This window comes from Nyctibius grandis, chromosome 8, assembly GCF_013368605.1.
Source record: "Nyctibius grandis isolate bNycGra1 chromosome 8, bNycGra1.pri, whole genome shotgun sequence".
NCBI classification, from domain to species: Eukaryota; Metazoa; Chordata; class Aves; order Nyctibiiformes; family Nyctibiidae; genus Nyctibius; species Nyctibius grandis.
Genome location: NC_090665.1, coordinates 5043897 through 5114227, shown reverse-complemented (window position 1 = coordinate 5114227; position 70331 = coordinate 5043897). Strand labels below are relative to the sequence as shown.

The 70331-nt window shown below is 43.6% G+C and overlaps 4 protein-coding genes and 1 non-coding gene across 7 annotated transcripts in view; 2 read left to right on the top strand and 3 right to left on the bottom strand.

Annotated features, from left to right (window-relative positions):
• LRRC31 (leucine rich repeat containing 31) overlaps nucleotides 1–7722 on the top strand; it is a 12545-nt gene extending 4823 nt beyond the window's left edge. For both annotated transcript variants that reach the window (XM_068407000.1, XM_068406999.1), the window contains exons 5-10: nucleotides 1383–1550; nucleotides 2425–2592; nucleotides 3360–3527; nucleotides 4643–4810; nucleotides 6057–6224; nucleotides 7403–7722. In XM_068407000.1, the coding sequence (XP_068263101.1) occupies nucleotides 1383–1550; nucleotides 2425–2592; nucleotides 3360–3527; nucleotides 4643–4810; nucleotides 6057–6224; nucleotides 7403–7722 (1160 nt within the window). The remainder of the gene's footprint in view (nucleotides 1–1382; nucleotides 1551–2424; nucleotides 2593–3359; nucleotides 3528–4642; nucleotides 4811–6056; nucleotides 6225–7402) is intronic.
• A 4348-nt stretch (nucleotides 7723–12070) lies between these two features.
• Nucleotides 12071–16930, bottom strand: LRRIQ4 (leucine rich repeats and IQ motif containing 4). The gene is given in 11 exon segments (XM_068406465.1): nucleotides 12071–12162; nucleotides 13086–13210; nucleotides 13212–13366; nucleotides 13944–13965; nucleotides 14038–14112; nucleotides 14114–14193; nucleotides 14518–14691; nucleotides 15602–15884; nucleotides 15886–16297; nucleotides 16330–16720; nucleotides 16868–16930. Coding segments are annotated over 11 exon segments (1872 nt in total).
• Nucleotides 16931–17329: 399 nt separating this feature from the next.
• Nucleotides 17330–29788, top strand: LRRC34 (leucine rich repeat containing 34). The gene is made up of 12 exons (XM_068406875.1): nucleotides 17330–17406; nucleotides 18375–18493; nucleotides 19400–19524; nucleotides 19677–19741; nucleotides 20515–20598; nucleotides 22223–22351; nucleotides 24104–24199; nucleotides 25185–25339; nucleotides 25431–25586; nucleotides 27043–27169; nucleotides 27456–27655; nucleotides 29734–29788. Exons 1-12 carry the CDS (start codon nucleotides 17395–17397, stop codon nucleotides 29786–29788), a joined length of 1323 nt encoding a protein of 440 aa, XP_068262976.1. The 5' UTR covers nucleotides 17330–17394.
• A 1472-nt stretch (nucleotides 29789–31260) lies between these two features.
• MYNN (myoneurin) lies at nucleotides 31261–43886 on the bottom strand. Of its 2 annotated transcripts, none has more exons than XM_068406239.1 (8): nucleotides 43856–43886; nucleotides 42856–43154; nucleotides 40154–40956; nucleotides 38639–38798; nucleotides 37761–37939; nucleotides 37401–37484; nucleotides 36883–36969; nucleotides 31261–35137 (listed from the first exon to the last, which is right to left on the bottom strand). In XM_068406239.1, the coding sequence occupies exons 2-8, from the start codon at nucleotides 43119–43121 to the stop codon at nucleotides 34869–34871; spliced, it is 1848 nt and encodes a 615-aa protein (XP_068262340.1). In that variant the 5' UTR covers nucleotides 43122–43154; nucleotides 43856–43886; the 3' UTR covers nucleotides 31261–34868. The 2 variants fall into 2 exon arrangements, with proteins under 2 accessions (XP_068262340.1, XP_068262341.1); XM_068406240.1 differs by lacking the exon at nucleotides 43856–43886 and adding an exon at nucleotides 43234–43310.
• A 584-nt stretch (nucleotides 43887–44470) lies between these two features.
• Nucleotides 44471–44543, bottom strand: TRNAV-AAC (transfer RNA valine (anticodon AAC)). Its single transcript has one exon. It is a non-coding gene; the product is annotated as a tRNA-Val (tRNA).
• Nucleotides 44544–70331: the final 25788 nt, after the last annotated feature.

The window sequence follows — 70331 nt, the reverse complement described above, 5'->3', positions numbered from 1 at the left end:
TAGGACTTGAATTTCCAGACAAAATGTGATGCCCTTGACATGTGGAATAGCAACAGTCAGTTTGCATTGATTTTGCCTGCAATTTTGAAAATAGCGTGTGTATTTAGTCCAATGCTGCCTGTTTGAATATATCCACATCTATCTGTGGAAATGTAGCCACTTGTGGACTCAGAGCATTCTTTTTAGAAATCAATGCCTCAAATATAACCATAATATCAACCTCTCCTGTGTGATTGCTCAGAGCTGTGACTGTGAGAGGTGGTAGGAAACCATTCCTGCAGTTATACTCCTTTATTTATCTTCTGGGTGGAAAATGTACCTGGAATGCTAGTCCCCATGTCAAACAGAAACAGGCTATGCTGCAGAGGCTAAACTACTCCTCAACTGTAGTGCATTGCTCAGTATTCAAGACTGAGGCAATAATTTAAAATAAATGCAAAAATAAAAATTAATATCTGTCCTTTTCTCTCAAACCTGGATATTCACTTACAACAACAGAAATAATTATTTTTCTATTACAAATCTTTTGTGAAAAATTAACTACAGACTTGAAAGGTTTTATTATTAAAATACAATTCTCAATTATTAGGTTGATGATGAGACTTTAGATCAAAAATTTGTGTATGATATTTCGAAACTGCATTTGCATAGGGTCTGATTAATTGATCTTTCTTATGTATTAGTTTATGCAAATATACATCTGCCTCCCTCCTCCACAAAGGAAGTTAGGAAGCTGGATTTTGCAGTGGGATGTTAGTATTACAAAGAAGCACTAACAGTTCACGTTGGCAGGTGCGTCAAGCCTAGAAAAGGCTAATTTTTCTGAATGTAGTCAAAATCAGTGCTGTCTGCCTTGAACTCGTGGGAAAGCTGGTTTGGGTCAAAACAATGCTCATCTGGATTTCTTATGAACTGAGTCAGAAATTCCTGTCAGAAATGAAACTTTTAAGTTTCAGAAGTAGCTGTGAGAGGGCTTCTTTCGTCTCCTCCAAAATGACAGTACAGAGGACATTGGAAGTTTGCCATAAAATAGAGCAGAACTATACAGGACAGTAAATTCAGACTTGTCACTTGTATTGATTTCTCTGTAGACTATACTTTCTGGGTCCTGGCACAGGTCAACAATGATGGCCAGGAAGTCTGTGTGTGCTGTGACAATGACTTGTGATCTATATTGCTCCTTAGACAAGGTGAGAATATACACAGCATTGCTGTGATAGCAACAATTCACGGCATACACCAGTTTTCCTGGCAAGCCATTCAAAATATAATAATTTGAAAATCAGGTGCCTAACCTTCCTCTTTAATATATTCCTAACCTGTATTTTTGTCTTGCACTGAAATTGATACCTAGAATGAATCACCTTGGGCTTCTGTTACAGGAGAGGCATTTGAAATTGTTCCTCAGCTTGAAGAACTGGATTTGTCATGGAACAGTAACATAGGTGGAAAACTCTCACTCCTGACAAAAAAACTCCGGAAGGGCTGCAAGTTAAAACTTCTGAAAATTACAGATTGTAACCTGACGGCAAAGGATGGAGAATCCCTTGGTATGTGTATCCACATAGCTGGACTGAGACTGGCTTCACAAAAACGTAGCTTGTTTGGCTTAGATTATGGCTGTATTGAGGTCAATATTAGTGGAAAATTAATTTATTTCAGGCTCTGCATTATGACAGTATTTACCACACAGTACTGGGATTTAATGCACTTTCTCCCAAAGAAGAAAATAGTTCTCTCTAATCATGTGAGGTAGAGTTGAGAAGAATAGCTAGATCTAAACCACAGTCTGGCTGCCTCAGTGGCCCAGGGTTGCTGAATCCTCTGAGACTCTGAGCAAGTCATGTGTGCCAGAATTTCCAACATTGATTGCTTAAAATTAAGCTGCTGAATATGTAGTTAGCCATGGGATGGGAAAGAAGGCCTGAGGGATGGGAGTTTAGGCTGAGCTGGCAAGCACTGAGCACCCCTCCCCTCTTTCCTCTCACCCTAGCTTCATCCTGTGTCGTCTTTTGATCTGATTCTGTGTTTTAAAAGATATTTTCTCCCTAAAGAGAACCCCCTGTGCTCTCATCTCCATGGCAGAAGATGACCCATATGCAACATACTGTCCTATATATTTTCAAGAGAAATTTTTCTTTCCCTTTGTATTCCTGCTTTTTATTCCCCTGTATTTTACTTACTGTCCTTGTATTTTTTCACTGTTATTTTCATACAGATATGTCACCGGTTTTCTTGATTCCTACCCAATCTTTGTTTTGCTGTATTTTTTAGGTAGAAGAGAAACTTAGTAAGTCTAAACCACACATACAGGCAAACCCAGCCTACCTCTTCCTGTTTGTCATGGTGCTACACTTTTCTAGGGTGCATCTGTATATATTCCAGACAATTACCAATTCTGCTTTTATTTTCTTTTTTTCCCAGCTGAAATTCTAAATGCGATCCCAAACCTTGAAGTATTAGATCTCTCTATCAACAAACACATCGGCTGCAGCATGAAGGTTATTGCTCAGGATTTGAAAAATGTGCCGGGCTTGAAAGAGTTAAACTTGCACATGTGTGGATTAAAGCAAGACAGCCTCCAGGGCTTAGGTTAGACTTTATGTTTGGAAAGACTTTCATTCTGAATAAATTGTACATCTGAAAACCATTTGAGAAAGGCAATGAGGTGGGATTTTGCTGATGGTTTGGCAGGATTAATGGGCAATCGTTATTTGCTGTTTGAGGATTGATAAAAGACTACAGAGGCTTTCAGCAGGAGTAGCATTTATCTTCCCTGAGCTCAAGCATGTGAAAGTCAGTGGGGAGAGTCACCCTCCACACCATTTATCTGAGACACATCTTAGGGTAGATAGTGGCTCTCTGGACATGCTGCTTCTCTCCCCAGACAGAACATAGACAAAGGCACAGACAGGCTAGCTAACTTTTAACGAGCTAATCCTTCTCTCAGAGGGGAATTCAAATTCACCTTTATCACTTAATGAGTGTCCAGTGAAGCCATACGAAATGGGCTTATTATCTGTGTCTCTCCCTAGTGGAGGTTTTATCCATAAGACAAAACAACTGGCACTAGTTAGCACATCCAGTAGTAATTTCAGCAAAAGGCTGCGGATTGAATGGATATAGGGGATGAGCTGGCCTCACCTTCACATGCTCCTTTAGAGAAGAATGAAGTTGGATAGATGGGGAAGCTTTGCGGTATTACTGCATGTCTGCTGTGATTATACACTGAAGCTTAGTCTAAGAGCTTTGCTTGCAATACCTTGTGCAAACTTTGATGTTAAAGTAAATAACAGTTAAAGCCATGACCTGTGCTATTGTAGCATCCAGTGACCGGCATGCTCCCTTTTCCATTTCAGACACTGCTTTACAACACCTTGCAGAGCTAAGAAAATTAGATATATCATGTAACAAAGAGATCGGTGGTGGCTTTAAAGACTCAACAGCTCATTTGGCCAGCTTGAAAAATCTGGAAGTCCTTGATCTCCACCAGTGCTGTGTAACAGAAGAGGACATGACCATTTTGTGTAAGGACATGTTGAGGAAATCCGTTAAGAATGTAGGTTTTGTCTTCTGAAAATATCTCAAAGGTGTAAGACATCCTGCCTAACCTAGTCCAGCAGATCTCAGTACATTTTCATTAGGCAGTTCTGGAAGTGCAGTGTGGAGGATAATTTTCTTGATCAATGTGGAATGTTTTTTTGCTATATCAAAGGAAATCTCATAGCGTCTGATCCCATGTGGAACTAAGGACCTGAATCTGCCATGATTCAGACCCATGATGGGAATGTAGGAACTGACACCAAGCACTGCTTTTTTTGATAATCAGTAATTTTGGAAATATCCCAGGACAGTTCCCCCACTGGTATAAATTGGCATGGATCCAAGATGTGTGTGTGCATGTAAATGTAACTACCTAAAACTCCCTTGGTGGACTTTAAGTCAGGTAGACAGTGATGTTAGGAGATCTTGCATTGCTGCTGCTGTGTGCTTTATAGAAAAGCTGAAGACTACAGTCTCCAGGTTGAATTGATCCAACTTATAAATACTATTAGGAAGAAAAAGACATTTCCTATTTATTTGGTGACACAGTTTATTTTTCTGTGTGCATTATCATAACTTTTTGATGCTGGTTTTTACTCTTTAGAACAAAACCAGCAAAAAATCCTGTATTGACCACATCTTATTTTCCATGATAAAGAAGATAATCTGAAAAGCTGCTGCTGAAACATTAGGAAATATTACTATTAGTACTAGCAGTCATGATTTATTTTTAATTTCTTGACCAATAGAGAATAATCACATTAATATAAAGGAGTTTCAGTTAGCAGTGAAGACATTTGGAAATAACCCCCATCTCATTTAGTGTTAAATTCCCTACTTCACCTAGAAAATTTCAACAGGAAGCCATGTTCTGACAACCTCCCACACAGGATATAATACCTAATTTCTTAAATATTCATACTGAAAATGACAAGGCTATTTATGGAGTAAAATATTACTCACCATAAATTTGAGTGTCAAAACTTGGCCTTGACTTTTGGATTGATTTATAAAGAAAAGAAATGATGTCAGGCAAATATACAACTACATATTTGTTCTGGATCGGTGACTGTCTAATAAATATTTCATGTTTTCATAGCCCAGGTGATACCTTTACTCTCCAATCTTCATGAGCTGAATTTATCCTCGAATAAAAATGTCGGAGCCTCATCTGATCCTCTTCTGGGCAGGCTCAGGTTTTTACCGAAGCTGAAATCTGTGGCCATCAGCAATTGTGGTTTAAGCAAAGAGTCGTTTTCATCACTAGGTAGGAATGTTTTTTTAAAGTGTGTCTATTCTCTGTGTATCCTTATGGGACAAAGCATTTCGTTCTCCTTTGGCTGAACTCCAAAGATAGTGGTTATATTACACCACAGGTCCTGAGTGAAGAAGCCTGTGATGAAACCAGTGCTTCATGGGACCTGGTCACAAGGGAAGACCATTGTATATCTTCCCCATTATACCTGAGTGGATGAAATCCTTTTAGTCCTTTGTGTGATAGTGAGCTTTCATATACTCCCTAATTTTGGCAGAGAAAACAAAACATTATTTCATATTATTTCATATATATAATACATATATATATTTGGTTGTAACACTGAATTTGCAGTTTAGTGGGCTGAAGTTTTGACTGAAGGTTTTTCACCTCACTGCAGGTGAAAGTTTCAGCAGAAACTTTCTGGGATAAAGTTAAGCGTGGGGCAACGGAGGAACTGAGGCAATGACTGCAGTAATGGAAAAGATATTGCACAGCCATGAAGAAAAGTCCAGTCTAACACAGGACATGTAAATTCCGCCTCTTTTGTCTACTTACTGCAAATCTCAGTGGATTAGCAGCTGCACTGTCCCTTTGATAGACGTTCCATATGGCACATGAAATCTAAGTACAGAGGGATCTGTTAGTTACTGTGTATTGTGCACTTATAATATATTTTGTACTCTTTACTAGTGACATTGAAACCTATAGTAAAATGACTGCCTTCAGCAGAAGCAGTAGCAAGCTAAACTGGTCTGGGGTCCCTGCAGGAAGAGTACTATGTTTATATCATTACAATTATGTAAGAGTGACATCATGGAAATCAGTGTTGTCAAAAGATGCAGAGCATTTCACCTTGCATGGTGAGTTCATAGCAAAAAATTGCTGTCTTTAAATGGATAGAAAATGGTTTAAAACCAAGCTGTTGTATTAAATGGACTTCAGTGGGACAAGGTCAGGCCAATAATGTAAAAACAAGAAATGTAACAGAAAAAATGTAAAAGAAAAAACGTAAACAGAAAAACAAGAAACCCCTCCACCGAGTCCTTAAAGATTCTATAGGCAGACCTTTCTTATATTCTTTAAGGAGCACAAGAGATATTTTTGTCTGACTTTTATTAGGATAAAATAAGTCATTCTAAGCACAAGTAGGCAGCCTGTTAGGAGCCTGTTTACAGGTGAATTGCCAGTGAGTTGTCTATTGAGACCGTGTTGTTTTCTCTTAGTAAGCAGAAGTTGCTGGTCTTAATCTTTTCAGCTGATGCTGCCCTTCACCTTCCTGAACTGGAGATATTAGACCTTTCTTGGAATAAGTGCGTTGGTGGGAACCTAAAGCTGCTTTTGGGAGCGCTAAAGCTTGCAACGAAGATTCAAGTGTTAAGACTGAGCAGCTGTAACTTGGTGGCTGAAGATCTGGCACTTCTAAGTACGTATAACATGGAATTTACTAGCAGTCAAGGAGCCAGGGCATTTTGACCACAATTCAGAAGGGACTTGTTCCATGGGCTGAGCACGTTTTTGCATAAATCATATGAAAAGATGGAAAATACAGCAGTATTTTTCCCAGAAAGGATTTTCATTTTGCTGAAGACTGTCCCCTGTACATGCACAGTGCAAAAGCTGAAAAGGATAAAAATGCAAAGAATCTTTTAGCAGTTTTATCTATTAATACAAAAAGGTAGCACTTAGAAAATGTAGGGTTTGCATCTGTTTTTTATATCAGATATTTAAAGCTGCCTCTGAGGAGTTTTAGTTTGCTCGGTTGCTGGTTTTGGGTTCAGTAACTTATGGGAAATGTACGTGCTGACAGCCAGTAATACAGGCACTACCAGCTCTCAGGCCATTAGGTGTGTTTCTGGAGTCAAACTATTATGGGAGAATTAAAACAGAAATATTTTAGCCCACCTCTTAGCAGCTGCTGAGAAATACTGGAAAATGGGAACCCAATGAAGAAAGAAATTCTAGGATCTTTTTAAAAACCTGTTTATATTTTATAATCATCCTTGTGATTCTGTGGGCCTGACTCATGGGGTTTGAGTGTCTGAGATTGGCACTAGCTGTGTGACAGCTATTAAGGCCCTGTAATCTGAAGGCTGGTGAGATGAAGCCTGAATATTTTTGACTTTACAAACATCACCCTTGATGGGTGTCTCCTTTGCCAATCATACATTAAGGCTTCCAGTTCCCTTTAAGGTATATAAGGCCCGTTACCCTCCCACAGTGAGAGGTGGCTGTTGTAATCATGCAGCCTCATCTAGTTTTGCTTTCCTCTTTCTAAATCTCCCTGCAAAGCCTGTCTGCCTATTTTAATCAGCATTTGATAGAACCTCCTTTCAACTGACTCAAAGGTTTTCACGTTGCCATACAATTTTAACCTGATACTTCTGTTCCTTTTGAATTGCCTGTGTTTCAAATGTCGTACATTCCTTCAGCTGTGATAAAATGTTCTTTCTGAGATCAACAGCAAGTGATTTTGTGTAGCTGAGGAGCTGAATCTTGCTGTTTGACCACTGAAAGGCCTTAAATAATATGGTGTTATTTAAAAAGGTTTTAAAGCAATTGCCAGGATGTATTAGTTGTGTCTGTGTCTGTCATTTCTTGCAGCATTACTGACGCAGGATGGCCATCTAGCCAGATTACGGAAGCTGGATTTGAGTTATAACAACAACATCGCTGACGAAGGGTGGGCCGTTTTCTGTCAAGGCTTAGCAGTATTCAAAGAACTCTCAGAGCTGGATGTCAGTCTTCGCCCATTGTCCTGCCGTGACTGTGGGACGTGGTTCAGCGAGTTGTTAGCAGCCCTGACAAAGCTGCCTGCCTTGGTAGAGCTGGGGATGCAAAGATGGGTCCTTTCAGAATCGCAGCGGAAACGATTGGAAAGCTTTAATCAAGACAACAAAAGAAACATTCGTTTTGACTGTTGATGGAGGTTGAAGGTTTCTGGAAGGCCTTTCACAAGCAGCACATGAACCAAGTATTATGTGTCTCTGCCTTAGAAGACTGCCCAGTTTTTAATAATCTCATCTCATGAGAGCTCTTGAAATAGTTCCGCAATTATAGAAAACTGTTATTTAACCTTCTGCATGCATAGATCATTCCATTTAATAACATATTCTTTCAGATTCTCTGGGCCATGCTTACACTACTATATATGCTTAATCTTCATGTTGTGAATACAGCAATGACTACTGTCAAAAGAGCAATGGTGATTTCAATGGACACCCTGCAGGTTTGCCAGCAGAGGGAAGTGGCTGGGGTGTGTGCTAATGCAGTGGGTGGGCAGTGTCAACGTGACCTCATGTATACAAAGAAAATGCCTCTAATGTGAAAATACTTGAAACCTCTATGTTTTAAATTTCAGTTTCTTCTCCCCTAAAGCTTTTGCCTCTCTGTGAATGCATTAAATCTACATAAATGTGAGATTTGGAAAGCATCCCAGCAACTCAGGATTATATGTTAGTCCAGTAAGGAGAATACAGAAGGAGCTGTTCTGCCTCTGCTCTGGCCCTTGACGCCATCTCACAGTGTAAATGAGTCCTGTGTACAGAATCAGCATAAAATCAAGGTAAGAAACAGTTGATTGGTCTCAGAGGCAAGTGAAATGCTGTGGTAGGTTAAATCAGAGATATGTCCTGCTACCTTAGCAAGGATTTTGGATACAGAGAAATCCGTAAGCGCTCTGGATAAGGTTATGCAAAGACTTCAGGATACTTCAGGGATGCTGATTCTCATCCTGAGCTGTTTCAGCCTTACCCAGACTGTGCTTTCTGTACAGACCCTTTTATGACATGCAGCACAAAACCAAACTTCCAGATCTAAGAGTTTTATCTAGAGCATATGAAAGGCAGTGGGAGTCCCCGCAGTGCCTTCATGCTTCCTTCTTTCAGGATTAATCCATTAACCTTCACAACACCTTGTGACATAGACAGTGTTCTTATCCTTACCCTAACGATGAAGGAAATGAGCAAAGTCTATTATTCAAAGCCACAGCGCAGATTCTAGCTAAGAGCAGAACACCCTGCTCTGTGCCCAAGACTTGTTAGAAGAAGCACCAACCTGGGATGTGTAAGTGGCTCCTCCTTTTTTCATGCGATCATTTCTTATTTGGCATTTCATTGTATTTAGTTACACAGAGCCAAATTCTCGCATAGTCACTCGTGTCATGGAGCATGTTAACCCACACGTGAGCTCAAAGACTGCAGTGGGATTATTCACTGGTAAAGTATTTTAGGAAGTAAAGATATTAGATCTGCCTACTGAGTGAGGAGTCTTAGAGAAATCCTGAGGCAGCTTGAGGGATAAAGTACTGCTCAATTAGCCCTGAGTATATCTACATGCTGCAGCAATCTCCTGGAGGAGAGGCACAACAGGATCATTCAGTGGCACTTTCCTAACTCGCTAGGACCCCTCTCAGCAAGTTCTCCCATGCAGATGCAGATCGATGTTCAGCTTTCAGTCTGGGTAACCCTTCCAACTGGGGTCAGGGTTGTAACCAGTGGCTGACCATGCTGTGCTGATACCTCTTGATTGTTTAATCCATGATTTCATGTGAGGGTCTCTACGGACTTCTTGGTTCCAGTTTCAGTTCCACTTGAAAAGTGGACTTGGCTCCCCCAGCTCTGAGAAATGTGAGATGAAGTGAAGTGTCTTGGTCAGAGGTAGCCAGGAATTGCTGCAGTGTGGGATCAGTTATTTTCTACAGAGATCGTTAACCTTTGAAATGAAGTAAAGAGCCCCTGTTTCATACAGGGATAACAAGAGAGACTTTCAAGCAGTGACTCAAGCCAGGAGAGTTATTCTAATGTGGAAGTACCATCATCTCTGTTTAATAGCAGCACACCAACCTCTTCTCTTAGTCACTTGCCTTCCTGTGACTTTCCTCCTCAAATCTGCCTTTGGTCCAACTGGGAAATCAATCCTTTATCTATTCTGTGAGAACCTCTCTGAACCACTCCTTTCCCACTTGAACCTCTCTAATTCAGTAAAGCAGCTAGCCCATGTTTAATGTCCTGTATCTGTTGTAATCGTACTGACTGAACTGGACTTCAGTGTTGGGGTTTCTTGTTTGTCATAGCTGGGTTCCTCATTCTCAGCTCCAGAGCACATTACAGACTCACTGCTAGCAACCTCTCCACTCGCTGTTCGTGATCCCCTGCTCAATCCTTTGCCCTCTCATTATTCTGTCATACCTATTTTACCACTAAAAAGCTTTTATTAAATCACTTCTATTAAATGTTCTGTCTTTCTGTCAATCTTCCTGGAAAGTTCTCTCTTCCAGTGATTGCCTTCTCGGCAGTCTCTGAATCATCCTTCTCTCTGTTCCTCTTTGCCTTCACTCAGGGTGAAAAAATTTCATAAGACACCTCCAAACAATCAACACAGCATCAGTTACATAGTGAAATGGAAATCCAAAACTGAGCCATCCCACTTTTCTGCACTCAAATCTCTCTCCTGCCAATGAGGATATTAATGAGATTTCAATATCAATCAATTCAAGAGCCAAACAGAAATAAGATCCATACCCTGGAAGCAGATGTAGCCACAGCATTCAGAGAGCACTACCTGGAGGTGGAGCTCTAGGAAGAGCTGGGTCTCGGCGACCTTGCCTTCACCACCTCCTTCAGGATGCCACCACCTTCTCTGAGGCAACTCTGACAAGGGGAGGGAGAGCAGGACTGCAGTTCTGACCAGCCAGTTTAAATATAGGGTTCTGCTCCCACCCGCTCCTGCATTTTGAATCTGCACAGTGGCCGGTCCCAGTCCAGCTCTGTGCTTTATGTACGCTGCAAATAAAACTCTGGAGGGGTTTAAGGAGTAACTGAGCAGTACAGAATAAAAACTAGACAAGGACATCAGCTGCCTAGGACAAACAGCTATCTGTAAAGTGCTGTGGAAAGACATGGCTGCATATAAATTTGGCATGCTAGAATTAAAGTAAGGAGTGTTTGTCATGATTCTTTTGAATAACAAAGGTGTTATGACACACCAGGACCCAGAATCGTTGCAGAATATTGCATTCTGCAGACTCTCTGCTTTCAAATAAGCCTGTCGTACACAGATGTTTTACAAACTGTCACCAAACTGTCTCAGAGATAAGCTATAACACTAAGGATTTGACAGCTTGCAGTCATTCAAAATACTATAACTACAGATTGTCAAAACATCAGTGAACAGTTTTGCAGAAGTGTAGAGATACTTGCAAAAACCAGCTTTTTACGTCTCTGTAAGACAGGATGCTGTCCTGGTTTCATTGGGATTTGGTTTCAGTGTGTGGCCAGCCATGGTGATCAGGGCCCTTAGCAGTTAAATCCAGGGCAGCTGCCCCAGGCTGGCCCACAGGTGTGTTCTACAGCATTAACAGCAAGTTCACTATAAAAGGGAGAGCTTGGTGGCAAAAGGTGGGGTTGGTTTTGCTCTTTTCTTCTTTCTCATTTCCAATGATTGTGATTCCTGGAGCAACTTGCTGGTGCTCTGTAGATAAGTATAGTTTTGTCTCTTTTGTGTTGTCATTTATATTGATTTCTTTATTTCATTAAATCTGTTTAACTTCAACCTACAGGTCTCCCTCCTTTTCCCAATTCCCTTCCTTGTTTTGGGAAGGGACATTGGGTGATAGAAAAACTGTTTATGGTTTAGCCCTGGGTGCGGGCTAAATGAGGACGGTGGGTAATGCAGGTTCAGGTAGAAGTACGTATGTACTGACTGCCTGCAATCCTCCTCCATATTTCCAAACAAGGTATTGATAATTTCTGAATGTAAAACTCATTAAATAACTGCTAGTAGGTGGGGCCACATACATTGTTTCACTCTAGATATGGCTGTACCTCACTGTCTGGAAAACAGATTTCTAAGAATTGTGTGTAAAATACAATTTAGGATTCAGAGCAAAGAACGCTTCATTGCACCAGATTCCTACAGATTAGATTAACTTCCAGTTAACCAGCTGCCTTTATGCTTTGAGGTAACATACACTTGGAATGAGACATCTCAAGAATATTACAGAAACTGCCTGATTCAGCTGGAGTCAATGTTGACAAAAACAAACCTCAGAAAATCATCTGTTTTCATTGTAACACTCACTGATTCAAATACTTTAATACTGCTTGTCTCCTACTTGCTTATCTCTGCTCGCATTTGCCCTTCTTGTAAATGAAAAGAGCTCTGTGAAGTTTACTGCCCAAATATCACTTTTTGGTTTCTGATCCTATAACAGGCTTCTCTTTTCCCTTTCCTTTTGCTTGCTTTTCCTTCTTTCTTTTTTCCATTAGATTCTTAAGCATCAAGAAAGGTCCAATCCCCTTCTGGTTCATCAACCCACGTCACAAACTTTGGATCTGAAAAAGAGAGAACAACAATCTGGTTACCTGGAGGAAAAAGGTAAAAGCAAACAGTCATATGGAACAGTATTACTGGTGGATATTCTTGATGCAAAAAGCCAGGCATGTTGTTGTCTCCAAAAAACCCTTTTATTCTATTTAGACTACATAGGTGGCCGGCAGCCTCTTGGCTGCAAACAGACTTTTCTTTTACTGTGTATTTTTTTTTCAAGAGGAATTTCTTAACAGGGAGGACACTAACACTGTAGTCCTCCAGACGCTTTGATTAGAGTAGTAAATGACTATGTCTACACATCTTTAAATGTCACCTTTTAGTTCAGAAGAGCAGTTTGGGAGAAACATATTAGTTCATGAAGAAATTACAGACATTACAGAAAGAGAGGAATAATTTAGGTTCAGAAAAATCAAAGACTGAGGATTTGCCTTTCCTTCCTTCTTGCCCTGTATTTTTTCTGAGCAAATTAATTCCACTGGTGATAAATACTGATGTTCTTTTGGGGGGGGAAAAAAATACACAAAAAATGTGTTTTGTCCAATGTGTTTGCACAATGGATCTTCAACTCTCTACAGTCAAAATGTAGTCAGCAGCAGTGGAAAATGCCACCTGCAGTTAGCTTCATCTTTAAGCAATGCCTTGACTTAGAGGATCTGCCTTGTTTTTAGACACTAACCATTCCCCTTTCACTGGACAAGGAACTAAAGAAATCTCCATTGCAAGTTGTAAGGGCTGTTCTGTGCCTGCTGATTGTGACCTGGCGGTGCAGTGAGAACCTTCTGGAACGTTTTTGAATGGTGCCCAGTGCTCTATTTCCCGATGGTTCCCTATATCCTACCTTAACATGATCAGTGATAGAAGTACTGCTCTGCCATAGCTGATGCAAACGGTGGTTTAAGACCGCAAACGGCGGTTGATGTTGCATAGAGTGCCCTGTGGTTGTTCTGCAAAGTACCTATTACTAAAAACACAGTTTTGTATGTATATTGTGGTGACTTTCTTAACACCTCTACCTTTAAGTTCATGGCCTTTTTATGCCTTTTTTCCCATAAGTATTCCCAGATGGCAGATGTCCCGACAGCACACTTCAGTCAGAGGGACACTCATAGGGTTCCCATCCACAAGGATGAGCTTCAGCAGCTGAAGACTGTCCAAATGCTCGGCCAGCTGGGACAGGTGATTGTTCTGAATGAGCAGTTTTTGCAAACCTGAGCACACAAAAGCAGACAGCTGTAGCTCAAAGAACAAATGATGTGGAGCATTCCTGCAGACTCCCCATAAAGAGCACATGGATGAGGGACAAATAATTCAGTCTGTGCATATAATGAACGTGTGTATTGAACATCTCACCAGAGCGTTTAAAATTCAAAGTATCTGCTCCCAAATATAGAAGGATGGGACTCAGGCTCTCCTAGCAAAGCATTTACTTCACTAGGTGAAGGCTATTCACCTGGTAGTGAGGTGGCCAAATTCGGCTTTCTAAAGTCCTGCTAATTGGCACACCAACAGTGCTGGTGAACTTAGCCACACAGAGATGCAATGGAGAACTGGGGAAGATGGAAAACTGGGCTGGGGAGCACCCACAGAGAGCCAATTCCTCACCTCCCCCCTGGAGTCACTGGTGTTGACCCAGAGGGTCTTCTCACATCAGGGGGTCTGCTTCGAGCTGAGATCTGGGAAACATCTTTTTCCCCAGACCCTGAGGTTGAGGTAGGTCATGGGGGAGGACCTCCTGTCCACTTGGCTTGGGTACAGTGCTTCCCCTACCCTCCCAGTTCCTAACTTTTATCCTGTTAGGCTCCCTTACAATTACAGGATGAGCCTTGAATGATGCACTGCATTCTTTCCTTCCCTTCTCCCCCTCCTTCTTCCAAAATGCTTACTGGTACTGGTGTCCTTAAGGCCACAAACATGAGGACTATTTTTCACCTTGTATTTGGCATAGAGAGTCTGGGAGCTGTTTTAGGAGATTGTTGTGACAGTATTTTCGAGTAGGTCAATGAGCCGATGGCTGTGGGCGGGTACTCCAGACAATTATTCTCCATATGCAGTTCTTTCAGATTCTGGAAAATATGTATGCATAACTTTTAATAATTAAAGGATTTTTTCCTTGGCTGGATATAGTCAATGTACAGAGAATGCCAGTGAGTGCAGAAGTAAGATTTATAAACTGAGATACCATTGGGATGACAGCTAAACAGAGAGACAACATGAGTTTCAAATACTGTGTTTTGATATTATTCCTATTCTGACAGCCCTGGCCTGATGCTGCACCATGTACCTAAAGAGATTAGGAGACCTTTCAGTCCTGCATTTGGGAGCAGCTGAAGTCCACAGAAGTGCCATGCCACAGCAGACCAAGATCTTCCCCCTTCTGTTGCTCCTACCTGTGATTTGCTGATGTCTTCTGGCAGACTTGTGGATTTAATTCCTTTATCTTGCCCCACGTATAATCTCTCTAATGGCTCCAGGAGAAAGATTTCCTTTGGAAAGATACTGAATTGCTTTTCAGACAGCCTAAGGCATTTCAAATTTGTCAGTTCTTTCACCTCCGCAGGTATCTAGACACAGTCATTAAAAAGATACATGATGTCAATTAAACAGTAATCTTTGGGATTTTTTTTTTTAGGGAAAAATCTCCAAGAAAATGCTGTGGAGCTGCATTACTGTTGATGAATGAACACAGAATATTCTGCTCATTAATATAACATTATACCTCACAGTATGGTGGAAATTTTGGCAAAAAAATCCATGTTGTTTCCTCTGCTGGGAAGATTTCTTATGGGGTTAATTTTATTTCTTAGCAGAAACATTAGTCTGCTTCTTCATTTCCTTTGTATGCACAGTGCAGGGGAGGGTAATTTAAATGAATTAAATCTGAAAGTGATTCTTTTGCATAAATTACTACTTCTGTAAATGTAACCTTCAAGAAGAAAATTACGCAAGTGAAAATCTCCTTGGAAAAGTAGCACTGCATTCTATAAAAAGGAAGGTGTATTCTGAGCCCTAGAATGAGTATGTCCATAAATACTGTTACACTTATAATAGCACAGCTTTAGGGTACATAATTGTTCATTATCAAATGAACAGCAAATGTTAATGGTGTTAAAGGCATTAAGAGTATCACATCCATTTTTAAATTGCCCTCTGCTCTGTTTTCAGTTTGTGACTTATTGATTCTACACAACTGCAGCTCTTATTTTCCAGTGTACACAGAAAATAAGATGCAAGTATTCCAGTCAGTATTTCATCTTTACAATTCAACACAAAGGTCAGTGTTTCCATGTTCTTGCTTTTTTCTCCCTGCCTGAATACTCAGCTGTCAGTAATAATGAGTAACCCAGGCTCAGGTGCATACCAGGTGGAACATGCTTTCTCACTGTAGTAGGGAAAGATGGCACTCAGTTGTAATGAAGAACTTAAGATTTTGCAAAAGGGAGGTATCAATAAAATAAAAATGAAATCAGATACCTCCCGTATCTGATTGTCATCCTGGGCCAATACTTCCGTATTTTTCACAGTGCATATTCTTTTAGGAATCTCATCAGAGCAGTTTTCACTCGGATCTAGTATCTTGACACTGGTTAATCTGGTGAAGGACTTGGGTACTGGGCGCAGTCCAGTGTTCCTCAGATAAACACGGGAAAGGGACGGCCAGCAGCAGATCTGGTGTGGACACTTCTCCAGGCTGTTAGCAGGCAGTCTGAGTACTCTCATCTCAGTGAGATTCTTCAAACCTGGGGGAAGCTTGTGCAGGAGATTGAGACAGATTCAGCACAGACAGCTTCTGGCAGTGTTGCAGTGTAGGAGGAACGGAGGAGAAGTTATTAAAAGCTAAAAATAGCTTAACTAAGTTTGTCAAAAAGCCTGCCTCTTCTGGGATGAGACTGATCAGGTTTTGTTCCAGATCTATTATTTCTAAATTACCAACATGACAAAGCTCCTTGGGAAAACTTTTAAATCTTTTTTTTTTCTGGAGGTAAATTTCCTCGAGTTTTGTCAGGTTCACTGTTTCTTTAGGCAGACACTAACTATTGTCAGAACGGCCAAGCAGTTCAACATGATGGAGGTATTCCCAGATCTGCACTGGGATTTCATGCAAGTTTGTTTTATAGAGCCTGAGCTGACGAAGGGACTGCAACTTGCTGATAACTGGCAGCGAAGGTACTGCAACTTGCTGATAACTGGCAGCGAACTACAAGAGAGGGGATTGTTACTTAAATCTAAGCTCAGAAGACATTTCAGCTCCCTGAGTTCTTCGCATGTGTCCTGTATGTGATTCTGATCCAAGCAGAGGACCTTCACGTGCCTCAGGCGATCGATGTCTCTGGGCGTGCTTACAATCAGGTTATTTTCCGTGTGCAGCTCTTCCAGATATTCTAGACCCAAGACCCCTGCCAAGATGGTTCGCCGTTGCTTCTTGGCTAAATCAATGAAAAATATCCTGTCTGTGATGCGTGTGGGAGAAAGAGCTTCATTCTCTGGCACTTCATTCACTGGTATTTCTTGTGCAGTCTCAACATGGCCATCCTCAAAACCAACAGAGTCAGCTTTGGGGCAGTGAGTGCCCCTTGTGCTGGCCTCCTGGCTCTGCTGAGACTAAGCCGCCTCTGCTTCTTATTTTTAATTTCAGAAGAGGAAAAAAATTAAAAATCAACAGTACGCAAAGACTTTCGTATGCTAAATAAATACTGGAAGAATTCAGCATTTAGGGACAGGTTCTAATCTCAGTTGTACCCCTGCAAAAAAGCTGCTTGTGTTCATTGAGATCACATTCTGCAGTACATCCAGCAGGACCATATCTTTGAATCCCAGTGCATTCTGGAATGCCCCAACAGCCAGATTTGGAGGATGATGTTGTGAAGTCAGGGGAGCTGTATGAAGAAACGTCCTTGAGCCTTGAAAGCCTATATTTACAAACGCTGACTGAAATCTGTCTTCAGCTATCCTGATTGTAAAACTGCAAGAGTCCTATTGTAAAAAGGTGGCACCTTCTTCTGTAACACTTAGTGGTTTCTGAGCCAGAGAGATGCCAGTGAATCTGATATTTGATAAACCTCAAAGTTGTACTGTTGCTGATAGCAAAAGAGTGAGAAGTGGGAAGGGGTGACTACCCGAGCGACCTCTGATGTCTGGACAGAAGAAACCTTTCAGCTGGCATTTAAGGAATGGTAAGAGAGAAAGAGGAGGTCGAGAAGCAGCTGTCAGTCCCCTCCCACCTGGCACCCTTTTCTCTGCGGCCATAACTGCACCAGGAGGATGTCATGTTTCCAGAGGTGAGTGGTTTCCAGGTGTCACTAGGACAAGGAAGAAGAACTGAGCAACTACCATGGGGAGAGGTCCATGCTGGGCTTCCCAGTTTAATTCAGATGTTGTACAAGGGTATTTTCTTTTTTATTGGCTTTGAGTTCAGTACTTGGGAGCAAGTCCTACATGCTGTGGGACAGGAGAGCATGAGATCCCAGCCCACTCCCTCCTGCGTACAAGGGCAGTAGTGAAGTCCATAGAAGGATTTATTTGGTGGAAAGGACCAGCACAGGCACCTTTGAAGTAACTGCTAATCTGTGTAACCATGGAAAGTTTTGCAAAGGCTCCTTGGATTGTGGGCAGACCACTAAGTACTCTGGGGGTGAGCTGCCGAAGCTCCCCTCCCCGCAGAGGCTGGGCACACAGATGCGGCCAGGCCTGCGCAGTGGGGAGGGCCCAGGACCCCACAGGGTGGGGCGGCGGTGGGGCCTCCTGCCAGGGCCCTGGGCTGGGCCTGGCTGCCTTCACCCAATCACTCTTGATGGCGGGCCCGGGATGCCCTCCTTGGAAACGGGCTCCATTGCCAAACATTACTAACCTCAGAGCAGCCTGGCTCAGCCGCGGGGCAGAGCTTGTCCGTGGCGTGGGGAGAGGGTGCAGGCATTGATCGCTCAGGTAGGCTTGTGGAGGTGGGAGGCCCAGCTGCTTTACAGGGAAAAAGGTCCTGCCTGTATGAATATTAAGTCTCTGTTAGCTCAGATCCTATGTGATGGTGGATCAGAAACACATCCACAAGTCCACATTTTTTCCTCAAGCTTTCCCTGTCTGTCTGTATCTCTCTGTTATTCTTGTGTTGCATGCCAAGAGTTGTAACCCTTTTCAGACCAAGCCCATTTTCATTGTTATACAGAGCCCAGCACAACAGCGCTTGGGTCCATGGTGATGTTGCTAAGATGCCGTAACCATGCAGTAACACTTTGGGTTTTTTTTCCATCAGGTCATGTCAGCTTGTCCAGATCTTCACCAGGACTATGTGCGGGCCTGCCAAAACTTGGGCCAACCTGAAAACCCCTTCATTGCTCGTGTGCTTCAAGAAGCCGATGAAAATGATAAAATGTAAGGAAATAACAGTGTGTTGCAGATGCTTCTGAAAGCCTTAAACAAGATAGCAGGACAAGGAATTGAACAATGAGAAAGTTCATGCAGTTTCAGGCTTGAACACAAATCTTATTTAGCATTTACTGCTGAAGTTCTGGTTTGACTCATCTTGACATCATCTTGGCAGAAGTTTGTAGCTATATATCCTTTCTGGGCAGCTTTACAAGCAGTGAAATCACAAAAAGTGAAAAATGTACAGGATGGTGCCTTTGTGTCCCTTAAAGAAGCCAAGCCCAGTGTCTCGTCATCTTAACTCCCTTCCTTTTGTCTCGCTCCTGTTTAAAAAGCCTCAGCTGCATCCAGTTAGCTTCCAGCTGGTAATGCTTCCCCGAACTGTCTCTGAATCCTGCCAAGGTATTAAACACCCAAATTCTTGCTCGTTATGTGGTTAGGTAGGGCTTCCTCTTATGGATGCTCCTGGGGTCAAAGTTACTTGTCCTTTGGAGAGAAAAACTGAGAAAATACAGTGTAGTGAACTGGTTTGTGTCAGGTTTTGGTCCTGAGGGCGGGATAGAGTAAATAAAGGAAAGGGAACAAGTAAAAAGGACGTGATGAGGTAACCTCCAGGATAGTTTTTATTTCCATCTGCCTTCCCCTCATCTTGCTTCTTCCTGCTTTCTGTGCATGTGTGCTAAGTGTGGTCTTGCAGCTGTGCAGTGTCTTCAGAATATTGAAAAGGACAGTGCTGAGGCAGAGCTTGAATAACATCGTCTGTTGATGGTGTTACCAAAGGTAGGGGCAGCAGCTAACTGCATGCAAACACATCAATGAGGGCAAGCATGGATACACTTCTTATCTGGAGAGAGAATTCATTTTTCTGTATCATTTTACTTTTCTCCATGTGCTTACATTTTTATGTTACAGCACATGGACAAAAGGCATCACGTTAAAAATAGCTGGAAATAATCATCTAGTGCCTGTGCAGAGAGTTACAGATGAAGATCTTCAGGTCCTTGCCTCTGTCTTACGCAACACTGTATTTGTCACAGGTAAGCTTTTTTCATGTATGTATGGCATTGCTGTGCTAATATAAGGAAACATAAGCAGTCTTGATTTCAGCCTTAATTCATCTTTATTTCTTTTTGTTTAGGGATCAGCTAACTGTAGATAACGCATCTGTCACATTCTTCATCTTTTTCAGGTTTGGATCTTAGGTGTAATGTATTGACTGATGCTGGAGCAAAGCACATGGCAACATTCCTCCAGGTGCCAAAATGATGTTTATCATTCAGCAGCTTGTAATTTATTTGGCTATGATAATATTTATCTGTGGTAAATTGGAGACAAGAAATCATTGGTTTGGCAAAATGCCATTAATTTTGACTTTCTCATCCAAATCCATCCCACTAGAATCTCAGATTGAATTCTTTGGGGAGATTTTTAATTTTTGGTAAAAATGCTTTTGACGTTTGGCTAGGGTGTCATGAAGAAAGAACAGTGGAATAAATTGTGGGGCTTTTAGCCTTACAGTTCAATTCAACAAAGGAGGTAATGGTACTGTCAAGCGTGCCAGCGCCTTTGTTTTAGATACTTTATCCTCTCTGTTAGCCTTTTTGTAGGTCTAAACATAGGAAACTTTAATGCTGCCTTTTTGTCATTGTAAGCACTGGAATACAGATGAAAAATGGTGAGTTGCCACCCAGTGCCTGTGTTCCTGGAGCTCAGGGAGTACCATTAAGTTTACAAAATACCCGAAGGTCTGCATCTGAGCTTGACCACCTGCCTTGTTTGGTCACGATGAGCACACGCGTTCCTAGGTGGTTTCTGTAAGCCCCCTGAGGATCTGCACGCTACGTGTTTCTGTGCCTTTCCCTCGTCGTCTGACGTACTTTGGCATTCTTTCATTCTAAACCAGGGGCTGCCTGAAATGCAGCGAAGGACAGAGGTTTTAAGTACGTGTATGACATATCTCCTTTTTGAAAAATGCAGGCGTGCTCTGGAAAAAGCTCTCACTGCTTTCTGCTTTGTTTGTTCCTAAGGAAAACTCCACTCTGCGGTACCTTAACCTGATGTTTAATGATATTAGCACAAGTGGAGCAGAGCTGATAGCAACAGCACTCCATGTGAGTATTTGTCTGGGAGATTTAGACAATGGCATCTAGTTTGATACTTTTGCTTTTGATGAACAGTACTAGCTGTCCTGCCAACATCAGAGCTGGCTGAAAGGGCCCTCTGTCTTCAGTCCATTCAGCATTTTGCTGTGTCACAGGGATTGCTTGTTTTCCCAAGGCAGACTTCAGAAATCAGATTTCACACAAGAGAAAGTTGCACTGTGCTGCACTTTCTGTGATAATGAACACTTAATTATCACAACTATCACAGCTGGCTTTTCCTGTGTGAAAAATGCTGTGCTATGGGATATATAACGCTATCAGGTTTTCCTTTTTTTTTTTTTAAAAAAAGAAGTATTAAATTTGCCTGTACCTTGATGTCAATATTTGTCTTGATTCAAGATGTCTCAAGACATGTTTTCAAAACTTTGCCTTACAGCAGCAGCATAAAAACAAGTTTGTTATTTTTAATGTGGTTTCCCGAGGAAATGAGGCTCGTGTTTAAGATTTGTTGTGTTTGTGAAATGAGACTCACGTGAGCCCTTTCTTCCTCCTTCATAGTCTTTGAACTCTGAACTGATTTCAACTCAGTTTGACAGGCCTCCAAAACGCTACGGGTGTACAGTAGATTGTACAACACTGGGCTTGCAAGCAACCCCCAAAGCTATTTGTGCAGCCCCCCGGCAGCGTTTGCTGGGTTTGCTGAGCAGGTGGGTGGCAGGAACCTGACCAGCCAGGCAGCCCCTTGGCTTCTGTGGGCTCCCGCTGCTGGGCCAGGCAAGAGGGGATCTGGGGGGCAAGGGAGTGTGTTATGGAGGGAGGGAGAAGGAAGGAGATGCTGCAGGGAGGTACCGCAGCGGGGGAAGGGGCACAGGGGACATGTGGAAGACATAAAAGCCGTACGAAACCAGGCTTCATTAGTTCTGCTGCTCACAGAACTACTTGTTTTGTAATCACTTAATCAATCATAATCTCTGGTAATGAGTGATTATGGTGGTACTGAGGAGTTAAAAATACAAAACTAATCTCCATTGCATTTAGGGCTTTAACAGTGAATAGATATTTCATATCCATTGAAATTCTGTGGAGGGTGGGGAAAGATGCTGACTTTTCTAGACCTCTGATCAGAACTTTATATTGCCAGTGAATTCTCCAGTCCAGCAAAGACTTACACACTGGTTTGACTCTGCACCAAGCAGTCATACAGAAGGCGACCGGCTTCACTGAGCTTTGACTGGTCATGTGATTTAAAAGACTGTGAAAAATAAAGCAAATTACGTTGTTGTTTAAAATACGCTTACTAGATTTCAATCAGTTTTGATATAATTTGCATTTCAGCTGCCAATTTAGGCAGAAATATCTGCCTGGATTATTTTCATGAGTGTGAGATTTGTGAACTTGGGAGAAACAAAAGTTTTCAAATACTTGAGTGTTGCTTCCAGACTCTCATGCATTTAATTCCACTGAGGGGAGCCTGAGCCAGCTGCTTAGTCAGTGTTATCACTTAGACACAATTCTTCTGGAGGGATGTTTTGTCTTTGTGTGACAACCAGCAGGATTCACAGGAAAAAGGACAGTGTTGTTTTTCATGCCATTTAAAAGGACTTGATTTTTTTAAAATTACTATTTTGTCTAGACTAATGAAACTCTTGTATATTTGAGAATGACTGGAAACAAAATAGGAAACAAAGGTGGAATGTTCTTTGCTTCAATGCTACAAATTAATTCAACCTTAGAGAAGCTGGATCTTGGAGACTGTGATATGGTGAGTAACCCAGTAAAATTATCAGCAAAGACATAAGTCTTTCAAGGCTATTACAAAGTCCTGCAGTGCTTAATTAGGGAAAAATGCCATCTGTTGTCACTGATTTTACAATTTGTGATGGCTGGAGGTAACACAATATATAATATTACAATGCATACTTGGAAAGACATGTTGCATAAAACACCTGTGAAGTCATAACTGATGATATATTAGAGCCACTGTGTCCCTGGGAATTGAGGTGCTTGACTTTCACATTTTCCAAGGTTTGTTTCTGCTGTTCATTTTTGTTATGCTGTCTAAATCCTGCGTAATTCATGTTGAAGAAAAGACTTCTTATTCCTTGGAGGTTCTTTTCCTTCTAAAGTGTGCAGTGCTATAAGGCCTGCAAGTCACCCAGTCCCATAGCCCTGCTGCTCCTATCAGAGCTCGATCCATAAAGGACATAGGCACAAGAGTGCTGAATTGGGTAGAAAAGCACACAATTTGATCTTAGATAACTTACTACCTCCTAGACTTCTTACACAGTGCACAGGGAAAGTCGGGAGGGCAGAAATGGGCCAAAGCACCCAAGCAGGGTCCTTCCCGCTCTAGCCAGTAAAAGCCTGCGGATGGCTTTTAGAAACCTGTGGGGTACAGCAGGAGGTAGCAACTGGAGCTGTGAACCTCCTCCTGGTGCAAGGTCCCAGCACGTGGCTGATAGTGTGTCCTTCTGTGATCACATCAGAGGGGCTGGAAGGTGGAAGTGGTTCTTCTCCCTCCCTGGAAGAATTTGTTCCTCTATTTGCCCTCCAGGAGAATTCTCTAATGGAGATAGAAGTGAAATTAAGATGGGCCACTCTCAGCCTTCCTGTTAAGGGTGCGCTCGTCTCTTCAGGAGATAATGGTGTGTTGGGCAGAAGGAGTAAGTTTGACTGCAACGTAACAGTTATGACTGTCACCTGGAGGCAGGAAGAGGGCTGGGGTCAGATGAAAATTTTATTATATTTGCTTCCTGGAATTACAGGATTTGTTCCTAAATCAGAAGAGGGAATACTTCTCAGAAACTGTGAAGGGTGTTATAAAAACATAAACAAGGGAAGTGTAGCCAGTGTAAGATTTATTTAAAAGCTTAATATGTTCACGCTTGGTAGGGAGTTGGTAGAAAACTGATTTGAAATGAAATAGCTTTGGGTGTAGACCAGCCTATTTGGAAAATAACATAAATATAAATTAGTGAGCAAATGAGAAGGAAATACAAAAATCTGAACTGGCCTGTATTCTAGACTCTCACTACTCTGTACCACATTAATTCACATTTAGTATGAATTTATCTAGTGGATAAATGTTACCTAAGACTTTTACCAAAGACCTTAGGGAACACACAAGCTGATTTTAATTCATAAATCAGCAAAACCAAAATACAGGATCAATTAAATGGACAAGTATCTTTGAGATGCATGATTCTTGCTGTGTAATTTTCAGAGTTGTCCAATTTCCTTGTCATTTGTACTTCTTAGTCTAATTCCGCTCTATTATTCCATAGGGAGTTGGCATTGGTATTATCAGAAAATACCTTACGTGTCTGTAAGCACTTGCCTAGTGCACTTGCATCTCTCCAGAGTACATGGAGACAGAAATAATAGTATTTCCAATCTGAGCCCATGTGATGTTTTTGATCTTCTGACAGTCAATTCTAAGAAGTTGTGGTAATTTGGTAGCTTGATCTATAAGTCAGACAGGTTTCCGTAACAGTTTATTTATTTTCATTTCCAGGGTACGCAGTGTCTAATAGAAATAGCAACAGCACTGACTCGGAACAAATCAGTCAAAGCAATAAACCTAAATCGTCCTTTACTCTACAGCCAAGAGGTATGTAAGCAAACTGTAGCGTCAGCTCAGTCAAAGAGAGAAACATAAGTCAAGTCAGTACCGATGTATTTATAGACAGCTGAACTGCACAGCTCTGGATTTCCTTATGCAGTGAGGTGAATGGTTGCAGAAATATTCTTTTTCTCTTTCTGCACCAAGTTTTGTGCAGTCGCAGGTTGCCCCTGTTTAATTAGAAGGTTAATTTTTTAAAAATTTCTTTCTTGGTACATATGCATTTGTCAAATAATGGGCTAACGGAGAGGACTTGGTATTGGAGAACCCAGTATTCCTTCTGCTGTTAACAGCATGGAGAGTTTCATGCCTCGTTCAGCAAACTGAGGGAGAAATGCTGTTTAGCAGGAAATAAGGGGAAGAACAAAAGGCTGCTGTTTATCTGAGCAGTGCGATACATGGGCAGTTGCCAGAGCCACAGCCTAAAGAAAAAAGGCACACTTCAACAATATGCCATATTCACTGGGCCGTGTGGTTGTGTTGTTTGACTATGTGAACTTGAAGCATGAATTTAACAAGCGAATGAACCTCATCAATGTAAAACCTGTGATGCATTTGTTAGCCAAAACAAAGACACAAACCCTCCAAAACAATAGAGCACTGAAAAGAGAATCTGCAAGGCAGTGTTTGCTGGGGGCAGCACCACAGGCCACTGGGAGTGTATGGGCACACAGAGCTGGGGGGCTTTTGCTTGCAGGCATGCAGCTTCTGTGCATCACTGGTCCTGCTGAAATCCCTTTATGGAGGGATGCATAAAGTACTGTAAATCTGCAAAGATCTTTCTGGTATTTTTCATTGTTTTTATTTTCAGCGTTATCATAGTATATTGTTTCCTGGCTATTTTTAATACAATATACAAAATAGGACACTACTGACTACCAAATCTTGCTGTTAGTTGTGCATCTCCCTTTTACTGAAGCAAGACCATATCTTATCCTAAAGTACAGCCTAGTAAAACAGTGTATGTTTTTAGGAAGAGACCACAGTTCACATAGCTCTGATGTTGAAGAACAACTCTTCTCTTGTGGAACTACATTTGTGCAAGCACGAAATTAAAAACTTTGGTGTAGAGCGACTGTGCGAGGCACTGTATGAGAACTCCAGCCTGAGATACCTTGATCTTAGCTGGTAAGTTATGACGTGACATAGCCCTCACTAACGTTAGACACTCATTTTCTTCGCACCCTTTTAAAAAAAAATGTGTGCATCTTTCTTTCAGTAATAAAATAAGCCGTGATGGTGTAAAATTTTTGGGAGAACTACTAAAACGGAACCAAACCCTGGAAATCCTAGATCTTAATGCAAACCGAATAGAAGATGATGGAGCCATCTACCTGAGTGAAGCCTTGGCTTTGTACAACAGGACTCTTCGGGCGTGAGTATTTACATAACTTCCCTGGAGAGTGCAGGTGTAACAACTCACAGTATAAGAAGCTCGGACTTTGCAGTGCCTGAACTGACATCAAAATTGTGTGCTTTGATGTTACTGATCAAAATAGAAAAGTCAGGAAGTTCCAAACTCTTTGGTCCATTTTTCCTTCTCAGGAAAAAAGCGTGAGTGACAGATTGGGTGGGATTCCTTTGCATAGGCATCTGCTGCCATGTGAGATGCCCCAAGACATGTGAGACATCCTAGGGCACTGGCAGGTGAGCCACAGGAGCCCTGCAGCTGGAGACCAGGCAGGACATGCTAATGCATTTCAGACAGCACAGGAGGCCTGTGTTTGGTAACCGAATGAAGTGCCCTGTAGCTTCATGTGAACTAAAGGAGTAAAACACTAGGCCAAGGCATGCCATTCAGTCCCATGTGCTAATGCCTCATGTTTACTTTCCCACACTACCAGGCCTATATTTTATCCCCTTTTCCTTGTACTTCCTTTTTTTTTCATCTTGCAGCCCTTGCTGTGTGGCCTGACATAAGCTTGTTCTTCTATTTCAGGGTGTTTTGGGGTTGATGCTTAGATCAGTTTTGTAGTGGTTCATCTTGCATGTGATTCACAGTTTTAGAGTCATCCTAAGGAGGGGGGAAGGCAATTAGATCTTATTAGTTCTTTTTTCATCTTTAGGGAGTAGGTCCCTGTGGTGCACAAGTGAAAACAAACTAAGAGCTGTACATCTTCAGAATTTTAAGAGAATCAGTTTCCATGCAGGGATAAGGCACTAAATTTGTTGATTCTGATCTTCAACACTTAAGAAAATCCTCTGTTTAAGTTAGCTTCTGGGTGAACTCAGAAGAGCTGTAATTTCTCCATCAGGGTGTATTTTGTAGCGTGCATTAAACCGTGAACCAGCAGGATGTAAAAGCTGATCAAAGGTGTTACCTGAAGCCGTTGTTAGTTTTAAGTAGCAGGCTGAGGAGGTGGCGGCTGCTAGGTGCCTCTGAAAGCCTTCCAGGTTCACTAATATAAAAATAACTGCCACTCCACAAAGATCAAAGCTTAGCCTGGATAAATGCCAAGGCTTGGGCTTCAAAGCAGAAGAGAGATGAGACCTGGCCACCGTGCAGTGAGTCACTGACACTGAAGAACTAGACACTGAACAGCCTGGCTGCACAAGGCATGGAAATGCCTTGAGAAATAGTACAAGTCCATAGTCCAAACTGCCTTTAGCAACCTGAAAAAGATTTTATAGTAGGACTGGACTTGATACAAATAAATAATTACATTATTAATAACAAATATAAATTTCAATATACATATATGATTTATAATAATGTATAATGATAGAATATAAAATAAGAATAAATCATAGTTAAAGTCGTAGTTTTAACTAAGAGACAGGAATTCCATGGTTTGGCACACATTTCTGTGACTATTTTCTCTGTTTATTAGGTTGTCAGTAGTAAGCAACAATCTAAGTGGCAAAGGACTTGTAGCTCTTTCAGATGCAATGAAAACAAACATGGAACTTTCCTATATTTACATCTGGGGAAACAAAATTGATGAAGCCACCTGTATGGTAAGTGTTTGCTTCTGAACTCTTCTAAGGGGGTTGTGTTTTGTTTGTTCGTTTCTGATTTGTTTTTACAGTCACTGGGAAGACTATGGCAATTCGTCAACAAGATACCTCAAGATACCTCTTTTTTTTTTAAATAGTTATAATATGGTGGTGCTGTAATGAAGCTCAGTGGACATCAGCACAATGAAATGAGCAAGTACTCACCTATTGTGTGTTATCTTCTAGAGCCTTCACTGCAGTCTAAATGGAATATTATATGTCAGATTCTTGCTCTTATTCATTTCAGGCATTTTCAGAATTAATTCGGACGGGCCGCCTGAAACCTAATTGTACAGATGTGGAACCATATGAAGTGGATGGGCATGTTCACCTTGCAGAGCTCTCCCATGGCCTTCAGAAGCATTACTACTGGACACCAAGTTGTGGGGAGGTGATGAACAAAGACGCTAATGCCAGTCTGGCAATCACAGCCGTTTCAGAATACTTGTGAGTGAGGCAGCAGCTTGATGCACTCCATATGCTTGAAGTTTTCTTATCTTGTTTCTAGTAAAATAGATTATATCAGTATCAAACTGGCTGCATGTTATTTCTTCAGGGTCTTTAGTCTAGAAGGAATATAAAAACACTTGAAGCCGCATTAGAGAGAAAATATCGAACCAGTGACCTTAAAATTTGTTGCTAAAAATGCCCAAGCTATTAAAAGCCTAATATGAAAATGTATTAATTTTGCTGCAGTCGTTTCTATTGCACACCAAAATCACCTTACCACAATTAGGCTGTAGTTCCAGAGTTGCCAGGTGATAGATAAATGTAGTGTAATAACATGCTCAGAGGAAAACATTTTCACCACGGCATAGAGCACTAAGAGTGACATAGGTGTTCTTAGCAGTAATGGGGACTAGAGGCATGTGAAGAGTTTAGACTGCAGCAGTGTAGATGCATGAATTGAATTGAACTGAACTCCTTGCAGCTGAACTACTCCGCTCTATTTAGGAGACCTTCTCAGATCAGGACTGTTATCAAGTGCTTCTTATTTAAAAAAGATGCAGGGGCTGGTTCCGAGCAGCAGCAGAGCCTATGGATACAGTATTGTGATCAGCGTCCTCTTCCACACAGCAGCTGCAGAGGAAGAGGTGGTGTTGCCCTTCCTGGGCTGTGGGCTCTGCAGTCAGGTTTCCACGTAGCAGGGAGAACCCACAGGTAATGATATCGCGTCTCTGCAGGCTGGAGTACAGCTGGGCAGATCAAACTGACACCCAGGGCTGCCCCTGGGCAGCAGCTTTGCTTGACAGCAGATCAGATATGCTGTAGAACAAGGTTCCTGTTGAAGCTAGGAGAGGTTTCCATTTGTTGCTGCTGTGCTCTATAGACTCACTCCTGGCATGCTTTTGATCTTTATCCAAGAGTGACTTTTTTTTTTTTCAAACCAAGTTAAATTAACTTAAGCGTTAAGCCACTTCAGTGCTGGAACTTTAAAGCTAGTGAACCTAGTTTACTGGTATATAAATGGTATTTTGATTAACTTGCAGCATGTACTTGTTTCTTGTACTACAAATGAAAAACACCAAACTTGGTTTCATTATTTCTTCCTGTCTCTTGAAGACTGTTTAAAAAGATTTATATCATTATAGCCATGTGGCAACTCCTACACTTGAATAAGACAACATAGGCATACAATGGCAGTTAAAAATTGTTTAATGGATTGGATACAGACTTCTTAGAAGTTCAGGAATCACTCAGCTTGTTTCCTTTGTACACCCACTCTGCTCATACCTGTAGAAGTGACTAGATCTATGCTCCTAAATAGAAAAAGTCACCAAATAGGACAGCAGAGGTTTGCTCAAAGGCTTTCACTAGTGCAATCTTGTGCACATCTAAATGTGCCTGTTAAAAATTAGTATAGACTAAGAAACAGAACAATCCTTGAATGTATGTGCATGCAGGCAAGAGATCTAGGAGACTGAAATATGAGGGGAAAAAGCTAAGAAAATGATTTCAACAATAATACCTAAGAAGCAGTGATGTTCTGATTCTGTATTATCACAGTGGTAGTGCAGAAACAGGGAGATGTATGGATACCCTTTGCCAAGATGAAATCACCAAAGTGGTACTGATAGCTGTTGTTAAGTGTTGTGTTTTTTTTTTTTCTACACCCCCCATCCCCAATTAGTCAGGCTCTGTTGGTCCAAAAAGCACTTAACATCATAAGAGGATAAGAGGACCTAGAGGTAAGCCCACAGAGCAGGTATGTTTGTTCAACTACACACAAGTTGACCTGGAGGTCTCTCTCTGCCCCCTCAACCTTCCTGCCTGCTAGAGACAGCATTTAAGACCTAATCAAGTTTTCTTCACCCTCCAGACCAGGAATTCCCGTGTTCTCTCCACACAACAGCTTAACAGACGTGACGCCCAAAAGGTGAGGGCAGAGCAGGGGACCAGAAATGAATTATCCTTGTGGCCTGCACAGGGACATCTTAACCCGTACTCATCTTGTTACGCACAAAGTCGCACTGTAAGAACCCTTATTCTAGAGAGGAGCTTGTATTTTAACTATTGCTGAACAGGAAGAACAGAGCAATGAGAACAGAAGTTGAGGATACATTGAATGGGATTGTTTGAGAAGAATTTGCATTCTGTGAAATTCGTAAGTTTGTAAAAAATTAGATAAGCTTTGTTATCAAAGTTGGTATTTTTCTGAGTGTTAAGCGCTTCTTTCAAGCATTGCAGGTTATACTCCGATAGTCTAAAGAGAGCACTCTCACTACTGAGACTGATTATAGAATTTCTTGCCAGAAAGACTGCTACAAGATTAAGATGGAGGTATATTTTTTCCATATATCTTTCTTTCCTTTGTCCTGTATATGAAGTTCAGGCTAATTTCATTGCCCAAATTAAGTCTTAATTTACTTGTACGAATGACATTCGTTAATCTGCTGTGGTAACAGGGAACCAAATCTACCAAGTCAGTTCCAACTCTATCAACAGCAGTATTTTATTTTTAGTAGATGTGGTAAGATGGCAACAATATCACACACAAAATGTAACAGGATAAATGGCGTCTACTTTCAAAATTGCTAACGTATGTTTTTGAAATATTTGTACTCTGTCTGAACCCTTGTTTAACAGCAAGATGCTCGGCCCACAAGAGCACTCTGCATTATTGACAATATCCATAAAACCAGCTCATGTGTTATCGTTTACTCTGCAGCCCTTTCTTACTAAAGGCATATCAGAGTAATCCTACTGAATTTTGTATAAACAGCTTCCTGCAAACTAAAATAATTACTTGTGCAAAAACCTGTATTGCTTAAAGAGGCCTATGCCAGAGACATTTATTGCTTTCCTTTCTCTGAAAACCAAACCTTGAAATTCTTAGAAGATGTATCTTGTGTTCTTTGAAATGAGTGAATTTACATAGGCTAGAATTTTTTGCCATGTTCTTCTGAGTAAGTTATTCTAGTACCAAAAGCAAGCATAACCCTGCTCTGTAAACCATTGTTTCAGCTTCCAGAACTCACAGTATCTTGCTGAAAGGCAGCATTTTTTCCCCACTTTAAAGGGAAGGGAAGGAAAATGACTGATCCAGCAGGCCAGTGGAACAACGCAGGTCCCGAAGTCCTACTGTGTGCTCTAGCCACCATATCACCTTCTGTAAATTTAAACAATCTAGTAAAAATAAGTTAAGATACAAATTCTGATAAAGAAATACCCTGAATAGCTACTTCAGCATAGAAAGTACATCTTCAAAGCACTCTGTAGGAAAACAACAAAAGCCCCAAACAACCCCCCCACTGAAACCCTACCCCAAACACCTCAAAACAAGTGGAAAAAAATGAACCTAAGATTCATTATACTAGATTGTATTTAGAATAAAGGTTTTGTTTAGTTTGAACAGACTCAAAATATCTTCTGTGATAAAAACAGAGTGTGTTGACTGCCGAGAAGAAAATGTAGTAATCCTTGCTGTGTTAGTACTCTGTGCCAAGGGCTACCGTGCGTCCTGCTGACAGGGTGCTTAGGGTGGTTATGTTAGACTGCTTCCCTCCTTCTTTTGTTGCTACCCCTTGCAGTTATAAACAGGAGACACAAGGTGAGGGAAAATTACAAAACAAGTTTATTAAAGTCTAACATAAAACACTTCAGGCTAAATATGTACAACTCCCTCCCTTCCCAGGGGATTATAAAATTGAGAGTTGAGCTATATACAAATAACAGAGGAAAAATTGTATATACATGAAAGATACTTTAAAAATAATTTAACCAAAAAATCAGTTATTAGTCCTTATCTGAACTTAATTCTGCAAGGCTTATTGATAGCCTCTCCAAGATCACAGCCCTGAAATCCTTAACATGGGACTTGTCCATACGTAAAAGGTTTTTTGAAACACATGATTTCAGAAAAGTTGTCGTGCTTTGTGCCCACATTTAGGCACACCTTCGGACATAAGTGTCGTACAAGGTGCTACTCTCACATAAGTATTTCTGAACAGCCAATTCAGAAATTTCTGGATGCAGAATAACCTACTCAGGCAAAACCTGCACCGACTTCAGTGCAAAATTGACTGAAATGGTACTGGAACAACGGTGTGACAAATCATGTTGTTTTCTCTAAATTACTGTTAATGGAATTGTTAAAATTCCTTCTTTCATTTTGCAGGTAGGTCTCAAGAAGGAGTCTGCCTAAAAAGATTCCATGCTTTCCCACATTAATCCCTTACAGAAATTATCAATACTGTTATAAACCTTGTACCTCCAAAATGAACTCAGAATCCTTAAGCCTAGAAATTGGATGTGCAGCTGATTTCCATGCATCTACTGACAAGAGGTACAGTACAGACCTGCTTCTCCAGGTCCTACAGCACCCAGTCTGAACACACCTACAATTTTTTTTTTAATATATATATATATATTTAAAATCTATATTCTAGTAAATGAATACAGTTCATAGAGATCATACCTCAGCAGCTGAGATACCTTCACGAAAGATGAGGATAAAAATCAAGACTCTCAGATGGGGACTCTAGAGTGCAGGTCACTAAATTATTGCTCCAAGACAAAATTACAAGCCTGTGTATTCCATTAAGAAAGGTTAAAATTGTTGTCTTGTAAAAAATTATGATTATCTTGTCTATAAAGAAAACTAAATGACTAACAAAGCAAGTGTTACTGTTATAAGTATCTAAACAAATCCTGTATAAATCTAAGCACTGTATTTTTTAAAAAAGTCTGAAATCTAAGAATACATAATAAGCTATAATTTTAGAAATATAAAAACAGTCCAAACAAACATTGTTATGGAATGCATTTTCTATGTAGGAATGTGATTTTTTATTTTTTTTTTTTTTTCCAGAGCTAGTTCTCTCCTGTGGTGGTTTATCCTGGATATGTTAGTCTTCAACTGCTTTTGCTCAGATAACAGCAGCATAGCATTAGTTTATCTTCCCAAGCTGTCTAAATATGAAATTTATCAATTCTGCGGTATTGTTCTTTTTCAGTATTCACACCTAAGCCTATGTCTATCCCAAGCCTTCTGCTCTATTTTCAGAGAGAGAAAGTAAAGAGGAACCTTAGGACAAGCTACACAGAGTTTGCTTTTTTACACAGAGTCAAGATCCCAGTCTTTGTGGTTCTTCAGTCTTAAATGGCAAGGCTAAGGAATCCTTCAGGTGCTACAGTAATAACAGAAGCTAAAAAAGAAAAGGGGGGAGGAAAGGCAGAAACGCCAAACAAACAGAAAAAAAAACCCAAACAGAGAACTTCATCCATTGTCCTTTGCCAGCATGATGAAGGACATCAGCTGGTCACAAATGTTGTAGTACCGACAGGCAAAGCAAATAAAGGACAGGCAGATATGGCAACAATTTGCTTCAGCGGACAGAGTCAGAGGCGCCTGCATTCAGAATGTTCCCCATGAACATGGCTGCACTCCTTGCTGTCCGTGGTAGACTTTACCAGCAAATTGGCCATATCTTAAAGCATAAAATGTGGTCAAGAAGCAGAGTTTTAAACATGCCACATTCTAAAATGATCAACACAAAGAAGCAAAAGGTCTATTACTTTACAAGTACAAGAAGAGGGAGGAAAAAAAATCTATAGTCATGCTCGGGAGTCAAGGGACTATTTGCAGAATATTTAAATGAAATCCTCCAAGAAATTTTTCACAAGTCTGTTTTAATTAAGGTGCAGATTAATTATTACTCCAGGTAGAACAGAATCAGTTAAGAGGTATCTCCTATGCTCTTCTATTTACCGGTGTCTGGACACAAGGCATCAGTGGAAATAAAATGCTAGCACCAAGTAAATAACCAACAAATCTCTTTAAATGCATTGTTGGTACAGTATTAGGACTGTTTCCTTCCTATTTGATGATTACTTACATAATGCTTACATTGTGCCATTAACATAAACTGGCAAAACGGAGTATAAAAGCACTCCTGTTGTCAACTAGTCGTTAACTAATGACCCTACCAAGACACTAAAAATGTTGCTTTTTAAAAATTTACATTGCTAGTAATAAAAGATACCTTTACAGGAGTCTTGCTAGATACCAGTTTTGTGCAGTTACTGTGGACAAGTGACATGAGAGGTAAAGCAATACCTAAATACTTCAATTAAAACAGATCAGGCATACTCTAACAAAACCTTGCCTGGAAGAGTATCAGTCTGCTCTGTTGTAGTCTGCCTTCATGCCCCCTCATGTAGCGTTCACTTACTATTTTCACAGTGAAGGGCAGGATTTATTTCCTCTTTTGTACCTAGTGTCTAGCACAAGAAGAAGCACTACTGTAAAAAAAGGATTATGAAGCTATGATTCATGCCTCTCAATTAAGTCAATGCATCTTTTCGTCTCGTCTACAACATGCATGTTCCAGGTCTCCTTTTGAGCAAATGTAGCCATTTGTGCCAAAACCAGGGCATTTTAGGGATGTGAAAAATAAATCTGGGACAAGATACAACAATGCTGGATTCACTTAAAAAAAAAAAAAAAAGAATGGAAAGAATTTTTGCAATCTTTGTTGGAAAGAATACCCAGTAATATCTATGCCATTGGAACTCTCTGACTTACCACGCTACAGAAAAAAAATAACCCTGCTTTACTTGCCTTGTCAGGAAAACATACACAAAACTTTCTTTCCCTCTGGTCAGACCTCAACTGAAGATGGCTACTCCTGGCAGACAGCAGGAATTCTTTGCAAACACCTCACCAGAGCACTGGCCTACCTTCCATCATGTACCATTTTATAACCTTGGAACGCAGGAGTACAAGCTTGTTCGTACATTCAAATTATGATTTTCCCCTTCCACCTCTGGGTTAATATTCTTAAACTATCAAATATGGCTTAAAATGTCTGCTCTCAAATGACACTGTGACGCATCAGATCAGCAGGAACATGGGAGATCTCCAAAACACATTAACATATTTAACACAGAATTCTTAAGGCGGGTGTTGCTGGAAAGGACTCGTCTCCTGGAAATCAGTGTTAATTGCAAATAGAAATTTGATTGTAGATTAGCACAATTCAACAAAAAACAAAAGACAGCACTGAACAATAGAAACGCCTCACAAGTGTTTTTACACAGAGGAAAAAAAGAGAACAAGTCCATTTCCCAAAATGTGACTGCTTGCTTGATTGTGGTCATCTTACCCAAGGTATGCATGCTCACTGCCAAATGACCCGGATGGCTTCGTACCGCACGGTCAGTATAACTGCTGCAAGAAAATGAACTGAGGTTCTGAATATCCAGTCACAGCAGATCTCAGTAATGTTTCTGATGAAGGAGACTGACTGCCCGTCACGGGAAGCAGCATCTGATGGTCTTCAGTCCCAATGGGAAGAGGAAGTGCTAAAGACATCTCAGAGGGTTTCACATCTATGGACTCCGATAAAGGGCTTTTCTGACTCTGAATGGATTCTTGTTCATTGAAAGAATTATCAAGTGCATTAGAATCAGGGGGAGTTTCAGACCCTGGCGGGGGGAAAAAAAAAAAAAGAAAGAAATGACCAAAAGCTCCTGCGCAAATTCTGCAAATTCCCTTTCAAATGACTGTCCAAACAAACACCTGGTGTGTCACAGGCTTCCCGGGCAGCTGGGCTATCAGTGGTTTCAACGTACCGCGAAGCCAGAATGAGCCGTAAATACAATGTAAGCACTGAGAATCCCATCCTCTGCTGCTTGCAGCATGACAACTAGACAGGTGATGCATTCCAACTTGATCTCTACTTGCCATGGTACAGAATATAACAGATCCTTAACATCACAGTGAACAAAACAGCTTTGGAGAAAATGTAATTATGGTTTCCTTGAGACTTTCCACCCCAGAAAATCTATGAACCGCAGCCACATCCAAGCATCCTCTTTTAACTGAGACAGCAATGTACAATACCGCGTGTATCCATAAACTTCTTTGGAAGGAAACATTCGTTAATTCCATCCCTGCTAGACACATTACAGTTTTCATCCCGTCAGGTAAGAAATTATTTTCTATTCTTAATTGAAATCACTGTTAATGGATTCTTCACTGCCTTCCTGTTTAAATGCAGCCTGCCACTGCTCTTGAACGGCTTTCTGATTAAGCCATATCGGATATTTGACACTTCCTCTATCAAAGCGTGCTCCAAAGCCTGTTATTTGAGGTGAAGCACTCCTGTCTGCCTTCTGTCTCTCCATGAGAGCTGACCTGCCCTGGCAGCTCTCCCAGCTCACACCCTCAGGCTCTGTCAGGCCCTTTCCACACTCACCACTGCTCTCACCTCACCCTTCCTCACACTGCCTTCCTGCTGCACTGGGGCCTTCCTAAATGGGCTTCTCAAGCTTTTGGCATTCAAAGCTTCCTCTGCGTATCACTTGTTTTCTCATCCTCTCCCTCCCAATCCAGACGTACACAGACACCTATTATTCCTTTTGCCATATGACAGAGGCAGAGGAATTATGGTTAATACACTTAAGGATGGACAGATAATGAGGTGTATGGAGCCAGTGTTGAGAGAGGCTGGCTATCTGAACACCTCTGTGCTTTGTACCATAGACAAGTAATAGATGTCAAATTTCTTCCTAATCAAAATCTGGTATCTAAAATAGGAACTGAATGTATTTGAAGTGTCTTTTTAGAGCAGTACTTGCAGCTGGGAACATTTTGCCAGCTGTCTGATCTCGCGTGTTTGCTAATCCAGCTCAGACTTGGATTAACATTGACTGTATATATAAAAAAATCTTTCACTGTTACATTAAAAATATTTGTGCCTTCAGGATGTAAAGTAATTCTTGTGACCAGTATGCCTTGTTCACCTCAGTTACTACCCTCGTAAAGGCACACTCCTTTGACATATTCAGAAGAGGTAAAAAAATTCCTGCAATTCAGACTATGCCTTCACGTGGGAAGCTCTCACAAGTTACTAGGACGAGAAAGTAAATATTCACGTACAGAAATCTTGTCAGCAGCAATCCACTTGTATGTTGCTCAACATGTGTTTGCTAGAGCAACGCAAATGCTTGAAAATTTGTCTTGAATCTACTTTAAAGCACGTACTTCATGCTTTAAAAGGTCTAGCTACCTCTAAAGCGTATGCTTTTGGCTCTAAAGAGAGTTACTATCCAAAACCCTTTTATTTTCTAATTTTAGGCCTGGATGAGCAAAAAAAAAAATGTTATTCAGCACTGAAGACAAAACAGTTGATGTAGGTTCTTAACCTTTCCTTGCACGAGGAACTCACCTGTGTGAACTTTCGTTTTGTGCTTCTTAAGATTTTTTATATCGGTGTAAGAATTTCCACACATTTCACAGATAAATGGTCTTTCACCTGAAAAAAATTGGTTCCGCAGTTAGAACAATCTTGAAATTGAAAGAAAACACAGTTAGAGATGTAGGATAATGGATTTCCATGTCGTATTTTAAAATACAACTTTGTAACTCTGTTATTTTGGCTGTGTCTGTATTCACAATAAAATTGTTTCCAGAAGAATAGATTAAAACAAAGCAAAAAAATCCTAACATTAGAAGTAAAGCCGTGATCATACATCAACACCTACGCTGTTACACAGATACTAGTCTGAAAAAGGCAATTAAAAAAAATTTCACAAATATTTTCTTGAAACTACGTTAACACAGAGATACATAAATTAAGGAACTCCGCTACTTTCAAGTACAGCACAATATGGTGCATTTTAAAGGCAAAAGGGTAAAGGTACAATATTATTTATAGTGCAGGAAGCAGCCTGTCTGGAAACTGACCTGTATGGGACCGAAAATGTTTATTGAGCTCTCCAGAGGAAATAAAACTCTTTTCACAAATGCCACAGATATATGGCTTCTCTCCTAAAGGAAACACAAGGAGTTTGTTATTTCAATATATAAACCAGGATACACATAAAGAACAAATCAAAATGAAACAGAGGTAATGTCCGATGGGAGAGAGAGCTCCCTAAACAGGAGTCAAAGGGGAAGAACATGAGAATGGAGCTGGAAGACAACTCCAGAGGAAACTCCCAATCTACAGATTTCCTGGTCATCACCTATCTCCAACCCCTCTGCAGGCAGCCAGTCCTCCCTTGCCAGCCTGCTCTGGTATCCCAGTGCTCCATCTCCGCTTACCTGTGTGTTTTCGGGAATGGGTGATGAGAGAACTCGAGACAGCAAAGGCCTTCCCACAACTGTCGCACACGTAAGGTTTCTCCCCCGTGTGGCGACGCACGTGGTAGGTGAGTGTGCTGGCCTGAGCAAACCGCTGACCGCACCGGTCACACACGTAGGGCTTCTCGCCACTGTGCTTCCTGCGAACCAACACAGACATGAGCGATCTCCTGGCAGAAAGGTAACAGCACCCACAACTAAGTAACTGTCCTCCATTAGTCCTTTATCCCCAGAGTTCCTTGTGCTGATGTTTTCTGAACTAAAAAAAACATAACAACTGTGAGTTTGGTTTTGAGTTGGCAGTTTCTCACGGAGCGAAAAGCGCTGTTTGTTGACTCCAGGCATCAGCGCATCCGTGATTTCAATGGCAGCTGAACTGACCTACAGGTCGTGCACCATGAGAACTCGGCACGTTTTGCATTGTAGTGTATGGGAAGATAAAATGATGATTCCTAACAAGGGAACATAATTCTTGCTCCTGCCAAAAAATGCGAAAAGCCCCATGAGGATAGCAGTGAACAGTGAGAACTGTTCTGTTTCACTTCCCATCAAGGAACTCTCTCCTCTTTGGTGCTACGAGCAGTTTAAAACAACCCCCCCCTCATTGCCATGAGGATACCAGTGCATAGGCTGTAACATTCATAAATCTCAAATCGCTTCCCTAATGAGCAAGTACACAGATGGAATCATTCTGTTGTGCAATGTGAGAGAAGGCCCAAGAGAAAAGGAGGAGAAATGACCAAATTACATGGATATGTAACCCTTGCTTACGCTGGAGTACCTTATTCTGTTTACATAACCACATGGATAAGCCTTTGCAGGATCTCACTTTTGCGTACCTGGCGTGAATCTTCAGATTGCTCGAGGTTGCGAACTGCAGATTGCAGACATCACACTTGTACGGCTTCTCTTCTCCGTGATGCATCCGGCTGTGGAACACTAACTGGCACTTCTGAGCAAAGCCTTTGTCGCACAGTTCACACTTGTATGGCTTCTCCCCTAGTGAAAAACAAAACCCTTGTGCTCTCTGCACTCACGTAAGAAAGCTTTCCCACCCATCACCTGACCGAAGCTCAGGTGTCTGTCCTAATACTTCTTACAAATAACATCTTGGAACATCCTGTAATCAGTCCACTGAAGGGGAACATGCCAGGAACGCAGCCAATAACAGACTATTTTTTAACACATTACCTTCTGGGGAAAAAAGGTAATAGTATTTTTAATAGTGCCGCTTTCCTCACCTTATTTCAAGAATGCTACTACTACATTTTCAGCCTTTTTGCTGGTTATGTCAATTCGTGATTCTGAATATTCAAGATCAACAACCAGTAAATAATCTGCTTTTTCTTGCCTGTCAAACAGCAACAGGTCTCCAACGTACAGTCTAGTGCTCACTAATTCCTCGTTAGCGTCTGCTGTAGAATGCTACAGGTACTCCTCTGATTATTCACGTTCTCTTAGCGGTCAATAGGCTCATGTAATGAATCGTGCAGCTCCGCAGTCTTAGGTGACAGTATAAAAGAGCCCATCTCTGCATTTCTATGGCAGTGCACAAGCAAACCAAGAACTCAACAATTCTTAAGTATATTGTGTACATAAAAACTTCAAAAATAAAAGTATAAGACATCTAACCTGCCATCTAGCAACCAACACCATGAAATTCCCTACCTACTCACGCAGAAATTCCAGCAATTTGCTCTTCATAATCTTTTTAAGTCAGACACATTGTCTTAAAACGTTTATTATTGATTTCTCTTTGATGCTTTGTCCAGTAGCTCTTGACATAATGCAAGCTTCTACTAACGTTATTGAATGCAGAGATCCTAACACCATCACACGTGTCAGCTGCACATTTTACCAAATAAAATCCCAAACACTGTAGTAATTCAGCCACCTCCCCTACATTTTTTGAAAACTCTATGGCAGAAGTTACCTACTTGTCACAAGACTGCATTCTTTCCCACTTTTGTTGTCAAACATATATTGAAAAAAAAGCAAGAGAAGTTCTGGTATCAAGTACAGTGAGCTTTTCACTCTCTACTGGCAATAGTTTTTGGCACTCCATCACTCTACAGAGCTAAAGGGCAGCCAGCTCTTCTGAGTCTTCCCAGAAATCAAGATGCTCAGACTAACAAAGTCCTCTCTAGCTATTTAAAGTAGAAACTATGATTTTGTACTGAAAAATGATGAAACATTTCACACTACCAGGATACAGGTACTAGCCCTGCATGCCTACTAGCAGCAGACAAAAGTCCTAGAGGAAGAAGTCAGAATGCAAAGATGTTTTCAGTGCTGTATTCACAGGCTGTGACTACAGGTCTCCCCAGTCCATGAAGACCAGGCCAGCCGCTTACCTGTGTGAGTTCTTACATGTGTTTTCAACTGATTGCACTGGGTGAATGCCTTCCCACACAGCTGACACACGTACGGTTTCACTCCTTTGTGTATTCTCATGTGTCGACGGAGGCTACTGGCTTCTGAGAAGACTTTCCCACAGGTGTTGCACACCGGCTTAGCTTTGGAGTACTTCTGGTCAAGTTCCTCTCCCGAACTCTCCAGCTGGTAAGTGTTCTTTTCACTGCCTATGTTAGACATGCAGTGCTCCTTCAGCGCACAGCTTGGCTGAGGCTTTCCCCGTTTCTGTTTTGCTGCAATAGTCTGCACTAGGATATCCTGCGCTGCCAGCGTTTCGCTTTCCACCACAGATGCCAGCTGTAGGTCAGAGTTATCACTGCCTTGGGCAGCCTGTTCCGTGATCTGCGTGGCCAGCTTATTTGCATCTAAAAACATTTCAATGGATGTGTTCTCAGTCACATCATTCTGATACTGTACGGATTTACTCTGTATGCTTTTGGGGGAGCTGAAGTTCTTCTTTCGCTTTTTGGTTTGAGGAGATTTCTTTTCCAAAGCTGCTTTCTTTGCCTGTGGTTGAACCAACTCTGCAGAAGCAGCGTCTGCTTTCTCCCGGTTATTGTAATCTCGGAGAGTCAGAAGGCAAGCCTGCTGATTCATTTCAACGTTCCCAGTGATACTAGATGTCTCCATAGAAGAGGGATTAGCAATAAAAGCAAAGTCTTCCATCTTGATTTTGCATTTAGTGACCACTTCTTCTACTTTGAGATAGTCGGCGGCCTGGTGAATTTCTTTAACATTCCAGCTGCAAGAAAACAAGACTTGGGTGACAATATTCTGGACAAAGCAAACACTTGTTCTGTACCAACTGTATCAAATACAGACAGCAGAGCTACAGACAAGTTACACTGTCAGAAAATGTTAACTTTGAGAACACAGACAGCAAGATCTCATCTCTTCGTGCTGTAGTGCCGCCAGACACTAGGATGGCAATTACTCCCAAACCGATGGCCCAGTCTAGTGGGGTCTGCAGATCCACAGAACTGAGAATTGTATTTTCAGGTACATGCCTTTTGTAGAATTTTAAGTTAAAAGTCCAGTTGCAAGGTCGTGAGGCTAGACATGGGGTCATTGGTCCAAAAAGCTCAGAAATCACAGCACAAAGGGATAAAACACTGGAGAATAAAATGCACAAAGTACCATTCCGTAATCCTTCTGCCAAAAGCCTTAAGTCATTCGCTAATGGTGCTTTCACCTCAGCACTGCGGTGAGGCAGGTACTAATCTTGTTTTATAAAACGATTTGCAAACAGTCTCGATTCTGTATCAGCTGCACACAGAGAACATTAATGCCAAGGAAGCCTTCATTTAAACTACCACGCTCTGCTTTTCAGTTCCTGCCGCACAGGCCTTGCTGGTTTAGAAAAAATTGATCTGGAAAAGGTGGCAACATGTACCACCAATGCATTTAGGGATTTACAGCACCTTAAAGAGAGATTGATGGTAAACAACATCATTCTAACAATCTATTATGCAGTAAATGTAATTAAACAAGAAGTAACTAGCCACAATTACCCTCTGTACGTGAACACAACTGGTTTAATACCCTGTATTATACCAGCACTGAGTTCAAAGGACACCCTGCCGGCATCACTCACTCACTCACCACAGAACTGCTGCAGCAGTCACCCAGCGGGATGCAGCACCCACGGGCAGACCTGCAGGCATCATCCCTAGTCAAACAGCTCTCCCTGCATGAGAGCGGTACTCTCACCTTCCTCTTCCTTCAGAGATCTCAACTCCTCAGAATGAATCCAGAAACCCTCCTGCTGCGGTCCCAGACAGACATCAAGAACGCTGCATACGTCTGCTCACATGGAATTTGCAGAGCACCAGTCACTAACTTCACCACACAGCTGTGCACGTGGCTCTATTGCTGATAATGCTTGTAGCTAATTTAAAAAAACACCACCCCGCACCTGCATACTTAAATTATCGAGCATGAGTTTTCACACATCAATAGCAACTATGCTTTTTTAAAATGCATTTGACGCCAGACATTTAGAAAGGAGTTAAAACCCTGGCCTACATACTCCTCAGTAGTCACACTTCCCTCATGAGGGATAATCTCTTTCTTTCCCTGAGAGAAAAGCACTGCAAAGAATCCTCACTGTACGTGAAGTGACACAATGGGCATGAAATCAACACAGTAAGGGGGGAAACACTTTTTCTGTGACTCCTTTTGGACACTGTAATGTAAGATTTTAAGTAACAGATCATGCAAATTCTAACAAATTTATTTTTTTTAAATTGTGCCTATCCTCATCCATGCCTCAGACTTTAGTCTCTACTGTATATACGGTTTCTGTGTGTTCTCTGCAAAAATGGACTTCTACACCTTCAGAAAGAATACACTCATCCTTCCCTCTCCCAGTAATCACAACAGATTGTTAATCCCTTCCCGTCCAGACACAAAGACTCGGAGAGTGAAACTATCAAATCAGTGAAGCATCAGCCAGCATGCCTTTGTTTTGGCACTCACACACCATGTGGTATTTTAAAACATACAAAAAGATGATCTTCGACTTGTTAATATGTGTCATATCTGCAGCTATTTGTTCCTCCAGAACTTACTACAAAGAACACAAAACCCGGTACTGCCTTAACACAAAGTTTATTTCCCGATTTTCTTTAGCATATGTTACCTGTCAAGGTTTAAGTTTCCCGTATAAATAAATTCCAGGAGTTTTTGGAATCCATCAGCTTTCACTTGACTCTGATCCAAAACAACGTTATTGTCAGACGTGTCTCTGTACAACGCACCGAAGTACTCGCTGAAAGAAGCGAGCACGTTTCTGTGTGCTTTGAACTGGAATTCACCGATAACAACGGTGCAGTCACAAAGAAATCCGGCTTCTCGCTGCTTGTTCAGTCTCTCTAAAAGGTGCTCACAGTGGTGGGAATACTGCATTTTGGTAACGAGCGGCAGCCTCTTTGTTCTGATCTGGGAAAGCAAAAAAAATGGATTTACACGCAAGATTTAACTTTGTTTTCCCCTCTAAGAGAGTAAGATTAATGATTACAAAAGACTCGGCGTTTGAATCCTGCAGGACAGTTCGTGTAGCAGCGCTTTCGTACGAGGTACAGCGAGATGCGCGGAGCCGCCTTAACGTGGGGAGCTGCTCATTTCAGAGACAGAACGAGAGGGACAGGGCACAGATGCGTATGTTCCCCCACACAGCTCAGAGGATCAGCTCGCCTACGCTGACGAGCTGTCACGTCAACACCGGCCTCCGAGGAGCACCGTGCAGAAACGAGCCACCCCGGGCTTGCACCGAACGGCGCTGACGGCGGGGGCAGCCGCTCCCCGGGGCACGGCCCCGCTCCCCGCCCCAGGGGCCGCGGACGAGCAGACCTCGGGTGCGGGGAGTCCCGAGCGGTCACCGAGGCCCAGGGCGAAGGGCTGCCTCGGCGCCAAGGGAGCAAACGAGGTGCCGGCGGGCCACAGCAGCCGTGTCCCCCGGCTCGGCCTCGCCGCGGGACGGGACGGAGCCCCCAGCGCCCTCCCCCGCCGCGGCCCTCGCAGGGGCCCGGCCCCGCCACCCCCGTGTCCCCCGCGGCCGGGCAGGGCTGACCGAGCGCTGCCCGCGGGCCGCTGCGGCCGCCCCCGGGCCGGCAGGAGGGCGGCGGCGGCGCCCCACGCACCTGCGGAGGGGAAGGGAAGCAGCGCCTTCGCCTCAGGCCGCCATGTTCTGATGGCGCCGCTTCCGGGATGTGACTTCCGGTGCCCCGCTCCCGGGGGCGGCCGGGGGCAGCGGGGGCACCGGCGGCAGAGCGGGCAACGGCGGCGGGGCCACGGCTCGTCCCGCTGAGGGGAGCGGGCAGGGCCGGGCCGCCAGCGCCTTCCCGGGTAGCTCGGGGGGGGCGGACTACAGCTCCCATCATGCAGCGCGCCGCGGCGGGGCCCGCCGTTAGCGTGGCGCGGAGCTGTGCGTGCCGGGAGGTGTAGTCGCGCCCGGCGGAGAGGAGCCGGCGGGACGCGGTGGCTGCGCTGCGGGACCCGAAAACCGGGGCGGAGGGGGGTGACCTAACGCTGCTCCTCGCCCTGCACCGGTAAATGACACGGGTTTAATGTACTCGGTAACGCAGCAGCGCTGAGGGCTCTCGCCTTGCCGGTGCTTCCGATTAAAAAGAACGACGGTAACGGTGTTTTTAAAGGTTTGGGGATGCGCTGGTGCTGCTGTGCCGCCCGGTGGAGATCCGGGCGAGGGCGCCAACGAAGATCTAATGTGTGAGGAGCAAAAAATCCAACGCGGCCGGTGTTTCCGCCCGGTTTCGAACCGGGGACCTTTCGCGTGTTAGGCGAACGTGATAACCACTACACTACGGAAACCCGCTTGCGCCAGTGGGTGCGGAGGCCGCAGTAATGGCGTTCGGCCCCGCGCCCCCGGCGGTGTCTGAGTGCCTGTCCTGCCCCGAGCACCGGGCCCGCAGCTCCCCGGGGGTGTTGGGGCCTCCGCTCCCCCCCGCAGAGGCAGCAGGACACCCCCGGCTGCGGGGTGCTCCAGGGGTGTCACCTGCCGCCCCTTCTCCGCACACACCGGGAATAACAGCGTTGGTGTGAACGAGGAACTTGACGATCTCGCTCTCCCCTACAACACTCTAATTGATTTTCAACACAGCTGTACGTTAAAAGCCACACCCGCGGTTAATATTTCACCCAAAGTGTCAGTCTGAAGCACCGTTGCTGCCAAATTACCTCCTGCTGTGGTGACAGAGGCTGGGAGCTCGCTTTGTGGGGAATGAAGCACTGCCAAGGAGAAAGATACCAACAAAAGGAGCTGAAAAGCCCAGGGAAAGGAGAGGAGCAGGGTACGACAGAGACCTTTGCCTGCTGGCACCCACAAACGCAGGTGGGATGAGCAGGACAAACCAGGCAGGGCTGCCAAGGAGAGATGTGAAGCACTGCAGCTCCTGCGGGGACAAAGCAGAGCAGTTCCAGCAAGTGTTTATCCCAAACCAGACTGAGACGGCCCCAGCCAAAGAGGAGAGAGGGAGTCATTTGGCCCTGCTAGCCTGGCGGGGCAGGGCCGTAACGAAGCAGCAGCGAGAACGTGCAGGCAAGCTGGGATCTGAGCACAGAGCGCGTCACGTTGGGCAGCATCTCCTCTGCAGGCCTCTCACTACAGCTGGAGCTTGGCAAATGAGGAAGTGACTAATCCTCCTGGATTTTCTTGTACACCAGGCACCGAAATGCCTGATCTTGGAAGGAGCTATAGAAGGGAACTTAGCTTTGCCATTCTTTGCAAAGTGAAAGACAAGCCAAACACCAACGGGTGGCAGAAGGAGTAAGAAAAGCCAAGAGAAATGAAATAGAAAAAGCTCCAGAAGAAAGCAGTGACACGAGAGGGAAAGGGGAAACAGAAGAAAGCTGGAAGCAAGCAGCAGCAATATTCTGTTGAGTTTGACAGTGGCAGCTGCAAGATTTCTTAACACTGCTGCTGTTATGCAGAGGTTTCTAACAGCTGCAAGGATGTGTGTGTAAGAGGTGCCACAAAAGAGTGTTTGTGAAAAATAGGCATCCTCGCTAGCTCTTTTCACGCTTGCAACATCTCTCATGTCCATGTGGAAAAACACTCGTGGGAATGCACTTGTGTTCTTAGTGGCGTGTCCTGGGGAGACAGGGAGGCTGTGAGGAAGACTGCCTATGACAATGACCTGAAGATGAAAATTAGTGAGCAGCCGGTGACTGAGGCAGTGCTTAACCCACTGGTTAGCCAAGGGAAAATGGCAGAGCGCTTCCCTGAGCACGCTGACGTACCAGCTCTGTGTCTGTCCAGGCTGTGCTCACACTCTTGTGCCTCACGCCTCAGCACAGGCTGCGTGGTGGACTCCGGTTATGGTATCACCCACAGCATAACAGTCTTTGAAGGCTACTGCTTGCCCCATGGTATTCTCCAGCTTGACCTGGCCAGCTGTGATCCTAGAGCCCCTTAGACAGATTCTGAAAGAAAGCCGCACTTCACAAGTCACCACAGCTGAGGAGCTGCTTGTACAAGGCACAAAAGGAAAATCGTGCGTTCCTGAGCCTTGAGGAGAAGATGACTAAGAATCCTAGCGAGGTGGAAAATACTTACCACCTTCGTGGTGGCTGTGAAATTATGGTTCAGAATCAAAGGTTTCATTGTCCTGAAACCCTCTTTCACCCTCATAATGTTGGCACAGAATCACCAGGGATTGACAAACTCTGCCCCAATTCTGTCATGAGCAAATTGTCATCATGATGTTGGCGTAAGGACTTACTTCCACTCCAGTCCTTTCTGGGGGCTTCAGACTCTTCCCTGGAATTAAGCTGAATGCTTAAACAAGGAGATAGGCTGCACGGTCCCAGGTGGTGTTAAGGTGAAAGTCAGTGCTCCTCCTAATAGTAAGTTTTCAGAAGGCTCCTTGCTTCCCTGAGTGCCTTCCAGCTGATGCAGATTGCTGTGGCAGAGTACAGGGAGGCTGAGCGTAACGTGGTGCACAGAAAATGTTTCTAAAATACATGTGATTTTATAACAGATTTTACTTAGCCCTTCATGGAAAAGAACCTGAGATTACACCTACCTGGAAGCCTCTGTCTAGGGGGAAGTCTGTGTCCATAGTATGCCTTTTGAAAATCCAATAAAAATCATAACCTCTGGCACAGTTACTTCCTTCTTAGTCCACAAATACATCTTTCTGAATAGGTGTAAAATACATTTTTAAAGAGGTTCTTTACCGGAACAATGCTGTACAGTATATATACAACTAAAGGTAAAAAGATCGAGAGCTCTATGCTATTGCTTCATATTCCATTGTATCTGCAAAACTGCGCGCAGCCTTGGAACGCCTTGCTTTTCCGTGGAAGTCTCAGGGTCAAAAAGCAAACACACACAAACTGTTCCGAGGAACACGATGCAGCAGCGGTGAGACAGCGTCCGAGGCGAGCGCTCCGGGGAGCAGGTAGTGCCCTGCACAACGGGGGATCACGGAAGAGACAAATACCCGCTTCCAACAGAGCGCAGGGGGCTGGCGCAGCCCTGCTTCGGGGGCACGGGGGGAGTTTCCGGGCCTAGTTCCTCACCCAGGAGTCCTCGACTGAGACGGGCCCGGGCCCCAAGTCCAGCCCCCGAGCCCGAAATCCAGCCCCCGGGCCCCAAGTCCAGCCCCCAGGCCCCAAGTCCCGGCCCTAAACCCCGGTCACCACCCCCCAAATCCCGCCTCCAAGTCCCAGGCCCGGCTCCGGGCCCCGGTCCCGGTCCCTATCCCGGATCCAGGCCCCGGCCGCAGGGAAGGGGCGGGGGGCGGAGAGGGGAGGGCACGGCCGGGCGCGCGCCCGGGAGCACGTGGTGCGGCGGGGGGACGAATGGCCCGAGCGTTCCAAACTCCCGCCACTCTCTCCCTCCCGCCCCCTCGCCCCACCTCAGCCAATGGTGGGGGAGGAGGGTGCCCCTCCGACCAATGGAGGCGCGGCGGGCGTGGCCGCGGAGGGTTTAAGAGGCCCGGCGGGGGCGCCCCCAGGTCGCGTGGCGGGTGGGGAGGCCTTGGTGTGACTAACCCTAATGGCCGCTGCCGCGCTCCCCGCGCCCGTCCGCTGTTTTACTCGCTGACTTTCAGCGGACGAGGGGAGCAGCCCGGGGGGCGGGAGGGGGGAGGGAGCAGCGGTGGGGGGGAAGGGGGTCCGCCATCAAAAAACGTCAGCGAGGGGCCTCCTCACCCCGGCCCGCCCTGGGGTCTCTGTCCTTCCCACCCCCCGCAGCCGGGGGTCCGCCGCGGAGGCTCCGGCCGCCGCACCCGCCCGGAGGCCGCGGTCGGCCGGCTCCCGCCACTGCCGCCGCGAAGAGCTCGTCTCTGTCAGCCTCGGCGGCGGCCGGGAGCGGAGGGGCGCGCGCCCCCGCGCCGGGGGGCCCCAGCAGAGCAAAACGGGAGCGGCGCCCCCGGGCCAACCGCCGCGCTTCCCTCAGCCGTGGGGCGCGCGGCCGGCGCCGCTCCGACACGCGCGGCGGCTCCCCGCGGGCTCGCGCTTCCCGCCCTTGGGGGCTGGCGGCGGGCAGCGCGCGACCCTCTCCCCCTCGCGCCCGACCGTTGGGGCCGCCACGCCCCCCCCTCCCCGCCGTGAGGGTGACCCGGCCCCGCTGAGGCGGGAGGCGGTCGGGGTCCGGGCGGCCCCGGCGCGGTGGGGCCCGGCCGCTGGGCCCGCCGGGGTCCGCTCTGCTGGGCCGGCCGGGGAGAGAGGGCCCCGGGAGCGAACCGAGCCGAGCGGAGGCCCCAGAATGTCAGTCCGCGCCGAGATTTGTTCTGTATCCCCTCCCTGCCAGAGGAGGGGTGGCGGGAGGGCTGCGCCCACCCCAGTCGCTGTGATCTTATCTGGGAGAGCCCTGCGGTGATGGAAACTTCGAAAAGTTGAGTTTTACTCATCGAGTTTAAGAAATGTTGAATTTTACTCATCGATTTTAGAAGCACAGAACTGAATTTGCAAAAACATACAAGCCTCCGAGTACGGGGAGCTGGCGACAAATACTTTGCTGGGGTGTGGAAGAACAGAGTGTGAGGGGGAAAGCGTCGGGGCTTGTCCCCAGCTGTTCCTGGGCCTTGGCCCCGCCATACAGCCAACCTACCTATTGCATGCCAAGCCACAGCACCATCTCCCTGAAGGAGCAGCACAGAGAGCTCATCCCGAGCCACTCGCCATCATGGAAACAGGCTGTTCAGTTACCTCTGCTGGTGGTTCTTACCATAGGCCAAACCTTTCCCATGCTTCTGTAGCCACTATTGACCACCTACAGAACATTTACCAGAAATGCAGGCACACGTGCGTGCCACGTGCGATGGAAGCCAAGCATGCACCACTGCTCCACCGCAGATCTTGCCTCATCCGGGAACAGACATGGCCCTAGAAACTGGGCTTGAGCATGGCTCAGTGCTCGCATCTTACCAACCCTTCAATGATTTCCTGAGTGTTTAACCAGTGCCATCTTGTGGCCTTCATTTTTTTTCTTTGCCCAGAGGGTCAGAGTGAACTCGAGTACTTATTTTTTTTAATTCTGTTTGGAGGAAACCTTCTGTTGCCAGAATAAGCGGAAATGGCAGAGTCCGACATCATGCACTTGAAGATGTATAGGTCCTTTCTGGTAGTGGAATCTCAGTGTTGATTAATTAAATACTTCATCAAGCTAAAACCAGTGCTGGCTCTGCCACTGGTAATGTTCTTCCTTGTTTCAAAGTAACTTACGTGTTTTCATTGTTTTATCTTGTTTCTGAGCAACAGCTTTCACTTGGCATCAAATACTTCATTTCTGACTTGTGACTAAACATGCAAAGCCAAGACATTTCATGTGCTTAATACATTTTTTTTTTCCGATGAAACTGTCCTTGTCTTACAAGTGTCTTGTCTCCCTGAGAAAAGTCTTGTTTCCTAAATATATCTGCTTTTGTGGCATTTACAATGTTTTTTTTCCCCTGCTGTCAATTCTGAAAGAGGTGAAGAGCTTAAACTGCCAAGTTTCTGTATGCATGAAAAAATGTTTGCTCTACGGATTCACGTGCCAGAGAAAAAACGTTTAGAAACTGAGAACTTTGTCTACTTTTGTTTCTATTTAACTCTAGTAGCAAGGAAAACTTTGTGCAACATGGTATTGTGAGGAGCCCAACAAATGTAGCTGTTGTTGCTACAGCTTGCTACTGTTTCTGAACAGCCTGCAGCTGCCTTCCCGGCCGGTGAAACAGTCCAAAAAAAGGTGCTACTGTGGCTTTTTAGGAATCAAAACAGAAGGAATTTCTCCCGTGAAGAGTTTAAAACTATTTGCAAGCGGCAGCCGCCTCGATGTGTCAAAGAAATTGTATTTGAAGGCTCTCCTCCAAGCAGAACTCAACTGGCAGCGAGCAGTAGTTACCTGCGAGAGTCAGCAGCTCGGGGGAGCAGGTCCACCTCAGTGTCATGCTTGAATCACTTGTCAGTAAGTGGATTTTCTTCCCTGTAGGGCATAAGTGCTCTTGTTAATATCTCCAGATTTGTTTGTTTTAAAAATCTAATTGTTCGTTTGAAGCTTGCGTGCACTGAGAAGTTTGTCATCAACGCTAGCTGTGACACAAAGTGACATAGAGGGAGGTGATGCGTTCGGGAGAAAAGGAGCACTTGTGCTCAATGAAATTATGAAAGGTCATTGCTGAGGTTCCTGCTCTGGGCTGCCGTTCAGATGGTTTGGGAATTAGGATTGTGCATCCTGGGTGACTTGTTATCGAGTGCCAGGTGCTCAGAAATTAAAGCCAAGTTATCGGGAGGTTCTGTAACAAATGTTTAGATGGCAAACTGATGGATGACTTGCTCACATCTGCTTAGGGCAGTTGTTTTCACCGTTTGAGATCAGTCATATGATGTTTGTCATATCAGGTCGGGTACATGGGAAGCGCTTTGGCCAAAGGTGGCAAAGCGGTGTCGATCGCCCTCGCAGTATGAAATGGCCTCACTGCACTCTACTGATATATGCATGGGGTTGCCTTCCTTTTGCATGGTCATCTTTCTAGTGTGCTATTTCTAAACACCCTAGAGTTTTCTGTCCCTGTGGGAAATCCTTTTATGTGGAGAACCTAGAAAAAAAGTCAGCACAATGTGGATGAAATCCCTTAGGAGATCCCATAGACTTGATGGGGTAGCACGAGGTGTAATATTACCATGCTTGTGCAAAAAGGGCTCTTCTGAGGGAGTTTCAAGAACTGGCAGTTTTGGGGACCCTGGGGGCGGGGGTGAGCGTACATGCCCCGTTACCACATTTTGAAGTGCACAATTCTGAGATCTCAGCTGTGGCTTATTCTGCCTGTGGCGTTGTGCAGCGTCCAGGGGTCTTGAGCTGTGCTCCGCTCCTGGCTCTACCTTGGACTCTGCTGTCACCCCTCAACATCGTTACCCCTCCCAATATCAACAAGAATGCTGTTCCGCTCTCTGAAGAATTTGCTGTATATGAAAGCAGCAATATTTTATCTTACATTGGTTTCATTCAGCTGTTTCCAGTTTATATTTTATCTTTCTTGCATTAATTTAAAATCAGTCATAATTGTTTGGGATGTATGTGATGTGTCAGTGCACAACAAACCAGAACAAGGGAGACTTAAATCAGCTCAAGAGGTTTATATGCAAAGATGGACAAAGTTAAGTAAATTAGCATAGATTCCCATGTTGATGTGAATTTGTGTGTAAACTTAAAGCACACTTTGCTGTGTACTTTAAATGACCGATAGAAAAGCTGGAGTTTTTTCACTTACTGAAAATTCTGCTAAATATTTCCTGCTCACAGAGGTGACAGTGCATGCAGGCTTTGTAGGAACAGTGCAAGTGGAGTTAACGTTGAGCTACGGTATTGAGTCTAACAAAACAGTTCAAGTTGACCTTGCTTATGAGACAACAAAAAGTGTCTTAAGGAGAAACAATAATTATCAAAGAGTAAAGAATGGTTTAATTCAAAGGCTGTTTAACCTCCGACAGGTCTGGCAAACATTAATAGAACCCTACCCTAATTCTGTTTGTAGATCGCCTCAACAAGGGGTACTTTCAAAATGTGTCTGGATGTCATATCTAAGGATATTTATCAGCAAAGGGAATGGAAGCAGCACACATCTCAATCATTTTTACCTAAGTAGTTTAATGGTAAAGTGAAGTCATGCAATCAAGTCTTTGTAAATGCTAAAAATATGGACTAAATATGGTTTAAGACTATAATAACTTTCTGTGCCTTTCTTTGCCCAGTTCTCTGTGTTCGGCTTAACACACCCAAGCAGGGAAGTTGTTTTATCCAAAAGGAGTTTGGAAAAACCAGCCCCAGACAATGCTAAACCTCTGACAGGAGAGCCTCAGAGAACAGCTCTGGGTCTTGCTCCTGTGCTGGGTGATTTTGACCTGCTCGATGGGTCAGATCAGGTCCGTTGTTAAGCAAGAGTTTTGTATTGCATGGCCTTAGCATGGAGACCTCGGGGATGACTTTTGTTTTCTGCGTTTATAGTTCTCAGTTTGCAGAGGCATGATCGTGACTTGGAACTAACAGTGTCTTAAAATGAAGCCTTATTAGTTAATCTTCTAATTTGTGTGTATCCAACTCTAGCTGCAGTCATTGGGGGGGTCTGAGAAACCCTCAAATCCGTACAAAAAGAGCACTTGTCAGTGTTCGGATTTGTGTATAGTTCCCAGTTATATCAGACCTAAAAATATTAATGGTGTAGGAGGAGAAGAGACTTTTTTCTACTGCTCTTTGTCCAGTTGACTATTGTATTTCAAAGATTTCAACAGAGTAAGCTGCTCCCCTATGGTTGGTGAAGTCTTTGTTTTCTGCATCTTTTTTGTGCTATGAGAAGGTCTGTTGGATGGGCTCTTGCTGCGGATCATGCCTTTTCCAACGGTAGATGGCAATAGCCATTCATTTGTAAAACATCAGTGTACAACTCCGTGCAGAATTTAATGTGCAAGTCGGATCATTCCTGGGCAGGAATTGAGGTGAAACTATTTGTAAAAATTTCTTCTTTTTTCAAGTACAGGTAAACTGCCATTAAACAGAAACCTTTGCAATTTAAACAGATCTTTTATAGAACCCAGTTCAAAGCAAAGACTTTGAAAGATGCTATCTAAACTTCACAGGAAGGTACTATAATGAATTGTTGTCCCTATGTAAAAAGGTATCTACAAATGCATCTTTCAATGTACATTCTAGATAAACTCAGGTGATTAAGATATGTTGGTTAACAGTAGATTTTTATTCCTTTTCAAGCTTGCTCAAACCAGTAGTAATTTTCAGTTTATGTTTGGTTGAGAAACTAGTGAAAACATCTTTACACAAATTAAACTTTTATTTCCCATCTATAAACTTTAGGTTTCGCCTTGACAAATTAGTTTGACACCTTGACCTAACTGAAAATAGTGTCAGAGATCAGCATTTGCAGAACTTTGATTTTACTTTTGTCTCAAAAAATGCATTGTATTATTTGAAATTAGACGTGCCAATGTTAGCTTTTCTAGTACACAGCAACATGTTGTAGGACAAATTGCTTTCCACATTTCTCATTTATTTAAACAAATTTACTGTTTGCTTTTGTGGAATATATACTTTGTTTCCCAAAAGCAAACGTGGGAGTCATGTGAGTGAGGAAGGTAATAATCTATAACAAAGTTATAACTGAGTCATGAGACTTTTGGGAATTTTACAGCTGCAATCCAAAGTTCTCATGCATTATCCTGGCATTCTGTTTTGCAACGATAACGAGTTTAAAGGCTAGCATTTCTCTGTTTCTGTTCAAAAGATAATCAGACTTTTGTACATTAATGATGGAATATTGGCAGCTATGATAATTTCATAGAAAACTTTTTAATGCTGCAATTAGTATTTTAATAAGGTTGTTTCTTATTACTGTATTGTATTATCTGAATTGTACAGTTGGACGCTTCACTGTGCTCTGTGGGGGACAAAATGAGGCAGAAAGGATAGAAACTGACTGAAATGAAGTGATGAAGGGGGTTTGGTCCCAAGACTGCTACTGACTCCAGATGTGCCCTTCTGAGCTTCTCCGATCCTTCACCTATAAAACAGTGATAACGATACTGACCTCCTTCTGTGGCTACGGATGAGAAGTGCTAAGCAGTACTATCCTCTTCTCCTTTTGCCCGGGGCAATAGACCCATAGAGCTGGATTGTTTCCTGAGAGGCCAGGCTCTTCACACATAAAACTGTCTTCTAGGTCGCAAACTTTCAGGATCAGGAAAATTTACCAAGTCTGAATGCTTAAAGCTTTTCTCTCTGGTTCAGCCTCTGAGCCTCCTAAAGAGCAGAATTCCATCACTTCTTTCATCACTCTAATATTCCTTTAAACAACTGTATCATGGGATCTATTGTACTTAGCTGTAGTATGTCTACCGTACAGTCCATGTTTTTCATCACAGGAAGCAGCTTGAACTGCTTATAACACATGGAGTATGCATTTGTCTTGTTTTAGAACAGCTTTATATCGTTCAGCTGGCTTTACAGCCTCTTCTGTGTCTAAAGATAAGTATGTTTAAGTATAATCCTGAAGTTTTTATCTATCTTCTGCATCATCAGCCTGAACTTTAGTTACCGTTTCATATTATGCTCCTCCAGGCAGCTTTGAACAACCTTAGCCTGACAATTAAGGGAGTGAACTGGCAAAACTGCTAATTTCTCTCACTTTCCTTTCACTCTTATCTTGTATTCTCTAAGGTACACGTCTTTATCTACATGTTTCCAAGAAGGTGTTCGATTAATAACTCGGACAAGTCAGAGCTGATAGGATCTTTTCATGTATTAATTTAACTCTTCCTTTCAAACAGAGTGCCAGAAAATCCCTGTTTTCATGTTTTCTCTATTTATTCTGGCTTGATTTTTTAATTGAAGTTGCATGCTGTAGTGCTTTGATTCTGCTCCCAAGAAATTATCGGGGATTACAGTAGTGGCCTTACAGGTAATGGGGGTTCTCACTGATGTGTTGAATAGCAGTTTTCTTCTGTATTAATGTTGATATTATACTGTTTTTATTTGTAGCAAAAAAGTAAATCTGCAGACTTGGCCATGCAGGATATAGAAATATTAGGTGTTTTGTTACTCAGTTTCTTGTGTGTTTGTCTTTTTGTTTTTTTTCTGATGACGAGAATGATGCAACACAGCTAATAAGTACAACAAAATTAATTTTCAGTGGAGACAATCACAAAACTTGTTCAAAAGCAGAGGTCTATTTGTCTGTTTGTGCTAGTCATTTAGCAGTTACAGAGACCAATATTTAAAAGCTCCCTATTCTTTCTTTGGATATGAACGACAATATATTTAATTTCTATCTGTGTTGCCCTTGCAGCAGGTTTAAACTTGCAAGAAGAGTTAAGCTGAACTGATATTATAGAAAAATCCTCTTGACTCTTTTCTACAGTTTAAATTAATCTGGCCACCAGAAGTATCTACATCATTGTCAATGTAAACTGGGAGATACAGAAAAAACATAGTCACTCTTGGCTAGAACTGGAGACGAGGATACTCGTCTCCACAAAACAGCAGGTCATTTAGTGAACATGAAATGAATGAATTTCACTGAGAAAATAGGTAACCAACTAGCTAAAACATGAAGTTTTATACTGCAAAAATCTTTAAAACCCATCTTGGGGAGCCTTTTTTTTTTGTTCTGTTGGAGGTGAAGATAATGATTCTTTATTGGTGCTTTTAATACCAAAATATTACTGATTAAGTATTTTACATTTTTCTATTCCTATGGCTTATAAATCAGTGTTCTAATTGCTTTCAGAGGGAGCAGCAACCATGCCTTTGAAGCCATCAAAATGGATGGCAAATATTGGTAAATAACAAGTGGAGTCTTGCTCCTGATTGTCCTTGTGAAAACATGTGAACTTTTCAGTGAACAATTTGTCTGAAATAAACTTACGGAATGTAAATGTAATGCTATCTAGTACACAAATTGTTATGAAGTACAGCAAAAAATTACCCATTAATCAGTTTTTCAAAATCACCCATTTTTCTACCAAGCTGATTTTTCGTTCTCCAATCAGAGGGCTTCCCATATAGATTTTTCCCTCGGGAATGCCATTTTTAATGTAGCAAACTTGTATCACCAGGACAAAAAGTTGGTTTACATCCAGTGAGGATCATAAACAGATGTGGACTAATAGTTAAATTGCTGATTCTGTGATTAATATTGACCATTATTTTAGTTGTCAATCTATTTCATGGAAATCTTGGGGAGTATAAAGTCCAAGTTTAATAAGCTCGGGGATACTGCAGTTCTGGAATATTTCCAGCACTTTGTTTCTATTTTCGAGTTTACCTCTACAGTACCACTGAAGCAGATGACATGTGAGGCTGCAGGTGACTTGCTGGCTTGCAGCATGGTAATGTTAAACTTCTTTAAAATACAGTTTAGTCTTGTAATACGAGCCAGTTCAAATCATGTTTTAAATGTATTTCTCAACAGTAAGTTCTGGCCAAGTGTTTCAGATAGCTCAGGAATACAGTTTAAAGACAAATTATTGCAAGAAGGAACAATACTTTAAAAGGTGAAAGTCTACATTCTCAAAGCCAAGTCCTGCAACATTTTTTTTTTAAGTACTGTAAGGGCTTCAAGTGTTTTCCGTCCTAATGCTTGTGCAAGGTAAAATGTGCCTTTAAAAGGAGCTCTTTCGAATAAATAAGAGGTATGTAAGTTCGTTAGTTGAAGAGTTGGGAACCAAATTTGAAATCCAAAGGAGATGTTATTGAATGCTCATTGGTAGAAAGACAGATCTCGGGCTGTCTACACACACCGAAGGACCATGTCCTGCTTGACAAGGAAGAATACGTCTTGACAGCGTTCCTTAAAGGCATGCTTCAAGGACAAAATTAAAACCTTTCCATAGGGTGTAGCCATCAATCACCAGGAGGATGTTCTTGTACACCAAGTACAACACAGTATAGCTTTCCAGTGACCTTAACACACTAGCCAACATAGGAGCTGCTATAGTAATTACAGATTACATTAAGTATCAAGTAAAAGCCAACAGCCAACTACTAGGCAAACCTTTTATGCGTTATTAAAATCCTATCCTTCCCAGAAGAGTCAAGCTAATAAAATTGAATTCGATAATGCAATCAGTAAAAAGCAGGTTTAAAAAAAAAGTCTCCTTTGTTGATAAAGTCCCAAGAAGTCCTATGTTTTATATAATGCCGAATATACGTAAGCGTGGAAATAATCCCTCAGGTATATTAACAATTTCAGTTGCACATTCTCTGAGACTGCCTTGATTTTTTTATAATTATATTTTATTAAGAAATAATTGTTATATATCAAGTGTGCATTGAGCTTAGATTAAAGACTAAAGAGTGTGGTTACCTAGTATTTCAGCAATTAAAATACAGAAAATTTTAGAAAGTACGAAATTGGAAGGATTGTTCTTACATATCAGAAAACTAGTTCTCCTTCCTGAGCAGCTGGCTGGACAGTTTGCTAGGGGCCCTGAAAAATAAAAAGTATTAGAGATTTGACATGAAAAAGGAGGGAACAAACACTTTGTATGTAAGGAGACCAATGTTCACTGCTAATGTTTCTAGTAAACCACTTATGACTGGGTATATTCTATATTTGGTCACCTTAGAGGGCCCTAGTGGGCCTGATTTTCAGACCAAATGTTTCTGAAAACTTGGCTTTTTGAGGGATTGTCAGAATAAGATTTTTTTTTCCCTCTTGGCCAAGACAGTATATTGTGTTATACAGTAGAACCAGAGTTACCTGTGTTTGAGAGCTGACACTGTACAGCAGCTGCTCTTGTGAGGTTGTTGGTCAGTCTTAGATTTCATACGACTCTTAAAATTTTAAAACAAGGTATATGCTATTCCCATATATCACATACAAAATTTAGAAAAAAGTTAATATTGAACAATATTCTACAGCTAGATTAGTGTTATCTTTCTGTGAGCCTAAAGGGTCCAAGACCCAGCTGTAAAGCTGTCAGCAAATGAGTTGAGTTTGCACTGAAGGTCTAGAACATGGCTCAAAGCAGTATGTGATGCAGATTCTCTGAGTAAGTGGTAAAACAATTAAAAATAAATAAGGCCAGGATAAATCAATTTCACGACAATGTATTTTACACACACAGAACACAGTAGGCGCAAAAATCTAGTTCTTCGATCATCAGCTGGCATAGTGGTACAAGAGCCCAGCCCCAGCCATACCTAAATGAGGACCTACATAGAATCACAGAATATTTGGGATTGGAGGGGACCTGGAAAGATCATCCAGTCCAATCCCCCTGCCAGAGCAGGATTACCTAGATTATGTCACATAGGAACGTGTCCAGGTGGGTTTTGAATGTCTCCAGAGAAGGAGACTCCACACCCTCTCTGGGCAGCCTGTGCCAGTGTTCAGTTACCCTCACCGTAAAGAAGTTTTTCCTCATATTTATGTGGAACATCCTGTGTTCCAGCTTGCACCCATTGCCCCTTGTCCTGTCAATGGATGTCACTGAGAAGAGCCTCATAACACTTGCCCTTTACATATTTATAAACATTACTGAGGTCCCCCCTCAGTCTCCTCTTCTCTAAGCTAAAGAGACCCAGCTCCCTCAGCCTCTCCTCAGAAGGAAGATGTTCCACTCCCTTAATCATCTTCGTGGCTCTGCGCTGGACTCTCTCTAGCAGTTCCCTGTCCTTCTTGAACTGAGGGGCCCAGAACTGGACACAATATTCCAGATGCGGCCTCACCAGGGCAGAGTAGAGGGGTAATGTTTACTTTTTCTTCACTTCTCACAAACTGATAAGAAAAGTTGCAACTTTCTGCATTAGATCACAGCTATTACCTAAAGCAAGAAGTACTGTCTGGTCTGTTCCTGTTGAAGGGCACAAAAATGCTACTTCCAGTAGGAGTTAACTGGGAGTTTGTCATTCTTAATGTAGGCAGTTTTTTAGCTACTCCAGATCTGGATATAGTCTTAGTTATGGCTTTTCAATCAAAGTTGCCCTAATAAATTCTATTTTTACTTTTTAAAAGTCAGATAGCTTATTTAAAAAACGAAGCCTAGGTTCCTAATTTTTTAAAAACAAAACCAAACCTCTCCCCCCTGGCCTGAGTCTTTATTGTTTGCTGTCTCAGAAAACTTTCCTGAAGCAGAAAACAGATCAAGGAGTAGTGGTACAGCAGGCCAAAGTCAGCCCTCGTGCAGGTCCAGTGCAATAGTTGGAGGTTTGCCTGCTGAAACTGGGGCTGAATTTGGTCCTCTGTCTTCGCTGTGTGAGTAGAGATTCTGTTTCAGTACTTCAGAGGTGCCCAAGAAAACTTTGTAATTGATGTTTTCCACGCATTTTCTTTCTCTGATGGTTCTGTATTTTGGTTGAGTCGTGTTTCCCCAGCTTTCAGATGTATGCTTGAACGCTGGAAAAAATCACTCTCATGCATAATGAAAGAGGAAAAGTTACAGAGGAGGAATTTATAGGCTAGAGTCTCCATTCCTGCTCTATATCTTGCTCTACAAGCTCCCACAGCAAGTGAGTGGTAGAGCCAAGAATAGAACACCACTTCTCTGACACCCGGTCCAGTGTCTTAACCCCTGCCTCCCGTGAGAAATTTTGGTTCGGTTTTCTGTACAGTGCAAAGATAAGATCATACTTTATTTTGGTGCATAAATTGATCTCTAGGGTGAATGAATAAGGTTGGGAAATAGCCAGAGAATAACACAATGTAAATAGTGAAACATAAGGAGGTTATATATGTAACACTACAGCTTCTCAGACTGCTGTGTGTCTAGATAGACTTAATTAAAAATTATGTGAAGTATTTGAGTTCTTTCAAGTTCGTTTTGAGCACACAAGGTCTTCTTCAGAGAGAAAGCAGGATTTCTTTTGCTCAGCTGGATTTTCTTTGAGAGCAGCCAATGGAGGGGTTTGTTTGCCTGTAACGTAGAGGTGCTTTTCCTCTCTGGTAGTACTTGCTTTGTCGGGGATAACAGCAGGTGTTGTGTTGCTTGGTTGGGGATAGCAAAGGAGTTTGGAAAAAGCTGGAGTTTGCGTGAGTTGACTAATGCATTCTAACTGCAAAGCATTGCTGCTGTTATGGATTGAGTGTAATAAGGAGTAGCACGTGTAAACTTAGCGTGGGGATGTTAATATGAAATGCTTAACTGTGTCCAGTATTCACTAGTGATAAAGACAAGAGTGGTCTCCAGAAGTGCTGGCTCAGCACCCCTGAGTTCTGAAACAGCCACTCCTCAAAGTTTGGTTAAGAAAAGTGTACCCTCTCCAAAACACCCAGCTGCTCCCAGCTGATAGGGAGACTCACATTGTCCTTTGCTTTGGTAGCCACCAAACCTTCTGTCAGATTCATGACTGAGTTGCGTTGTGTTAGCCAGCTCCTTTTCAGGATTTCTGCTCCAGGAAGACATCGAGTTTTGACAAATCAGGGAGTTATCACCTTGCACTCAATTTCAGGCAACATAAGAGCTTCTGGCCTTTCCCAACATGTGAACAAGAGGCAAGTGCTAAGTGCCACACGTGAAAGCTGGATCCTACCTCTCTTTTAAAAGCATATAGGTTTGAAGAGTAAATATTTGTGGAAGATTTATTTCCAAAATCTCTTCACACATCATGAATGGGTGTGTACGTGTGTATGCAGGGAACCGAGATTGCTGTAAAAGGACAGAGAAGAGCTCACAGCAGCTTCCTGTCTGTGTTCTTTAGCCGTGATCATTGCTTTTATAGAAGAATTTACAATACAAACTGCTCAAATGCATTTGAAAATGACCCTACGTTATTTTAGGTACCTAGCAGTGTGGATGCACAAACAAGTTGCTAGGGATAAGCTGAGGCATGACCTTACAGCACCGCCGGCACACAGAGTGCCTTCTCCACTGACGGCAAAATGACACATTCGCTTGCTCACTGGCTAAAAACGATCCGGAAATTTTTGGCAGTGCTTTACACTCGGAAACTCTTTTATTTTTCACCACTGAAACATTTTGTGGGAACACGCCAGCTTCAGTGAAACTTCTGTAATAAAAAGTTTGTTTTCAGGCTAGAATGTAGGAGTGTGCTCTAACCCTGATCTCCCTGCCTGAGAAGAAGGACTTAACCTCCAAAGTCTTCACATTCCAGGAGAGCCCTAATTCTGGGTTATGATGATGTTAGAGTGCTCTTTTCCTGTGCTTTTGTAAAAACAGACCAAAAAACCCCAAACAACAAACAAATCCCATCTCCTGAGTTCATCTTGTTGCAATTGGGAATGCTTCCGAACTTCTGAAATGATTTCTGGGATGGGAAAAATTATTTTTTTTCTCTTTCACTTTGCACCTCAGCACTCCGTCATGAACTTTGTTTGCATCTGAGATTTTGCTCTTGATGAATGAGCTCTCAGTCATAAAGACCGCTGTGAACTAGGCTTAAGGACTTTCCTGAAAAATGAAAACCAAAAGTCTAAACCACAGTTACCTTAGGAAATGTGAGGAAGGAGAAAAATGAGATCTTTTCTCTCCTGCCTCTTCTGTAGGGTTTTGTCATTCATTCTTCTGCCAGATTCTCCTACTGCAGACACTGCCTGCTCCTGCTCAAACGTGACATGTGGACAGAGCACTGCCATATCATCAGGGAGGGTCTCCTGGGGTTCTGAGCTGGCGCCGGGCTGTGGCATCTCTAGGGACAGGCAGGCAATGCTCTGACGGCTCCTCTGTACCTGAGCCCTTCATGAACGCCGTCCCTGCTGCTCCGTCAAAGGGATGCCACAAATTGACTTGGCTCTTCACCTTCATAGGCTTTTTTGGTTACTACACTTAGAAATGCCAACTACATTGTAAAATAAACAAATGAGAATTTAACCTGTCGTTCTTTATGGAACCTAAAGTCTATTGTTATTTACTGCTTGCTGTAGTTGTGGCTATAATTTTTTTATCATTATCTGTGCAGTAATCAAAAGGAAAGGGCTGAATTTTGACCTCAGATAAAGTGTGAGATGACTACTGTTTATACTCTGCCTTCTTCCAGGCAGCAGATACCAAGAGGCTGCTCCTCCAGGCTGCAGAGCTGTCAGAGAGCTCGTGGTGATATCTTTACATAGGCTTGTACCAAAGTGAAAAATTTAAATCTTACAAATCACTACACAGTTTATGCATGCCCCTCTGGGAAGATGCTGGAGAAAAAAATGGCTGAACAGCTGTTTAGTGTGCTATTAGAGTGTGCTCATATTATGGTGATGAGTGCAGAATGAAAGAAGCCATGTAGAAAAGCAAATGGGAATATTTTAGAAAGTTTTCCAAAGACGTTTTGAAAAAGACTACTTGGTAGTCAAAGTATCATGATAGAGTGCTTGATAACTCTCATCTAAAACAGTGAGGTTTTAATGTATGTTGGGTCGAAGTGTGATTGAAATCTTTTGGGATTCCATATGTGGCAGAAAGGTCTGAGCAATGGTATCTGTACCTATGTCCTGTGCAGAAGTAGCAGCATATAACATACAAGGGAGTAATTCCTATCTGATGTGGAAGGAATTGAATACACTCGACTTCTGTCAGCTGCAAGTGGTGTCTGTATATGCCCGGCATTGATATAAGGTGTTGGTCGATATGCGCTTTCATACGAGCTTCAACAAATTGAAATAGCAGTGCTCAGTTGATATTTTCTTTCTTAATGTCTCTTAGAAATAGCCATCAAATCAACTATGAATATAGCTGTACAAAGTTTGTCAGTGCATTCATGCCTTAATACTAAGGAGTCCTATGCAAAAAGTATTTTGCAAACACCTTTCAAAGAGAACAAATATGGTTTATTTCAGCCAGTGTGGAAGTCTTAAACAAAACCCCTAGTGAAGGGTTGCAGCAGAACAGATATTTGCTGGACATTGGAGGGCAAAGGAAGCCAAAAAATCATAGTTTTTCTGAATTGCTTTTGTGAGTACCTCAGATTTGCTTCTGACAAATTCTTTTATTTAACTTTTAATTTTAATACATTGAAAGCATATTTCATTTCTAGGTAGCTTTTACTCAGTCTTTGAACTTTGAACCTGATTGTTTTAATTCAGCAGGGACTGGAGGATGGGGTTCTTTGTTTTGGTATAATAAATATGCCATAACTAGCCACCATTTTTTGTTCCCTGCTCTCGTAACTTTTGTTCTTTATGTGATGCTATTTGCATCTTAGCTACAGCAGGCATCAAATAAGATGTTTAATTAAAAATGTTATCTGAGTTCCAATTTAGGATCAAAGATCACACGCTATCAGAGAACCAGTACTTTGGTACCACAATAATAGGTACCTTAGAAATAGTCAGATGGGTTAGATTAGATAGTAATTTATTTTAGCTTGTTTCCTTTTTCTTAGTACTCATTCCAGATACCATAACCTGCTGGAAGTTTTAAGAAGAAACAGTAATTTTTAAAGTAAAAGGCTTCCAGTTTATACAAAACTGATCAAAAAATTATGGAAGTAGGAAAATGAGACCTTTAGAATAAATATGACCAAAAGCATAATAAACACTGACTGGGAGCATAATCCTGAATGCTAACATAAATCCGTTTGTTGTAACAAACATTTAGTCTAATTTAATCTTTGAATGTATTACTGCCAGAAAGAATAGAATTTACAGGCTCTAACGTGTTGGTTACTCTTAAAATTCTGCTTTAACTATTGATGCTGATAGTATCTCCCACTGAACAGACCATTTTAATTATCATTGTCATCCATTTCAGTGAAGTCTATGCATGTGTATTATTTACAGATCATTCTTTAAACTACTAAATAAGTTGTATACCGAGAGAGGAATGAGATAAAATTACTCTACAGTGCTGTCAGAGCACAACAACAGTGTGTGAGTTTGAGCTCTCGTGAGTTGAGAGCTTGCGATACAATGCTCAGAAGAAAGCCAAGGCAGTGCTAGTTGGTCACATGGCAGTGCATCTGCACAGCTAACGCTCAGATCTCACAAGACATTAATCACCTCCGAAAAGATGCAAGAACCCTCCACTTCTAATGTAGCCCGTGGCAGTTAATGGAACCGGGCGATGTGTTTTTACCTGTTTACTTTTGTTTTACTTCCGAATTACCTTGATTTTAGATTAAGTAATCTAAATGTCCGTTTGGTAGAGAACAGTATTTTTTTGTATTCTTTCACACTTAGAAATTATTCTAACAGCTCTTCCGGCTAATAAATCATAACTAAGTTGGTTTCTAATGCGTTTGAACTATCAGCCAGTATGTGCAGAATGTTATCGGTTTTCATGTGTTACAGATAGGGGTGGTGGAAAAGTGGTTTTAAAATGGTGTTGAGCTACTGCGAAGATTTTCCGTTTGCTTCTCAGCCATTGCCTTTGTGCAATCTCGGGGTGGTTGCATCTAAGTGGTAGGGGTACGGTCTGCCAGGAGGGACGCTCTGCAAAGCTTCCTTTGACACCCATGGAACCCAAAAAGCTCTTCACTGGGCAAAGCACTGTGATTCTCCCGGACGGACAACGGAGCAGAGCTCTGGCTCCTGCTTACCAACCCCAGCCATCTCTCCCCAAAAGGACTTTAAATGACTTTCCATTTTTTCTTACCCCAAATTGACTTTGGAAGCACAGCAGGAATGCAAATACGTGTATAAAAGAGTCAGTCTAATTGGGCGTGCAGCTCTCAGAACTTCATCACTCTTTGTTATCTGAAAAACTGCAAATGAGAAAGCCAATGCAGGCAGGGCAGAGATACATTGTCACATTGCAAATTTAGTGTTAGGAGAGATATTTGTGAGTGCTAACAGAAAGCCTAGGATCCAAAATTTGGTACTTGGGTTCAGTCTTGTGAATGAACACTATTTTTAAAAACGAACTCAATTGAAAAATCCTTATTTTCCATGTAAATGGACATCTTGTTTAAATTCAGAGGCAGAAAAAAAAACCTGGGGTGAAGTGTAAGACCCACAATTCAATTTGCATGTTGAGTAGTTCAAACTGTAATAGAAGCTTTGTCATGTTAAGGTGAGGTCTTTCCTGTGGCTGTTCAAGTGGGCTCTAAAGACTTTTTAACATGTTGCAGGATATTAAGGGGGGAAGGTTTGACCTACATTCATTTTTTTCAGACCCACTTCTGCAGGTTTCATCACACTTCCCATGTCTTGCACGTGGGACGTGGCTGAGGGCAGGATAGGTGCCCAATTGCCTACATACAATTTCATCAGGAAAGGTATATGATTTATTGCCCTGTAAAGGGTTTTGACATGAAGCCTGTGAAAAGCACTATATAAACGCCAATACAATATAAAACGTCACACAAATACTTTACTCATTAATTCCGACCCTGTGCTTTTGCACTGGAGAGAAATGGGAGTGAAATATGAATGTGTTCCTTATGCTTTAAAGGGGAAAATGGGTTTGTGGATTTTATAAAGGCTGATGTGTTAACCTGCCTTTGTGGTTCCTCTAAAGACAAGCAGAAAGAAGCCCGCTCGTTGCCTGGTAGTAACACTGGGAATGAAAGCAGATAAAGCACCAACAAAGGGAACCTCTACGTTTGTGGTGACAGTCCTTGGTCTTGATCCTGCTCTCATGACACAAGCAGATGATTTCATTTTTTACTTCAAAATTTAATTTATTTCAGCACTATGAGCTGGAAGCCTTTCTGCCATCACCTCATTACATTTTTCTCCCTTACATTTTGTCATATTATCCTCCATGAACAGCTCAATAACCAAAGCTTCCCAGCCTTCATGGCATTGGACAGGCCTATTTCAGAACAAGGCTTCAGCAAAGGAAAATGTGCTTTGCAGGAGCGTTTTACTGACCCGTTAGAGCTGAGCAGTGCTTGCTGCACCATCTTCATTGTGTTGCCCAAAGGGGACAACAGCTCCTCAAAACCCAGATCTCACCAGTCCCCAACTCCTTCCTTCTGGGAAGCCACTGGAGGAGGCCAGGGAGGAAGGGGAAGGTCGTGGGAGATACCAGAAAACCCCCTTTCATCTTCTGAAGGGATTTTCTAGCATTGCCCAGTTCACTTTGCATAGTGGGAGCCAGCCTGGCCCAGTTGGTATAAATCACAAAACTCCTGTGTCTATTCAGCTGAGGTTTTCTCTCACCTGCTGACCCACCTGTGCAGTGGGGCTTCAGTTTTTTTAAACCTTCATACATCAGCTTTACCTGCTGCTGAGTACCGAGTAAAATTTACTCCATTCCTTTAATTTTATGTCAGGTTGCTTTCCAAATTCCTCCCCCCTTCTGTGTTTCTCAGTGATTTTGATTATTTCTATTTTCGTTTTTGTTCACTTTCTGCTGATCTCTGCTGACATTTTTCCCTTTTGATTTGTAGGACTATTAATTTCCCTCTGTTCAATGTTTTGTCTACATTCGGAACATGTTTGTTTTTCTCTAGTGGCTTGTAATTACTTTCCCCCTCCTCCTCTTTAATTTTTCCAATTACGTCTGCACTGATGCTCCTTTAAGAGCAAGATGGACTGGGTGTAACCTCTTGAGGATATGAAGATATGACTTTTTTGGCCAGAAAGTACTTTAAGTCTTGGAAAAGAACTTGGGTTGAGGATATTGATTGCACCTCTCATTGGCAAATTGGTGAACGAGTTTTTTGGTTGCGGTTAGCTAATATGTGAGTCTTGTTGCATGTTTGGGGATGGTCCTGCACTGCCACCTTCTCATGGGACTAGGGGCAGAGGCAAGCCAAGCCCACTGTGGCACCTTAAAACAGAGACCTCCAGCCCTGGGGTTTGGTGAAGCTCCTCTCCATTTCAGGGGAGGGCTGGAGGAATGCTGAGACCGAGGGGCCAATGCAAAGTAACCCAGGAAATCTGCGACGATGAAGAAAATCAGATTCAGTTCTCTGGTGTCCCCATTTACCACAAGGACTTCCACCCTGGTCTTTCAATCTAGCATCTAGCCTCTTAATTTTTCTCTGTTTTACTTTCAGTCTCAATATTGTGGAAATACGTGTCCTTCCTACAGGCAGAAACGAGATCTACTTCATGGTTAGCATCTTATACCGTTTTCATGGGGAAACATTTCTAGAAGAGTATTTGGCTTCCTGGGGTTCTGGACTTGTCTCTCAACCTACGAATGCCTGTCACTCTGCCCAGCCCATGAGTTTCCAGGGGCGCTTTGGCTGGGGACAGGGACATTGCAGCCCTGCTGGAAACTCAGAGCGAGCCCTTGCTCCCTGGCAAGCGCCTGTACCGGGCTGGAAACCGGCGTCCCGGTAAAACCTGCTTTCGGCTGATTTCCTTCCCCGCTCCCCACAGTTGTCAGCGCGGGGTGTTCACCGGTGCCCGCACCCTGCAGTGTCGCGCCGCGGCCGCCAGGGGGCGCCGCAGACCGCGGGGTGCCGCGCAGCGCGGCGCAGGGGCGCGCAGAGGCGCGCAGGGGCCGGGGCCAGCGGCAGCCGCGGCGGCGGCAACCGCGCAGCTCCGCGGGGCTCCGCGCCTGTTCCTGCGAGCAGCGCAGCGCCGGGCTTCGCGGGCGCGCAGTCGTTGGCCGCGCATTTCTTCTCAGAGACGGGTCGAGTAACGCTACCGGGGGGACGGGGGGGGCAGCGGGGGCGCCGGCGTTTGCTCCCCTCGCCTCTGAAGTCGTTTAAAGGCACCAGCGCTGGGCGCAAACAGGGAGGCTTTGTGCAGGCGGGTGCGTGAAGCGCAGTGAAAAAGCGGGGGAAAAAAAGAAAACAAAAAATAAAGTGGTCGTAGAAGGTTTGTTAAGGAATCCGATAAGTTATAGGACGCAAAATTAAATGTCTGGTGCTTACACGACGGCATGTTTTACAAGGGAGAAGGAAACTGTGCAGAAAATGCATGGGCTTTTATTGTTGGTTTTCATTGCCTGTATTGTGGTGGATGCTTTATGCTACGGAGAGCAAGTTTAATTGAACCAGATCGCTGATTTCATATAGCAGGGGGCATGGGGTGGGGATTTTTTTTGTTTTGTTTTCGGAGTTAACCGTTTCGGGGACTGGAGGGAGGCAGGACTGGGATCCGCAGCCTCCGAGTTTCGAGCCAGCAACTAAAAACACATTACATAAAACCAAACACCGAGCCCGGTTATCAAAGCCTCAATCTCTCTCTATTATTTTTCCTTGTATTTGGGGCTTTTTTTTTTTTTTAAATCACATCTGTCGTTCCCAGCCTTTCCCAGGACTGCAAAGCAAAGTGGACAGCTTCCATGTGACCACCTAGTACAGGAGGCATTTTCTACTGGGAAACTTTGGAGTCGTTTTCTCCCTTCCTTTCCTTCGGAGAGCTCAGAAAAAGAAAATGTGCAATCTTCCCAGTGATTAAAGTCTCCGTATTTGTCTTCAGACTTATCGGGTTTATCCAAACTTTTTTGTGTGTGTATTCCCCCCCTTCTGTGCATTTGTAAAGTAGCCCCATCTAGCAATGATAAATATCCCTGTTGATCACTTGATTGATTACCTCTCGGAAAGGTCACGCGGGCTTGCAGTAATTTCCTTTTGCCTAAGGCTCCCTTTTCACTTTTACTCCCGCACGACAGCTCCAAGTATACAGGATCTTTATTTTTGATTTTTAACCCCTAAATAGCTCCCCGAAAACAATGCGTTGGTGAAAAGAAGGAGGGAAATCAGCCGGCGGGTCCGCGCTGCCCCAGCCCTCGCCGCGCTCTCCCGGGGCGGGTTTGGGGAGGCAGAGCCTCCCTCCCCTGCTCTCCTGTGGACTGAGAATTCGGATTTAAACAACCAGACAAGCTATTAATTTACCCATGCTACCCAGGGTCCTGAACCCAATTAATTTCTAATAATTACAGCCCAAGGGGGCTGGAGAGATCCCTCTGCCTCTTTCTAGCCTTGCCACTTCGCGGCACCGAGGTCAGCATATAATAATAAAGTGTATATTTTGAAAGTGATCAGCAGAACAGTGAGTTATTGCAATGAATGAAAATTGTTTCCATTTTGGCTAATTGAGCCCGTGGCTGAAAGCTGGAGTTCTGAGACTAAATAAAGAGGACTGTTTCATTTCAACGTGGACTGGAAATCCCTGCATAGCTTTTCGGTCACCCAGCAAGAAGCTTAATTTCTTAACAGCAAACCTGAAATCAAGCGTTGGGTAAACAGTATTAATAATTGCATTACAATGATTGAATTAATCTTACTGGTAGCTAGGAGAATATAGATTGAGATTGAATAACACGATGTAAAGTTCACTGCACAAAGACAATAGCACAACAAATACCTCGATGAAGAATTCCAACTTTTCCCCAAGTAGGCTGCGGGGCTTGTTCAATTATAATGTAAGGAAGAGAAAATTTCCTGTTACAGGGAACGCACTGAAACCTGTGTGTGAGGGGCTGCTTTTACTCTTCCAGCTCGTGTTAGAAATAGATTTAATGCCACCCCTCCATCCAAAAAAAAAACCAAAACCCAAACCCAAGATTTAAATGTCTCTTTCTGGCCGTGGACCTACTGAAAAGTAGCCCGCACCCCCGCAGCCAGCCGCTTCCCACCCGGGAGTGAGCGCAGGCTGCCGGCGCGGAGGAGCCTCCCCGCACGAACGAAACGGATTTCCCAGGGGGGTGGCCGGGACCTTTCGGGGAAGGGGGCGAACCTCGCGGGGCTGCGACGGGCCACGCCGAGGGCTACTAGGTGTGCGGGCGGGCGGCGGGGGGCGGCCGGGAGGCGGCCCGGGACGGCGGGCGGGTGCCCCGGGCGGGCGGCGCGGCACCTGCCGGTGCCGGGGCCGCGGGGCCGCCGGGCAGGTGGTGGTGACAGGCGGGCGCGGCCGGGGTCAGGGCTGCCCGCCCGGGACACCCGCATCTGCGCGCCTGCCCCGGCAGCGGGGCTCCCACGCGTGCTCCCCGCGGGGCCGGGCTCGGCCGCCCGGGTGGGAACGGGCTCCCCGGGCAGGGGAAGGACGAGCACCTCTGCCCGGGCGGCGGCTTTGCCTGGGTCTACGTTTAAACCGGGAGAGCGCGAGGCGCGGGGGGAATTTTGCAATATTCCCGGACGTTTTCGGTTCTCTCGAACGAGCCGGCGCGCGGTGGGGAGGCTGATACGGGGACACCCCGGTGCAGCACCGCGCCCAGAGGCGCTGCCTGCGAGCGAGGTCTGGGGTCGGGCAGCACCCGTCCCCCGAGAGCAGCCCGGGACCCCGGCCCGGCCCCCCGGGGTGCAGCCCCCGCACATCCCCCGCACATCCCCCGCGCAGCCGGGGGCCGCTCCCCGGCAACCCCGGCCCTGCCTCCGCCGGGGCAGAGGGGCCCAGCTCCGCCCGGGACAGCCGGGGCTGGGCACCCCGGGGGCGCGGGGGGGTCGTTGGCCAGGGGAGGCCGAGATCCGTGCGGGTGTGCGGCCGCGCAGCGTCCTGCTCTTCTGCCCCTCCTGCTCGGGGCGGGGGGGAGGTTAGGTGCAGCCTTGCCCGGCTGCGGGGGGGTGGTAGGGTGGGCACAGAGCAGCTGCGTGACCCTAAAAAAAAATAAATCCAATTTATAATTAAAATTAACGACTGGCATCAAGGAGGGCTCCGCAGAGCGGGTTCAAGTGCTTGCGCCTGTCTGCCGGGCGTTTGGGGGAGCAGCGGGGGACACGCGGTGCCCCCGCCCCACGGCCCGGGCGCGGGGGGGGGTGTCACCGGTGGGGTGAGGAGGGCGCTGGGCGGGGGGAGGACGGTCCGGCGGCGGGGGGGGCTCCGCGGGCGGCCCCGATCCGCAGCACCGGCAGCCGGGAGGCTGTGGGGAGGGGGG

Excerpts from the sequence above, each read along its gene's own strand:
- LRRC34 (XM_068406875.1), top strand. Across the intron at positions 20,599-22,222 it reads TGATAGCAACAGCACTCCAT|ACTAATGAAACTCTTGTATA; the intron begins GTGAGTATTTGT and ends TATTTTGTCTAG. Across the intron at positions 25,587-27,042 it reads TACAACAGGACTCTTCGGGC|GTTGTCAGTAGTAAGCAACA; the intron begins GTGAGTATTTAC and ends TCTGTTTATTAG.
- MYNN (XM_068406239.1), bottom strand. The coding sequence starts at position 43,121 with ATGCAGTATTCCCACCACTGTGAGCACCTTTTAGAGAGACTGAACAAG. Across the intron at positions 38,799-40,153 it reads ACATGTAAGAACTCACACAG|GGGAGAAGCCATACAAGTGT; the intron begins GTAAGCGGCTGG and ends GTTTTTCACTAG. Across the intron at positions 36,970-37,400 it reads ACATTTTCGGTCCCATACAG|GTGAAAGACCATTTATCTGT; the intron begins GTCAGTTTCCAG and ends AATTTTTTTCAG.